Source organism: Larus michahellis, chromosome 1, assembly GCF_964199755.1.
Source record: "Larus michahellis chromosome 1, bLarMic1.1, whole genome shotgun sequence".
Classification (NCBI taxonomy): Eukaryota; Metazoa; Chordata; class Aves; order Charadriiformes; family Laridae; genus Larus; species Larus michahellis.
In genome coordinates this window covers 137,638,876-137,710,506 of record NC_133896.1, presented here as the reverse complement: position 1 = coordinate 137,710,506, position 71,631 = coordinate 137,638,876, and the positions used below count along the sequence as shown (strand labels likewise).

Below are 71,631 nucleotides of genomic sequence, written 5' to 3'. Positions count from 1 at the left end.
CAAGGCTTCTTTGGCACCATGCTCAAACCGACCCTAGAAAAAAAAAAAAAAAAAAAAAAAAAGAGGGGAAGCCCTCTTGGCCTTGTTATGCTCTGTGCATCCTTAGCTGTACTGCTGGAGTACAGCATGCTGCAACTGCTTGCTCTGCAGCAATTGAAACAGCTGTGGGGAAGCAGCCAAAATTAAAAATTTACTAACCCTGACATTATGTAGCGGTAGCCATGAGAAGTGCAATCCCCACCAATGAAATCCAATGCAATTACATCCTTATATGAAATTTGCTATTTCCAAACCTAACACCTTCCTCATGGTACAGATCTTCATGTCAGTCTTTGCTTCTCTCCTTTCAGTAAATGTGAAGTTTTGTATTCTCCTGCTACAGACAAAGAGAACTTTATCTCATGAATCCTTTAAAGCTCCAAGCCAGAGAGAAGAAAGAGGAGGAGAAAGCCTGTGCTCTAAGTATCATATTTGGAGTGTTATTCCCTTGTGACTGAACTGAATCTCTGCATCTGCCACAGCTATTAGCCTTCGCCAAATAGCAACTGAAGCAACATGGAACAGACTTGGTCCCTAGATAATTTCCCAACTACTCATATGGTTCTGTATAGCAGCCATGAAAAAGAATGATTCTTGGCAATTTAATTCTGCTGTTGCTTCAGAAACCTATGACCCAAACCAGAAATGTTGGATGTGTCTCCAGATTCAAGATGACACTGCAAACTCAAAGCTTTCTGAGATTTATTTCCATTTTTTCTTTCAGAGGACACCACTCCTTGCAAAAGAGGTGGAAATTACTCGCACTCACCTTTTTAAGTCATACATTTTGCAGAAATTAAGTCTTCCTCACTTGCATTTGCAAACCTTAAGTTTAAGACCTCTGGTCAAACTGCAAGCTCAAATACAATATTTGCTGATAATACGGAAAGTTCCATATGCATAGTCCTAACAGTATAGAAGACTATATACCAAAATGGAAATTACTTTACAGAGTGATTAATGACAGCAGATTATTTCGTATACGACAGCAAGCAAGAAACTGTCCAGAGTATTCTTCAGGAAAAAATACAGCCCATCTCTTGCACATAGCTGATTGTCCTCCCACAAACAAGCAGCAGCATAAACATAGCCTAAAGAAAAATCCAGCTTCTACATTGCCAATTTTGGGTTTTGGTTTTTTTTTGTTCTGATATTTCTGAGAGCAGGACTGAGAGCTAGGGAAAGAAACAGAAGATTTGGAGGCTTTCATTTTAGCAACTCAAACCCATACGTAGGAATCTGCATTGGGAGTCAAGCCAGACATGTAGAGCACACATTCCAGTCTGAAACAGAAGATAGTGATAGACACTTCCCAGGAAACTAACGTATCGAGCTTTATGTTTTCCACTTTCTTTTTTTTTTTTTTTTTACTTTTTTTTTTTTCCTCAAGTTCTTTGTCAGTAACCAGTCTCTGTCCCAGATAGAACATGAATATGTGAATGTGGACTGACATCACTGTGCAAAAACCTCCATATAGGCAAGCTGTCAGTTCCTTACTTTATTAAGCTTTAGTAATCTCTTCATACAGCTTTCCTTAATTAAATGTATCTAGAAAGGATTTCTTTAAGAAGAAAGGGATGTCTGTGCAAATTAATGTTGAAATATTAGACATAATACATGCATCCATAAGCCAGTCTAAGAGAACAATGAGATTTATTTTTCTGTGTTATTCCTGCTATGCCTTTACAGTTAAATAGACTCTAGCTTTATTCCTAGAAACAAGGAAGGTTTATATTTTGTTCTTTTGTTTTGAATTTAAGCTACATTTAAGCTTCCATATACTATACCTTTTTTGTTCGTTCTAATAATTGTCTCAGACAACAGTAAAGGGCTTCCATTGGAAACTTCATTTATAGGCTTCTCTGGTGGTTTGTTGGCAGTATTTTCTTTCTTCATGTCCTTCTTTATTTCCTGCAGAAGAAAATGTGGGTGGAGAGGGAGAAGAAAAAGAAGAAACAGTTACAAAAAAAGGTATTGCAGAATATGCTAAATCTCCAGCTCCTAAGATTTCTTAAAATTTCTATGTATACACCCCTACCTATTCTAATGCTACCTCAAAGACTCTTTATAAGTTGGGATCCCACAAAATGGAAGTAATTTTCAGTAACTCTTCCTACCAATACTAATTTTCTTTCTTTCTAAAAGAGGTCAATTCCTTATTTATGCGTGAAAACTGTAGGACAGCTATGCGAATCTCTTACTAAAGATCATCAAAGCTGAGAGGTGGGTGTGGAAGAAAAACAAAAAGAAAAGAGACCTCTTAATTTATCCCTCGGTTAGCTGTATATTTGAAGCACAGGACAGAACCAGGTTCAGTGCTCCTGATGTAAAGGCAGCTAAGTCTGCTTCCCCTCTGTCGAGAAGCCCACAGAAACAACCACCACAGCAGGAAGAAAATATTAACTAGGAAAATATGACAAATGTTACCATAATTGGCAGAAGCATATAGAGAGCCTGCTGTCAGAGCCGTTGCTAACACTAACATATTTTGCAGCTGACTTACCTTTTAAGGTGATCAACGTCTTTGGCAGCACACAGAGGAAAAAAAATATATGGTGGAGTTTCATGAAAGTAAACCCATAGAAAACAGCGTCCCAAGACTACACAGTTAACACTTGATAAGATACACAATACCTCTCTATTGGCTTCTTAGGCAGATTTTAAAGGCCTACCTGCCTAGTTGTCTATACCTACTTTGCCAAAGCATCCAAAATATCACAACCTTTCAAACATCTTATCTTGAAATGCCACCGAGGTAGATGTGTAGCGTTACCTCCACTTTATAGACAGGTAACTTACGCACTAAAGCTGAACAAATTGCTTATAATCATGTATCAAAAAATAAGGAAAAAATAAGTTAAGTTTTGGCTCCAAACTTTGGCCTAGGTCAGAATTGCAGAGGTCCTCAGGCTGGGATGGACCTCAGCAGGGCCACCTCTGGGGACAGACCAGGCTGTTCAAGGCTTTGACCATTTGGGTCTTGAAAACCTCCAGGGACAAAGACTGCACAACCTCATGAGCAACCTGCTCCATGGCTTGACTGCCCTTATAGTGACAAAAATCTTCCTATACCCAGCCTGAAACTTTCTTTTCAACTCCTGTCTCCTCTCTCCTGTCCTCCCCACCAGGCACCACTGTGAAGGGCCTGGCTCTGTCTTCTGGATAACCTCCTTGTGTGTGTTGGAAGGTCCCCCCAAAGCTGTCTCTTCTGCAGGCTGAACAAGCCCACCTCTCTCAGCATCAACTCACAGGGCGCATGTTCCAGCTCCCACAGCCACAGGACTTTCTCTAGTTTATCAATGTCTGTCTTTTACTAGTGGACTCAAAATGGGATGCTGTATTCTGGATGTGGACTAATGAATGCCAGATAAAGGAGGATTATCGCTTCTCTCAATGTGCAAGCTGATAACACAGACCAGGATGCTGTTGGCTGTGACTGATGTACACAGTACACAACTGTACTGTTCAGCTTGCTTCCCATCAGGTCCTTTTCAGCATAATGCTCCCAAATCCATCAGGCCCCAGCCTGTATGTATCCCAGCAATTCCTCCTTCCCAGGGACAGGAATTGGCATTTGACCTTGCTGGATTTCATAGGCTTCCTGTCTGGGTCCTTCTGAAAAACAGCCCTGCTTTTGAACATGTCAACTGCCGCCCTCCCTCCCTTCCCCCCCTTGCCCTGATTTGGTGTCATCTGCAAATTTGATGAGATCTTCCACATTGAGGAGGCATCGGGGACAGGTGATGGCTTCAAACCCTTCCCCTAGCAAAACAACTCTGCCTCTCCTCCCCGCTTTCAACTCTCATACATTCACTGCCCTCTTCTACATCCCAGTGCAGTAGCAACCTCCACCATCCCACAGCACTGTACCATACACAGGAAATACTGTAGATCTTATTTAGGTTTCCAGCAGATCAGACATGAGCACTAAACCATAGAAAACAAATTTCTATTTGAAGTTTCTAAAGCTGTTATCTGAGAACAGCATCAACCAAAACAAGAATTTCCAAGTCACTCTCTGTAAGATGCACTCTAAACCTGAATTTCAGAACTGATTTTTTTTAACCTTTAAAGCTGAACTATTAGCTACACAACATTAATACAGTCTTCCGTATCTGCACAAGGCATTTACAGTGTTTATCAGTATTCCATTAGCAGAGATGAAGGTTTTATAAACCGCTGCCCACCAAGGGTACAATGAATCATTTATCTACTGCCATCACACAGGTAAAATAGTATCTAAAACCCAACTCATCACAGTAACCATCACAGCCGAAATAAAAAATGTGAATGAATACATGTATGAAAGGTGAATGGATCTGTGTGATAGATGCTGCTGCTGTTTGAAGAAGAAATATTGCACACAGTTCTTGTATAAAAGCGAACCACAAGATAATTTAAGATCACTGCATGCATTTATAAGAAAATGTTACATCACTTTCTAAAAAAAATGGAACAGACTAATACATACATTATTTCAGGAGCTTTTTTTCACAGCCTTAGAAATTAAAATTATAATAAATGAGTCCAAAAGCTTGTTGTATTGAAGCTTTAAATTTATTTTGCAGCTAGGTGGCAAACTCACAGTATATTAGAAAATTCTCTACAGCTTAAACAGAATTTTTGAGTCAACACTCTCAGGTGAACAGAACCACAAGACAACAGCCTACAGAAGACCCCATCTTGCCAGAACTTGTTTCCTGTGTGTTATTTTCCATTCTTTATGTCATAATGTAATTAAATCCTCAACTCACAAATTTTGAAACAACAGTACAACACCTTTCATTTTTAAAGTCCTATCTGCAACTTCAAAAGTGACAGAGAAAATTGCCTGTTATAAGAGAAAGCAGTGTTGCACCTTCAGGTCTGCAGATGAATGACTCTGGTGCCTATACCACTGTTGACAGCTTTTTGAGGTAGCCCTGTTTACCTCCTGAAAAAATCAACACAAATACAACAAGCCAACTCCCAAACACTGGCATTTTTTTGTAGGGTGGGAACTCTTACATTTCCTTTCTTATCCACTATTCATGGAAAAAAGACAGACACACATGATGACTGCCCACCAAGCCGAAATTCATATAGAAAGTACAGCACCTTGCAGCCACCAAAATCCTCTAAGGATTGCCTTTTTTCTGCCTTTCCAGTACTGGTTTGGGCTACTTTTCATTACTGTTTCCTTTGATGCTCACGAGAAGGGCCATAACTTTTCACAGCTACTGCCCACCGTAACATGACATGTGATCAACCCCAGCAGCATGAAATTACAGATCCAGGAGAGAATTGAAAGGAAAAGTGGAGAGTTCTCTACACAGTTAAATAAATCAAGCAAAAGCCAAGCCAGTCCTACTAAGCCAAAATCTTATCAGAAACATACTTAACAATACCCTATGGGAAGCCCATATTTAAGTGGCTCAGCACACATTCTGCAGTAGAGAAATTATGCCAGCTTTAAGCCACTTGCACACCTTTTCAATTCCTGGTCTTAGTCTACGGCACAAGATGTAAAAGCATATAACCAAAGCCAAAAAAAAGCCCCAGATCTTAAGCAGCTTCACTGCTGCAGCCTGCAGCAACCATTACTGCCAATATTACATCCTTTGTCCTCAACCCTCTCTCCAATATTTTTTCTGCCTCTGTGCTGTCTTCTCTCCTATACTGCGTGCCCTTGGGGACCTTTGGATCTTAGGACTTTTCTTCAGCTGTGGCCCAAACAGAGCCAGGCCACTGGCCCTGTCTGTGACTGTCTGTTTCATTGCTAACACACCTCCTGGTCCATATGGCCTAGCCCTTGCCCACGCAGTGCCTTGGTACGGCTCAGCAAACAACCCAGCACACAGGCTGGTCCCAATAGGCAACGGGGAAGAGGCAAGACTGCAGAAGAAGGGAAGGACAGAAGTTTTTGCCATATGAGTAGAGGTATGCCTCTTATTCTCAGGACAAAGAAAGGGACCCTAGTGCTGTTAAATTCAGAAATATTGACATAGTCCTTTGTACCTATCCCCACCCTTACCTGCTGTAAAAAAATATGTCATTACTCTAAAACATTACAGTGCCCTACTGAAAACTGCATTTCTGCATGAAAAATGGAGTGAAAATGAACACAAACGACTCTGGCCACAGAGGTATACCAATCAGCTCGCTTGATTTCACCACAAAAAATACACTGAACATGACTGTCTCACATGTTTGGTAAACAATGCAACTATAATGGCCCTAAAAGCTTGGTGCTCCACCAGTAACAGTTATAGATATATCTCTATATAACCCCCTCATTCTACATTTGCATGGAGTAGAAGCCTACCACGTGAGGAAAGAGTAGGCAAATAAGCTTCCAAACCTATGTGTACCAAAGGTGGCTTTTGGGAACTTTCCCCAGTGTATTACAAAAATCCATTTCTGATTCTGGTTTCAAGTTGAAGTTTGTATATATTATTTCTTTTAAAGAAGAAATTCCACATACATGAAGAAGTAGAAAGCAAACTTTCACTTAGGATGGGTGGGAGTTAGGAAGTCCCCAGTCTGCCATGGGTAGTTCAAGAACAGCTGAATTTAAATACTAACGGAGGGTGAACAGAAACTAATAATCCAGTTGTGATCTCAGGGACTACTGTCTCTTGAAGAAGGAGCTTGTGTATGAAAAGAGAGGAGAAACAAGAAAGGTAAGAGATTTTACTGTATTATACTGCCCTAAAATACTGGAAAAAAAATCAACATAGAATTAGCTGTCTGCCCAGCAAGGACTTCAGTGTACCTCCTGACTAGGATTCTTGCACTGGTTTCTGGTGGTATTTCAACTACAGCAAATATACTCACACCCTGATTAGATTCAATCACCACTCAGTGTGTGCCAATCTGCCCTTGAGTAGGACAAGGAGGACTGGACAGGTACTGTGGGACATCTGTGGCATGCTAAGTCTCCTCAAAAGGACACAGTGCGAGCACCTTCACTAGAAATCCCTGTGGTGACACTACATGGACCAGACTCAACGACCTGAGAGCCCTTTCCAGAACCAAGTTCACAAGACAAATGCCCATGGCAAACTCTACACAGAGCCTCAGCAGAAGGGGCTCGAAGGGATCCTGAGCACAGTGCTTGGCTCTTCACCCCATCACAAGCATCTCGTCCACTCCTCAGATACTGAGATGTTTCTGCAGAACGAGCAGCTGTCTCACTCACATGGCCTACCTGCAAACAGCTTCAGAAATATCTCTAATCCTCATCCTTGGTACTATTTGATAGTCGATTTTGGGACAGTGCCCGGTATAAATTTCATGTGTCAAAATGCTGCATTTTTTCCTAGCCCACACCAAGATAACTGCAAGTTATTAGCAGATCATTTTCAAGGGGCTATGCCTCAGGAACCCAGCCCTTAAGTAAATGACCTCACATTTCATCCACTAAACCTAACCCAGACACTCTTGACACCACAAATTTTAAGACAGCTTCCGCCTCCTGTGTCTGTAGATTTTGGAGTGATTCCAATGTGATAAGCAGTTCTTACTGGGAAGAGGCATCCTCCATCTGAGAAATTCTGCAAAAAAGTCACTGTGAACCTTAAAAATAAACTTTAAGCCTGATTTGATGAAATATTACATTTTCAAAGATATTATGGGAATATAAACATATTTTAGAGTACTCTGAGGGCCCTTACACTTTTTACACCCTTTTACTATCTAAAAAAAAAATTTTTTTTTTGTAACTAGGCTTCAACCATACTGCATAGACGCCAACAGCCAAATCACCATGAAAAGATTATTTTCTCCTAGCAAACTTTGATATATGGTTTCTCCAAAGAAACACAAAATCCTAGACAATACTTGAGCTGTTTTTATTTGGATCTTCCCTAATCCAATCCTACATCAGTATGAGCCACAGAAAATTTGTAAGACATTTTCTGTAAGCTTGTGAGCTTCACAACATGACAAAATAGTACCTAACAACAAATTATATAGTGTGATGAAACTCCATCACATAGCAAAATACAACATATACAAGTGCACCTGTACCCTATTAAATGGCTATTTCAACCTATAAAATCTAGAAATTTAGTATCTCCTCTTTTTTATGTCTAAAACTGTTACTTATTGACATGACACATGCATAGTCAATCTGGAGAGAGACAAAAAGAGCAGCTGGTGGTTTTCAAAGAGAAAAGTCTTTGGCTCACCTGCCATTTTTCTAACGTTGTCTGCCAAACCTAGCTTTGTTTTCAGAATTTCATCATTCATTACCTTTCAAGGAAAAATTCTATTCTATCTGTGTAACATGCTGAAGTTTCTGCTTCACTCTCAAAAAGCTTCCTTTAATTTATAGCAAATGCTTGAATTTAGTCAGCCACAAAAGTTACAGTTAGTATCTGTTACCAAGTCTGAACAAAAGTACAGGAACTTTGTCATTTTCACTACACCAAAGTTTCAAGATTTTTTTACTCTAGCAGTTCTGACCTTTACAGGAAACTCAGCTGAAAACATTTGAGGAAATTGCTGCAACCCTTTCCATGACTGTAAATGCAATGAAACACTATTGTGTGTGCTGCAGGTATGAAATGCTCCAGCCAATCACAGAATCTTCATGGTTGGAAAGGACCCTTAAGATCATCGAGTCCAACCAAACAACCTACAATCTCTGCCACTAGAGCATGCCCTGAAGTGCCACATCTAGACGTTTCTTAAATACCTCTAGGGATGGTGACTCAGCCACCTCCCTGGGCAGGCTGTTCCAGTGCCTGACCACTCTTTCAGGAAAGTCATTCCTCCTAATGTCTAATCTAAACCTCCCCTGCCACAGCTTCAGACCATTTCCTCTGGTCCTGTCATTATTCACCTGGGAGAAGAGGCCAACACCCACCTCTCTCCAACCTCCTTTCAGGTAGTTGTAGAGGGCAATGAGGTCTCCCCTCAGCCTCCTCTTCTCCAAGCTAAACACGCCCAGCTCCCTCAGCCTCTCCTCATATGACCTGGTCTCCAGACCCCTCACCAGCCTGGTAGCTCTCCTCTGGACACGCTCCAGCACTTCACTGTCCCTCTTGTCCAGAGGGGCCCAGAACTGAACACAGGACTCGAGGTGAGGCCTCACCAGTGCCAAGTACGGAGGCACGATCACTTCCCTGCTCCTGCTGGCCACGCTGTTCCTGATACAAGCCAGAATGCTGTTGGCCTTCTTGGCCGCCTGGGCACACTGCTGGCTCATGTTCAGCTGGCCGTCCACCAGCACCCCCAGGTCCTTTTCTGCCGGGCAGCTTTCCAGCTACTCTTCCCCAAGCCTGTAGCGTTGCTTGGGGTTGTTGTGACCAAAATGCAGGACCCGGCACTTGGCCTTATTAAACCTCATACAGGTGGCCTTGGCCCATTGATCCAGCCTGTCCAGGTCCCTCTGTAGAGCTTCCCTACCCTCAAGCTGATCAACTCTCCCACCTAGTTTGGTGTCATCTGCAAACTTACTGAGGGTGCACTCAATCCCCTCATCCAGATCATCGATAAAGATATTAAACAAAACCGGCCCCAAAACTGAGCCCTGAGGGACACCACTGGTGACGGGCCGCCAGGAGGATTTCACCCCATTAATCACAACTCTCTGGGCACGGCCAGCCAGACAGTTTTTAACCCAGCGAAGAGTACACTTGTCTATGCCATGATTCGCCAGCTTCTCCAGGAGAATGCTGTGGGGGACGGTGTCAAAGGCCTTACCAAAGTCCAGACAGACATCGTCCACAGCCTTCCCCGTGTCCAGAAGGCGGGTCACATGGTCATAGATAGAGATCAGGTTGGTTAAACAGGACCTCCCTTTCCTAAACCCATGTTGGCTGTCCCTGATCCCTTGGCTGCCCTGCACTTGCTGTGAGAGCTCACTCAAGATGATCCTCTCCATGATCTTTCCTGGTACCGAGGTCAGGCTGTCAGGCCTGTAGCTCCCCGCATCCTCCTTCCGACCCTTCAGCAAGACTCCCACTGGCTGCAAAACCACTGGGGGCAGAAATATTCAATCATCATTAAAACTTTCTGTGGCAGGTCACCACTCAGTGCTTTGGAAGGCAAGCCTTTGGTGATGCTTCCATGCAGTGTCTGCATGCTACCTGGACCTAGTTGGGCATTTTTTTTGTTATGAACGGGTTTTTTTTATGTGAGCAGGTTATCACTACACATCTAGATACATATAAAGAAGGTGCTCGCAAGCGTCAGATGGGAATTGCCTGGGCAAACATCTACATCATGGGCAGCTTTTTTCTAATTTTGCAGCCTGTAGAGCACGTGTGGTCCCCCAAGGGTGACTCTGTCACATTGTCCAGTTTAATGTCATTCGTTTCATGGGTTTCAGCAATAAAGGAGTGAGCAAAGCTCTGCACAGCTTCACATGTGGGTAGGACATTTCCTCGCTTTAGCCACGCTTGACAGACCAGCGTGATGCCTTGTATTAAATGTGATGCATCCCACATGGGGACCATCAGCAGGTGCCCAGGGCCCGGCATGACCATGGTCTCCCTGGTGCAATGCCCCAGCACTGCGGTGGCATGGTCAATGTCTCATTAGCAAGCTCTACTAGGTCGATATTGTATGCATCAATATCTCATTAACATATCTTGCTCAGTTGGTACCTCATTAACATGTTTTTGAAAACATGAAAACACAATGCCACCATCCCACCTTCCTCCAGGCATGGAAACATCACGCTTTTCCACCACATTAAAAACCAATCCTCCCCTTGTGCAAGAGGGCAGTCAGGCTGGGGTAGCCCTGCATGTTTACTACTTGACAGGCTTATCTCGAACAATATGTAACTTTACTTTTAGCAACACTAATCCGCAGACCACACAACCGTAATGCAATTAGCAGGTCACCTTCTGGCGCATCCGGCTGTGCCCCGCACAGACAGGGACCTGCAAAAGAGATGCCTAGCGCCCACCTGGACAAACCAGCTAAGCCATTTATTGCCATTACTGCCAACTGGAGAAAACTTGTGCAGCAGTTTGCAAGGACGACTGCTCCCCTCCAGCCATACCAGAGACAGCTCTGCAACACCTCAGCATGGCTGCTCTGCAAACCGTCCCCTAGCATCCCCGCCAGGCCACACCGCTGTGTCTGGGCTCGGGGAGGAGAATGCAAAGACCCCCTGCCTGGGGATCATAGAATCATAGAATGGTTCGGCTTAGAAGGCACCTTAAAGATCACCTGGTTCCAACCCCCCTGCCATGGGCAGAGACACCTCCCACTAGACCAGGCTGCTCAAAGCCCCATCCAGCCTGGCCTTGAACACTTCCAGGGATGGGGCATCCACAACTTCCCTGGGCAACCTGTTCCAGTGCCTCACCACCCTCACAGGAAAGAATTTCTTCCTAATATCTAATCTAAATCTCCCCTCTTTCATTTTAAAAATGTTACCCCCTGTCCCATCATTACACTCCCCATCTTTCCTATAGGCTCCCTTCAGGTACCAGAAGGCTGCTATAAGGTCTCCTCAGAGCCTTCTCTTCTCCAGGCTGAACAACCCCAGCTCTCTCAGCCTGTCCTCACAGGAGAGGTGCTCCATCCCTCTGATCATCTTCGTGGCCTTCCTCTGGACCCACTCCAACAGGTCCATGTCCTTCTTATGTTGAGGACTCCAAAGCTGGACACAGTACTCCAGGTGGGGTCTCATGAGATGGGAGTAGAGGGGCAGAATCACCTCCCTCGACCTGCTGACCACACTTCTTTGGATGCAGCCCAGGATGCGGTTGGCTTTCTGGGCTGCGAGCGCACATTGCCCGCTCATGTTGAGCTTCTCGTCCACCAATACCCCCAAGTCCTTCTCCTCAGGGCTGCTCTCAAGTCATTCTCTGCCCAACCTGTATTTGTGCCTGGGATTGCCATGACCCAGGTCCAGGACCTTGCACTTGGCCTGTCTGAACTTCATGAGGTTAGCACGAGCCCACCTCTCAAGTCTGTCCAGGTTCCTCTGGATGGCATCCCTTCCCTCCAGCATGTTGAATGTGCCACACAGCTTGGTGTCATCGGCAAACTTGCTGAGGGTGCGCTCAGCAAGCTTTCCCCCTCTCATTTCTGTTTGCATATGCCTGCAAGCTCTGTCAATGGTGTCATATCTTCTTGTCAATACACATTTTATTTGCTTTCTAGCCCATCCTGGCTTCCACTCGGAGCTCTTCCAGGGTAACTCATTTAACCTCCTCCTCCTTCAGGGCAGCCATGCCAAATGCTGAGCACTGCGGTGACTGTTTCCCCCGTGTTTCCCCTGGGGAACAGCATGACAGCAAAACACACCTCAAGTTGTTGCACAGCCTCTTGCAAGAGCTGGGAAGAAGCGGTTGCTAGCATGCATAGGGCAGGTACCACTTTTGGCACCCAGCTGCAAAGGGGATGAACACTTCTGAATATCTGCGTGACAGAGGCCTGAACAAGAGTGCAGCTTCTGTGGGACACATGAGCTAGAGCTGAGGATCAGCTGGGCACTGATGAAGCCTTGCTGGGGTAATATATCAGGGAAAATGTGGCAGTTGCAGAAAATAACGAGGAAAGAGCTTGATCAGAAACCCATAAAATATAACCTGTGAGGAACGGCTGAAGTTGCTGGGCAGGGGTAGCCCGGAGGAAACTCAGGAAACACAGTTATAGTCTTTTACTGTTTAAAAATACACTGCAAAGAAAGAATAAACTGTTTTCCTTGACCTCTGGGAGATGTCGCAGACTAAACTGCAGCAAGGGAGAATCAGCCTAGGTGGTACAAAAGTTTTCCTACAGCAAACCCTGCACACAGCGGTAGCTGCCCCAGGCAGTTTCTGGGAGCACCAGTGCCAGGGGCTGTAGGGACGGGACAGGCAAGCGCCCACCGGCACTGGCCAGCCTGGGCCACCCTGGGTGACCTCCCAAGGCCCAGGCATGGTCCCTGCTGTTGCCGCCCCTCTGCCCAATGGCGCAGGGTCACCCCACACCTCCCACCAGCGCAGCTCCCCCAGCCCCACCAGCAGCTGGGTTTGGAACAAGTACCGCCGTAACGTGCCACCTCTGCAATGCAGAGTGCAACGGGGGAAGCTGCTGAAGATCACCAGAGACCCACGGCTAAAAGCACACTGGCCCATTACCTGGCATGCACTCTAAGCTGTTAGTCCCGCTGGACCACACCGAGTTAGGACCTCCTTGGCAATTGCATTTGCAAGCCTTGCTGTGCCACAGCTCCAGCCTCTCATCCTAAAGGGAAGGTAAAAAAAACCAGTAATAAATCAACATAGTCATTGAGAATAATGGCACGAGGCTAAATCTGAGTCCTGAAGCTTAGACAGACTCTTGCGCCTGCCCAGACTGCTGCACCTTCTCTGAGCCCCTTTCTTTGTGCCAGCCTGGCACGAAATGTGGGTTGATTTCCCCTTGGATTTAGAGGTCAGAGCACACGCCTGGGCTTGGAGTCCCAGGTACCTTCCCTCCTGCCACCCCAAGGCACCACAGCCGGGCAGTGCCAGGCCCCCAGCATTTACCCAGCAGCCAAACCAGCCGGAGAGACTTACCTCTCCTGGGGAGAGGGCCAGCACAGCTGGGGCAGCGGGCATGGAGGGAAGAAGAGAGAGAGAGAGAGAGATCAGAAACAAAGACACTGCAAGCAAGCCTCAGGAAATGCAATGAACATTTACTCCTGAGCTGAGGACAAATACATTGAGGAAGGATTGACAAATCCACTGCATTTCCCCAAGCTGATTGCCAGGGGAAAGCAGGGGGACATGGGCAGAAACAGGGCACTGTGTGTGCCCATTCCGGTGCTACTCCTCCACTGTGTTTTCTTTTTGATGCCTTTGGCATCCCTTCTTTCTGATCACGTACGCCTGAAACACCCTGAGGAGAAACCCATGCCGGGCCCCTCGGCCTCTGCTTTAAAGCTCATTTCGCTCCTATCCCTTTTTGCTTTCTTCCTGCCCCACAGTTTCCCTCTCCCATTTTGCCCTTAAAATGTGTGAGCTGATGAACTCCACGGATAAAAGCCCAGCCTGGCACCACCGCAAATCCCTGGTGCCTTCCGAGGAGATGGGACACCCTGCGAGGTGCCTGGCCTGAGATCACTCCCTCTGGACAGGATGGAGGAAAACGGAATGCAAATAGGTCTTCCCAATCCATTTTACATATGACACTCCCTTTTTTTTCTTTCTCAGAGAAAACCAGTTGCTGTGGCCGTAGAAGAAAAGCTGCTATTTTTGTAACATCTGACCTGCTTGACCTCCTGTCTGTCACTGAGCAATGGCTTTTTTATGAGCCCGTTCCTTGATGAAGCTTCCCAGTGAAGCCCAAAGCAGGCTATGTTAATCGCATTTGGACTGGCAGAATAGTGCCAAGGCAGCTATGAAAATAAAATAATTTAAAAAAAATACTCCTGTGACTGCTGATAACTCATCAACACAACTCAAATGTCAAACATCATGTTTTCAATACCAGTAGGGAATCTGCAAGCCACTAAGGACCAAACTATTGAGCAGGTAAAAACTTGTATACAGGAGCCATGAGAAACCCGCCATCTCCAAATAGAGGTTTTGTGAATAGGAAAAGAGGAGCTTTTCGCCAAATGAATTAGACTCTGAATTATTCACTGAAATCTAGTTATGATTTATTCATTCATACGCTGTCACTTTGCTGAGCCTAGGAAGCTCCAACTAACGCTGGGAATTCACATCCTGCATTTCTATAGCAAGTTTCATCTCAAAAGACTCACAAACACTGTACAATTATAATCAGCTGAAATATAAACTATATACAAAGCTCTGCTTATTACTGAAATGCAACTGCTCCTTGGGTGAACACTGAGCCTGAATATATCAAGAGTCTGAAAGAAAGACCAAAGCAAAGAAGAAAATAATAAAGAAATTTTTAAAAATTCCTTTAATGCAGAGATGGTGTCCTTTGCTTCAGTGTCCCAGGGCAGCATTTCTGGCATCAGGAACTTACCGCATGAACCCAAGGCATTGGACTTGGCAGAAAAAGTAAACGTCGGTCTACAATAAGAAGATGTGGCTTTTAGTTAGGCCCAAGAGGGAGGCAAGGGGCCACCCAGACCCCATCAATCTCAGCAGGAAAAACGTGGGTGCACATGTCCGGATCTGGCCTCTTGGAAAGCACAGGTTGGGGCCATGAGCAACACCACGCTCCACCTTTCCCAGCACAGACGTTACCCAGGCTAGTCCCCTGACTTCTTCCACAACAAGAATCCCAAGGCGGAGGTGCGAGCCCAGGGCCACACAGCACATTGCCACCTCCGCGCTGTGCCACGCGGCATGAGGGTGATTTAAGTTAATATCACCACATCAATATGCTACAAACCAAGATATTATCAACTATCAAAACTGCGCTGCCTTTGCCATAAAAGCAATGTAGCATAACTCCTGCCCACTTGATGCTCCGTTTGATGCCAATGCTGGAATGGCACTGGCACTGGGGGCATGGGAGCTGGGTTGGTGGGAGCCTCTCGTGCCCCTCCAGCCCATGCCATGGTGGTGTTTCCCAGCAGAATGGGTGCCCTGCTCCAGGACCACCAGCTGCAAGAAGTAGCTTCATCACCCTGGGATTTGGGAGCCTGGCTCCCCAGCCAGCACAGCCCAGCACGCGTCCCCACTGCCCAGGTCTGAGCTCATGGGGCTGCAGCCTTGGGTCCTCCAGTCTGTGGGCATTCAAGTTGCATTTAGAGATACGTGCTCGCTACATGTAGACTGATTTTTGTGGAAAACCTTTTGTGGGTCGTTTTGTGTTTTCCTCCGAGTGGTTAAATGCACTTTTGCCTGGCAATGACCTGACAAGTACTGACAAGTAAGTGGAGCCACGCAGAGGTGAAAGCAAAGGTGCCTGCACCTCTCTGCATAAATACTTGCCTTGGCTCCCCCGCAGCACCCAAGGTGCTGCAGGGGGACTTGAGGGGCCACGGAGAAAGCCTGGTAAACAAACTAGCAAATGAATACACTTTGTACAGGAACAAAATATTTCTCTTTTCTCTTCCAGTAAGTACCAGCAGCCCACTTGCATGTGTGACAGGTATATTTGCCCAGCATGAGAAAAACTGTATTGTGGTGAAGCCTACACTTGTGCACCGCGTGCCTGCAGTGGGGAAAGGGGATGTGAATTACCAGGCTGATGTAGGGGTATTGCTTTGGGTCCATGCTGAGCCCTTCAGCACAACTCCTGAGTCCCTGCCAGGGTATTTTAGAGCCAAGATCAAAGTTTGGCACCTCATTGAGAGATGCAGCTGGAAGCCCAATGGCTGTGAGTGAAACAACAGAGAAAAAAGGAATAGATTTCAGGTGGGTGGGTGTATGGTAGCACCTACTCAATAATAAATAAACGCTCCTACCCTGGCCACCCTGGTGTTGCTTGAGTGGCCACCACCAGCCAGTGATGCCTGCTCCTGAGGTACAAGAGGGCCTTTTAGGGGTTTTCGGCTTGTCAGCCAGGGGACATCACTGCAAATCAAGCAAGAATGTGAATTTCAAGCACGAAAGCCCTTTTCTCAATGTGATGTGTTATTGGGTCAGCCCGGCGATACACAGCGGTGCAAGGCAGTGCCAGGGCAGGCATGCTACCATGCTGCCTCTCTTGGCCCTTAAACATCTCAAAGAGGAGGTCAGCTTTGCCTTTCTGAGCTAAAAGAGGTTTAACCGCTAAGGGCTCGCTCCTGCGAGCATCTTGGCCATCTGACCGCTGGCAGCCGCAGCCTGCGGCACAGGAGAGCAGCTGGCTTGGCTCAGGGTAAGCACGGCAGCGGATGGGCCAAACGTGCCACCTGGGCGGCATGGCCTGATAAACCCTGGCATTGGGAGAGGAAAGGAGAGGGAAAGATGCCCTTGCCGGCAGTTGGCCGGAAAAAGTAGTAATTGATATATTGGTGTGTTTACAGCTGTGACAGGCCCTGTCCTACAAAGGAAATGAAGAGTAAAGCTGGCTGCCAATAGTCTAAAAATGTGATGGGCAGCATGCTTTTATAGCGAGCATGTTTGCCTTCAAGGAAGGTTACAAAGATAATTGGTAATTGTAGGTCAGACAGAACGAATTGCTGTAATTCGTGGGAGAGTCATAAGTCCTGCACAGCCGCCGGGGGCTGTTGTTTTAAAAGTACAAGACTGAAAAAAAAACCCACCCCAACATTAAAAAAGAAAGAGCCCTATTTACAGCCCCTGCAGCGCCCCAGGACATTCAGCAAACCATCAGTTCAGTGAAATAAATTATTATCTGTGCATGTTTGTGAGAGGCAGAGAGATACGGCACGTGCCTTTCCTGTCCCTCCATCAGCAGGGTGCGTCCAATGCAGTGCCGTGCACAAATGCCATCCCGTAGGGCAGGATTTGGGGACCAGGGCTTGGGCAAGTGCCAGGGGATGATTTTGTGCCAGAGCAGACATCCTGGTGGAGATGGGCTGGAGCATGGACACCGGAGTGGCCCCGCTTGGCACTCGCCGCTGGGCAGGAGAGAAACCCCCCAGGTTTGGGGAACAAGGAAAAGAGCTGGCAGAGGCAGTGCTGGGATGCTGGGATGGGGAGGACATGGGTTTCCTGAGTTGGAGGTGGGATAAAGCAGCAGCCACAACTCGGCACTAGCTGGGGAAAGAAAGGGGCAAGTGGTAGGAAGGAGGCTCAGCTGCTGGCATTTTAATGACAGGAGCGGGTAACTGCATGTCTCAGGAAATTTGAGGTCATTAAGAAAATGGTCAAACAAGAGGAAGAAAGCAGGAAGGTAAGTGCAGGCAGAAGTAACTGCCAAAGGCTGAGCACATTTTGATAAGGTCATCTCTGAGAAATCATATCAAATATCCTGACCATAGAGGCACAACAGCAAATCATCTTTTTTTACAGTGGCTAGAATTAATGACAGATGTACAAGCATGAGAAAGCACATTATAAAATAAAATAAAACAGAGAAATAAAATATAACACAGAATAAATGTCAATCACTCAATTTACTGGAACAAGTTCACATAAACCTGATCACTGCTGGCAAAGTATGTGGAAAAAGTTAATGACACTGTTTATTGAATTTACAATTTAGGTGGCCTAGAAGCTTCAGCTGGAAAATAGTTAATTTTGCCTCTCATCTCTGCAAGCAACATCTCAGTTTAACAAAACTCAGAGAGATGAGCAAAATTTTTTTCTCTCCACTTCTCGCATTGGAGAGCACTCCCTCCGTGATGCAGAGCTTTCCCAGTGTGGTGGCTCCTGCTCATCACCTGCTTCCCTTCTGCACGTATGGGCCACGGGGCAAGGCATAGGAAAACAGCTTAAAAACCAGAAAAGCATGACTGGAGACCCAGAAAATCTGTCACAGAAATGAAAGAGGTGACTGGAATGAATGGCACTGGTTTTATCACGTTTTCTGAAAGGCACACCATTGCAAGTCTCTGTTTTCCTTGAGCGCCACGTTAGAAGCAGAGTTAGGTAACATGGTCTGTGAGCAACACAGAGGGTCGACACACTGAAAAAAAGCATTGCGGTACCTCTGTGCCCACCGGGTGCTGGTTTGTGGGTTGCTATATTATTAACCTAGGCTATTTTTACATCCCAGCCCTGGAAATCGTGCCAGGCGAGCGAGGTGACTCACATCAGGCTGCACCTGCCTCCATAGCAAGGTGCATTTGGGGAAGCTGCTACAACCCAGGCCGCCGTCACACGTGGCATTTTCCCCATCTGTCCTTGTTCCTGCACCAGCGGCGATGGCCCCAGGGACCCTTGCTGCAGCCGTGGCCAGTCCCTCGCCCTTGGCGCCTCGCCCAGTGCCTTGGTGGTTGCTTTTATTCTTTTTCCCCCCGGGCTTTTTCCATGGCCATGCTAAGCAGGCTTCACCAGGACCTGCAGTGCAAAGAGTGCCTTTGTTTCTAAAAAGTGGAGGCTTTAAATGGTCCTTGGGAGCTATGCTGGCAGGCAGAGACCCCCAGGGCATATGCAGATCTGTGTCCATCAAAAGATTTTGGGGAGCCAGGCTGGCCTGGTGAAAGCAGGGCGTTCATCCAGGGACACACATCAGCCTGCGAGGATTCATCTCTGCTGGTCACTGGCAGCCACGGCCAGGGCCAGAGACTGAGGGCAAGAGGACCAGCACCAGCATCAGCCTGTGGAGGGGAGAAGGGCTCATACTTCATGTTAAGCTCCTCTCTCGTGCTTTAACGGGGCTGCTGTTTTCCTCATTCATTTTGTAGTGATTTTTCATTTTATTATTTTCATTTCCATTTCTTTTTTTTTATTTGAATGATTTTTTTTTCATTTCCATTTTCATTCATTTGTATTGTGTCTCATTTAATATTTACTGTTATTTATCTGAAAGTGGTAAAAACCATATTTAAATAACGACAGTTCTACCTATTTAATTCACATTCATTTCTCTTTTATGCCTGCTGTCTCCATAATGTTTCTACAAAATTTTTTATGTTGTGAAAATATTTGAAAAAAACATAAATAATTTGAAAAAAATCAACCTTTCCCCTTTTCTTCTTAAGAGATGTATAATTATCTTTTTTTCCCAAAGTGTTCCTTTGAAAATTTTCAGCAACTTCTGATCTTACTGACGTGTTTGTTCCTTCCAGCTTAGAGCTATGCAGAACACTGCCTGCATAGTAATTTCACAAGATGTATCGATTATGCCAAAGGGCGGCATTAAAGATGTTATTTAGCGTGATACGAAGGCGGGTTTGGGCCTTTGATTTTGGTTTGTTTGGTTTTTTTTTTCAAAGCTGCAAAAAACAGAGAGGGGAAAAAAAGCCATCCACTCTTTTAAACTGCTGGGATGTGCTTATTCCCCGACGTTCAGTGAGCACGGATGGAGTAATGCGGCGCAAGGCATGTCACATTCAATGTGTTAAAAGCATGTTCATGTAAATCCGGGGCTCGGGGTGCTCCCCCTCACCATATGGAGGGGGCCTGGCAGCTGTTGCGGCTCCCCTCGTCAGAGCCTGCCTGCTCCACCATATGCTGCTGATGATGCTCCTGATGCTGCTGCGGTGGTGTCCCCGGCAAACAGGAGCCCAGCCAAGGCGGGGGGGCTGGGGGGTGCTCCTCTAAGCCACTTGCTCTGCCGGAGAAAATAAGCTAAGGAGCTTAGCGCAGCACTGGGGCACGTGGCTCAGAGGACTGACCTAGTGGCACCTTCTCCATGGTGGGAGGGACAGGAGTGTGAGGGGGACCTGGGCAAAGGGTCGCTCCTCGCCCTTTATCCAGAAGAAGACACTTGGCCCACGAAGCAGAGAAAAACAGTAAATTGAGAAAAACAGTAAATTAAGAAAACCAGTAAATTGAGAAAATAAATACCGAAGGAGTGATGCCTGGAAAGCGATCCCGCAAGTAATTTTTCACTGCAGGCTCTCCAAAAATATCCTGATGTGTGGGTGTCTATTAAAAGCAAGCTGTGTCTGGGATTCAGAGCAAGGTATGAACTCATTCCAAGGGCTAATTGCAGTTACGCCACCCATTGGGAAAAAAAACTGCTGGGTAAAACCAGCCTTCTAAGAAGCTCAGGCACTAGTAACCTTCCCACGTGAAACAAAGGAGAGCGAAGAGATAAGGTATGAGGAGAACGCACAAATATTTGCTAGAAGATTAAAAGGAAGACCTATTAATTAGACAGAGCGGGGTACAGCCAAGCATAACAGGAAGAAATGAAGGCATGGCTAGTTGAGGAACACTATCCTAGCCATGTAATTTGGTAGGCTAAAATATTCAATGGAAAGAGAGAAGGATAGAAAAAAATAGACAAAGCAAAACACTGAGAATTCAACATCCAAGGGGGAAAAGCTGGACTGTCTGATAAATCTGTCCCGCACTCTGGCAGATCACACTCTATTCAAACGTTGATGTTGGTAGATACAGCCCAGCACTTAGCAAGTGCAACTTCAGCCTTGTTTAATATAATAACTTTGCCATTGGGTTCGATGAAGCCAGAAGTTCAAACAAAACCCAGAAAATTATCTCCTCGTTCCACAGTTGGGTTAATTAAAATGGAAGACCACGACCCTGGACTTTCTGGCTTCTTCTAGCTCCTGCTTACCTGCTATCATTGCTACTTTTCTGAAAAGTAAATTTGAGAAAGCCTCAGAATTGAGAAAGCCTCAAAACTGGTAAACACTTTTCCCATTTTCTTGACTTATGATTGCTTTTTGTTCTTAAAAGTGCCTTTGGAAGTCTTTTCCAGGCCAAAATACCTGAAAGAGCCTTTAAAAAAAGGCAAATCTCTATCAGCAATGTCTTGCTGCTAGAGAAAATGAACAGTTTTTGATTAATCAAGAGTTTTGATTAATGAAGGACCAGTCTTTCATGTTATACTGTACCTCATTTTTCAAATCAGCATTATTATTTACTCACTGGCTCAGCTGCACTACAATTTTCTTTGCAAATTCATATTTTGACAAATTATATGGCAATTTTTTTACACTGCAATTACTTTGTGAAACAGAGTTTTACTACTGAATATTCATAGAGCTGTAAGAACGCTGCTCACTCATGTACATAAATTACACATCTCCTCCACAATTTTGCCTTTCCCCAAATTATTATGCTTCCATGAGAACGTAGGGAAGAGCTTGCTCTGTACCCCACAGTCCCTGGCAGAAGAAAGAAGCGTGGATGAAGCACGAAATACAAAGAGGGAGACCTGAAAGTGCCTCTCAGGGGGCAAAGTGCATACCTTTGTACCAGAAAAGAAGAGACAGCAGGACGCTTCCCATCTTGAACCGCATCCTTTCCTTCTTCTTTCAGGAATAGCTCCTTAGTGTGCTGCTCAGCTTGCTGGGAAGGCATGAGATTAACTTAAGCATTGCCTAAGCACCTTACTCTTCCCCCATTCTCATGATTTTATTAAGCACCATCAAGCCAACCGCACAATTATTACTGTCAAGCTCCATCTTAGAGGATGTGTCATGCGTAACGGTTTTTAAAAGGTAAAAAGTACTGAGGCACTCTGGGTACAAATCTGGTTGTGTATGCAGACATGCGTCCAAATAAACAAGGACATACCTACCCAGAAAGCACATATACCCCCTATACAAATGCAGAAGATGTCTAATGCTTGTAAAATATATGCAGTATATACTGTCTATTGTATGTGGTACGTATTCATTATCTTCCACACCAATTATTTACCTCTACACTGTCAATGCCTTTCCTAATAATAGCTGTGTGTAGGAATCTGCCCTGACCCTACTGCTTTTTCAGTCACCTAATTGCAAGGGGCTGAAAACTGCAATTAGTAAATCAAACAGAAATAGCACATTTCAGTTGTTTAGTTGCTGAGCTGTAAAAATCTCCAACCAAAAAAGTAAAGCTCCCTTTGCTAACAGTTCTACCTACAGTATCCTCTCAACCAGTTTACATCAGAGTTATACATTTGATTTTAAAATGACTGAAAGATTCAAGACAACAGACGGCTAGTGATTCCAATGGATCTTGCACCCATTCCTCCAATCTCTGTTAATTATGTGCAATTATCAATGAATTTTTAATGGAGGTTTTTGAAAGCAATTGCTTCAGAAGCAGCTCTCTCTGTTTCAAAAGATCTCAGATTCTGTGCACAGGGAATAGATTAAAGCACTGCACAGATCATGTAGGCTGCTGTTGAATTAAGCTAGATCTGTCTCTAGTCTCCTGGTCTACGTCCATTCAAAAAATGCTGCGCAAACAAGGATGCTGACTTTTTGGAAACAGTTCCCTGGGGCAGGATTCACGGAACCAGGAATCACGGAATCAGGAATCACGGAATTTTTCAGAGTTGGAACGGACCTCTGGAGATCATCTAGTCCAACTCCCCTGCTGAAGCAGGATTGCCTAGAGCACATCACTCAGGACTGCATCCAGGCGGGTCTTGAAAGTCTCCAGAGAAGGGGACCCCACAACCTCCCTGGGCAGCCTGTTCCAGTGCTCTGTCACCCTCACTGTAAAGAAGTTTTTTCTCATATTTGAACGGAACTTCCTATGTTCCAGCTTGTGCCCATTACCCCTCGTCCTGTTACTGGGAACCACTGAAAAGAGTCTGGCTCCATCCTCCTTAAACCCACCCTTTAGGTACTTGTAAACATTAACAAGGTCTCCCCTCAGCCTTCTCTTCTCCAGGCTAAAGAGTCCCAGCTCTCTCAGCCTTTCCTCATAAGGGAGATGCTCCAGTCCCTCAATCATCTTTGTTGCCCTACGCTGTACTCTCTCCAGTAGTTCCCTGTCTCTCTTGAACTGGGGAGCCCGTAACCAGACACAGTATTCCAGTTGTGGCCTCACCAGTGCAGAGTAGAGGGGGAGAATGACCTCCCTTGACCTGCTGGCCACACTCTTCCCTATGCAGCCCAGGGTTCTGTTGGCCTTCTTGGTGACAAGGGCACATTGCTTGCTCATGGATAGTTTACTGTCTACCAAGATCCCCAGATCCTTTTCTTCAGAGCTGCTTTCCAGCAGGTCCACCCCTAACCTATACTGGTGCCTGACATTCTTCTTCCCCAGCTGCAGGACCCTACACTTGTCCTTGTTGAACCTCATTAGGTTCTTCTCTGCCCAGCTCTCCAGCCTGTCTAGGTCATGCTGGATGGCAGCATGGCCCTCTGGGGTGTGTCAGCCACCCCTCCCAGTTTGGTATCATCAGCGAACTTGCTGAGGATACACTCTCTCCCCTCATCCAGGTCACTGATGAATACGTTAAACAATACTGGTCCAAGTATTGACCCCTGGGGGACAGCACTGGTTACAGGCCTCCAACTCGACCCTGCTCCATTAATCACAACCCTGATTTCATCTCATCTGCCTTTGGATATCCACAAATTTGGGACGCACTGTAAATTGGATGTCAGGTACAGCATCCCTCTGCAGTCGCACCTCCAGCACTGATGCATCCCGGCCTTGCTGTGTGATGTGGATGGGACAAGTCTCCTACCAACGGGGCTTGCTGCTTGTGTCAGCCTCGAGCAGTTTAACGTCCTCAACCCAGCACTTTTCCCACTTTAATCTACCCTCAGGGAGAGGGTGGGTTATCGAAGGCAGACCCCTGCATGGACACGGCCATCCTGCTTCATGGACCTGGGCCAGCCCACCCCAAACACGGGAGTATCAATGCTTGGCGGGACGAGAAAGCAGGGCAGATCGTCCCAGGCACCAGGAAGGGCATCGTTTTCTCTTCCCCCAGGCGGGGGGTTGCTCCTGATTTCTTCTCAGAGGCCTCACGCTCATACACAGCACCCTTCTCAGAGCAGCAAGAGCCACCAGAAGGTCTAGCCAGGAGGTGAGCAAGCATGAGCCTCATGGAGGGTACCAGGGCTGCCTCTAGGCATCTGCCGTGGTGCAGCATCTCACTCCAGGCTCTACACAGTATCTGGGCAAAGCTCTCTCTCTTCCTCTCTTTGCTGTCCTGTCTAAAATGGGCTGCCACAGAGACAGAGATTTCCAGGTATCTACTCCCTCTCTGCATTGATGAGCGCTTGGTATCTAAATCCCATGTGCTTGAAAACCCTGGCTTGAAAATCCCGGCTTGAAAATCCCGGCTTAAAAATCCCTAAATACCTTCATCCACGTATCTCTTGGAAAACCAGGGCTTCAGCGTCTCGTTTTACGGTCTCATAAGCACAGGTCACTGTGAGGCAGAGCTGCCCACCCAGAGAGAAATCACCTACCATATTTTAAAAAAAGTGAAACCAAATTCTCCCCCATCACCCTAAGCAGTTTAAAATCAGCACAGTTTATGGCCAGCTCCAATAGGTCTTGATTTTGTGTAAGAAATCCAATAGCTCAGGGGTCCTGTTCAGAAATAGCACAGCTATTATCAAAGGGACCCCCTCAAGACTGGTGGTTCCCCAGTTATGAAATTTCCTCCCCACAGAAAAAAAGGGCAGCCTTTGTTTAAAAATGTGTCTGTAGCATTCAAAAACCAAAAATGGTTCACAGGAAGAGTAGAAGAGCCTTAAAATTAAAGTCTCTGCATAAATACTACGCAGTTCAGACCCTCTGTTTCTAATGTTGTTGATGGTCCTCCATTTTAATAACTGTAAACAGCAAAATCCTGCTGCCACTGCAGACAGCATTGCTAAATGAATCACGTAGTTAATTCCTAGCAGGCACACAAATATCTTCAGGTACAGAAGACAAAAAACATTTTAAAGCCAGTACACAACACAGCACCAGAAAGAGCTACATTTGCCCTTTATTAAACAAAAAAATAAATTAAAAAAGGATAAAAATTAGCCTGGCGTTGATTGTGGAACAAAACTGTGCCTGATACAAACAGTTCAAAGCAGTTTGATGACATCCACACTGCTACATAAAACAGGGGCAGAAACTGGTTGGGCAGGTTCACTCTTTTGGCCACGCGTCTTCTCCAGGTCCAGCTCATGTACCATTTGCCTAAGACATTTTTGTATGTTTTTATGGCCCTCAGATATTTTGGTGTGTTTTCTTCCCCCAGATAGTGGGAAATAACACAAAGGCCACCCTGCACCATCAGGATGCTTTTACTGCACGAAGCTGAGAGCACGGCTCGTGTTTCCAGGGCTGTGACACGAAGGCATGTGGGTACACAAAGATGCAAAGCCCTTGGGATGGCAGGAGGGGGATCCAAGCTGAGCGGAGGCTGCTGGACACCCTGCCTGAGGACGCTCCCTGGCACGTATCCTTCCCCAGCTGGGTTAGCTGGCCTGAACCACAATTTTACCAGGAGTTTGTTAAGAATTAAACAGCATGGATGACCAGAGGCCACCGCTGCAGTCCGTACCTTGGCCTTGCTTTGTTAACAGATACAGACATAGCTGGCCACCGTTTCAGGAGCCCTACGCCAGCATCTTCTGCAGACTTACTGCTTTGTGTCTGTAGCTTTCTCCTTATGAGAAATTAATTTGCTTCTGAGCACGGCAGAGCTGTGCATCCATGAGCTCTCAAAACACACCTGTGGGCATGGAGACCTCCCTGGTGCTTGACCAACGGGCAGCGTGCATGAACGTGTGCCCTCGGAGGGGAAGCAGGAGGTAAAAGCACTCATGTGCGAGAGTGAAGAGTAACTCCACATAGCGATTTCGTGTTTCTCCCAAAGCTGGTGTGCCAGACAGCTAAATCAGAGCAGTGCACACGGATTCATGCGTCTGGGAGCCGAACAAACACGGCGCGCAATGTCTCAGCACAAATGCGTGACTGGCACGCTTTGGTTTTAGCACAGTTAGGGAATGTACACATTTATACATGTACGTGTGAACCACAGGCATCTTTCAGAAGTAGATACAGACATGCCGAGAGAGCAAGACTGCCAACGCTGTAAGAGCTTGAGTGGAACTGCCAGGAGCTGGATCCCCTTGAAATGGACAGTTGTATGATGATCAACACACGTTGAAGATCTGTCTCTTGAAATAAAATATTCTTTCAAGAAGTTTGAAGTGTCAGCTTAAGTCCTCTTCTGAAAAGGAGCCTTTTTCCTAAATGCAACAAAACACAATGCAGCTAGTTGCCTGGTGCTGGCCACCAGGATCAGGTCCACTCCCTGTAAGGCACGCACCTGGGGGAGCTGTGGCTGTCGTTGGTGGGTCAGGCACCGTGGGATCACCATCACAAATAGATGGGAAGTACCTTCACCGAAGGCTTGCCTACACTACATTAGGAGAAGTTTGGTTATAGCTGATTCAGCTTTGAGCCTGCATCCTTGAAGGAGGCTGGCTGTGGAGGGCAGTTTACATGAATCATAGAATGTGTTGGGTTGGAAGGGACCTTTAAAGGTCAGCTAGTCCAACCCCCCTGCCGTAAGCAGGGACGTCTTCAACTAGATCACATTGCTCAGAGCCTCAGCAAGCCTGGCCTTGAATACCCTCCAGGGATGGAGCCTCCACCACCTCTCTGGGCAACCTGTTCCAGTGTTTCACCACCCTCAGCGTAAAGAACTTCTTCCTAATGTCTAATCTAAACCTAACCTGCTCTAGTTTAAAACCATTGCCCCTCGTCCTATTGCTACATGCCCTTGCAAACAGCCCCTCCCCAGCTTTCTTGTACTGGAAGGCTGCTATAAGGTCTCCCTGGAGTCTTCTCTTCTTCAGGCTGAACAACCCCAACTCTCTCAGCCTGTCTTCACAGGAGAGCTGCTCCAGCCCTCGGATCATCTTTGTAGCCCTCCTCTGGACTTGCTCCAACATGTCCATGTCCTTCTTGTGCTGAGGGTTCCAGGGCTGGACACAGTACTCCAGGTGGGGTCTCACAAGAGCGGAGTAGAGGGGCAGAATCACCTCTCTGGATCTGCTGGACACAGTTCTTTTGATGCAGCCCAGGATGCAACTGGCCTTCCGGGCTGCAAGCACACATTGTTGGCTCATTTCCAGCTTTTCATCCACCAGTACCCCCAAGTCCTTTTCCACAGGGCTCCTCTCTATCACGACATCCCCCAGCCTGTATTGATAACGAGGATTGTCCTGACCCAAGTGCAGGACCTTGCACTTGGCCTTGTTGAACTTCATGAGGTTTGCATGGGCCCACCTCTCTAGCTTGTCCAGGTCCCTCTGGATGATATCCCATCCCTCTGGCATGTCAACCGCACCACTCAGCTTGGTGTCATAAGTGGGACACATCACTTTGGCTTCACCTCCTGTGGGCTGCACACACGCCACTAACCAAGCTAAGCAGAAGAAAGCCAGACCTATGTATGTCTGCACTTTCAGGCAGCAGGATACACAGCCCCTTAGTGACATGACATGCTTAATTTTATGACCTTATTCTGCTAGGTCTCACTATGTGATATACAGGCCCTTTCTACCCAAAAGAGCTTTTACAACCTAGCCCAGGTATCCCTGCATTGCACTGCAATCTCTAACTGTAGCTTGCCCATACCCCAGGGTGTTTCTTTAGTAAGAGCAAGCACTGACAAACGTTAATAGTTTTTCTTAAGATGATGATGATTAAGGTAAGTTTCTTAATAAGATCCTGATTAAAGCAAGTTAAGCCAATTTTTCTCTTTCATCTTTAAGATAGGCAAATCACACCCTTCTGCTCTGATCCTGCAAAGAGACTCAAGAGCAAACTCCAGCTCAGCAGAGCTAAGGGGCTCTCTTCCTCCTCCTCCTCCTGCAGAGACATCTTGGCCCCAGCACTTGTTAGGGCTCCCACGCACAGACAGACGCCGCGGCAGCATCCATGCCCAGAGGTTACCCTCTTCTGAAGGCTTGCACGTGCAAAATGAGATAGCACGTTACAACTCAAAAGTTAAACTCCTCCAAGGCAAGCTGAGATGTCTCTTTCTTTCCCGATTAATAAAAACAATGATACACACAGTAGAGGGGAAGGCAAGGAGGGAGTTAACCGTGCCTGCTAGCTGTGGGCTGTGAAAAGCGCTGGCCTTTCCCCAGCGCTCAAACACTTCTCCAAACACAGAGGTGAAAGGGACAGTGCTCCCGTCTGCCCCTGTGAGACATCTCCTCGGTGATGTGTCAGGCTGCAGCCTTTGCCACCGTCCTTGGTCCTTCCTGGGAGGCGGCACAGGCCGTGGCTTCTCCCCACTGCCGCCATGGCTGCCTCTGGTCTCTGCAGTGTCCTTGGTTAGCCAGCCGAGGGACTGCAGTCAGGTGGGGATCCCTCGCCCGTGCTGGCAGGGAAAGGCTTCTCTCAAGGACGAAGCCTCTGACCTGCGGCAGGGAGAGGCCCCATCTGTGCTTCACCACAGCAGCCAGCCCAGGCCTAAGCTGCACCTGTGAGAAGGGGCCCAAAGGAAGATGCAAAATGGCCCCTGATGCCCCATAGACCAGGCAGGCTTAAAAGGAGGGGCAACACTTTTATTAGGCTTCCAGCTGCCCGTTCCCTGCAGGGTGACCTACAGCTCAGCAAGGCCTTGGTGCAGCGAGGCCCATAGACCCCACGCACCAGAGGCACGGGGGCTAACGGCCACCACAAAATGGCACCCAGGGAGTATGGTGCAGTGAGCAACCAGCTTAAAACCCTGTAAACCCTGCCCGTGCTGGGCAGGCAGGCAGGTGGAGAGCCCATCTGGGGCTGGGGGGGAGGGCAGGGAAAAGCAAACCGAGACTTATCGCGTTAAAGGAAATGATGAAAAACTCGGTGTGAGAGCAAAATATTAATGTTCGGCTTAAAACGTATTTTACAGCTGGTTCCACTGGGGCTCGAACCCAGGACCTTCTGCGTGTAAAGCAGACGTGATAACCACTACACTATGGAACCGCCACGTTCAGCTGTGTCTGCCGCGCTGCCCTTATCGACGAGACGCCGTCTCGCCTCCCCGCCGCCCCGCCCACTCCGCGCGCCGCAGCCGCGTGGGCAGGCAGCCGTTGGGCGGGCGGGCCGCCAGCAGGGGGCTCCCTGCGCTCGCGCTCCCCGCCTCTCGGCGCCGGACGGCGGCGTTTCGGCCTGGGCGGCTCGGCCTGGGGCGGGGGGTAGACGGGACGTGTCTTTTTTGTTATCCGTTATTACGCCGGGCAAGCAAGAACCGCCTCGTTTCATCCGTTAGGTTTTACCGAGGACTTTGCGCTGCTCGCATTACCTCAGTCCTCACCATACCAAATCCTCACAACGGGAGTGGCTTGTCAAAGGTACAAATTAAGGCACCTGCGCAGTGTTGACAGGGCTGTGGTTAAAAGTAATGAACAAAAGCTATTATTTGGACTATAAAAGATAGGTTTGTTAATTTTCAGAAGCATGTGGTGCCTATAAGGAAAACAGTTTTATTGTTTGTAGCTAAATATCATAGTTGGCTTCACTCTTGAATAATATTTTGCAGGTGGTTTACTGTTACAAGGTAAAATACTGACTTTTTGTCATTAGAATGAATTTCATAAGGTTATGGTGAAATAGATGTGAAAAAAGCAATTTCCATAGACTTTGCTGCCCCCCTGCCATGTATGTGATGGCTGCTCATAGTAGTTGGCAATTCCCAGTCTTTAAAAAATGATAAAAAATAATTTTAAAAAATCCCTTTACATACTGATCACTAGTGTGTGAGTCAAGTCAAATCTGTGTACCCTCCTGATCTGGAGAGCCTGATTTAACCAAGAGGCACCTTTTGGGAAGAGAGAGTCTGGTAGGCTTGAGGTTTCCGGGCATAGGTTTTGCACTTTCTGTGCAGTTTATGGTTCACCAGACCAATAAAATGCAGATCATGCATTTTATCAATGCAGATTAGGCAGCTTTTGCGCCCGTTTCTTTTCCTCATGTTTCTTTACTAAGATTTGGCAGAACCTGAGTGCTGTAGATAGGTATCATCTCTACAGGCTCTAAGTGGAGGCTGGAGCTAACTTGTGAGGGAGGTAGAGTGTGCAAATTAGGTCATTGGTCATTGCTTCCCAGAATAATCTGCATTCAGCTGATAATTTGGGGTATTTTCCTTTTTTAAAAAAATTGTTCTCATTTTGCAGAAGGTATCCTCATGCTTTCATAGTGTTCTGGTCTAGTTTCTTGGCCTTCAGGAGTTTGGAGGCTCTATAGCTGCCTTTCTTTCACATTTCTGATTTTGTGTTCTTTTTGGCAAGGATGCTGCTAGTTTTGATGTCTTTTATTTATTCATCATCTCACCCAGAATTGTTAGTGGGGGGAAGATTTCTTTTCCTGTTCACTGAAATTAACCTACTCCTCCTGATTTGTGAGAACAGATTTCTGTCATCTCACTGACTGAGACAGAGTTTAGAATTGTTCTGGACGTTTATTTCTCTCTTCATTTCTTCTGTTCTTTTTATTCTTTCTGCTTGTGACTGGATGTCCAGGTCTCTCAGGCAGGCACTCGTCCACTAGCTAGTACTTAAAATACTTCCTTGGGTCACATGAAGATACTTCTTTGAGCTTGGAAGTGTAAGAGGAGGGGAACCACAGCCAGGTCTCAGAGAAGGACCATATTCTCTTTGACTATGATTATCTTCAGTCTTTCTGAAAAATACCAGTTACATCACTTTGTAGTGGGTGATTCTGAGAAATAGGCCTGAAGCAGAATTTGAATTATGTATGTGGAGTGCCTGCATGGAGGCTTGCTCAGGAGATTAATGTTTCCAAAGTATTTGAAAAACAGAATACGTGCTACTACATCAGGAAGGGTTGCTTGTAAAGGGATGTCCCGATTTCTGCACTAGCAACGTAACTGGGGTTTTTTCTTGTCATGCTAGGCTGCTCAACAACATATTGTCAGAATTTTTTTAACTACTTTCTTTTTCAGCTGTTGATGCTTGCTAAAACCCTTGTCAGCATCTTAAATTGTGCGTGTGATGTATGACTGATGAACAAAAAAGCAGTAGTATATGTGTCCTTGTTGGTCAGACTGGTATGTTCTCTTTGCCCTGTGGAGAAAGGAGAATGGTCTTGTTTGGTACAGCCTACGTCCTTGGACTTGAACAGGAAAGGTTAATTTGGAAAGCACATTTGTATTTCCTCAAGTTGCATGTTATTGTGATCCCCAAACGTAACTGGAGAGGTGGCTCAGTCCAGCAAGACTGACTCTTGATCAGGTTGCTTGGTCACATCAGACCACTGAGACAGAGGACGAACAAATTCCATGAATAACAAAAGAAAACTCACAGTGGAGGCTTTATGCCCTACAGAACCTAACAGCTAAGGGTTTGATCCCTCTACCATTGATCTTGGATGAAAAGTTTCTGATGGATTTTTTGGCCATTGGAACAAACCTTCTAGCCTCTCATTATGCAGAGATCTTGGTAAATGCCAATATAGATGAATTTATCAGGTACAGTAAATGTTTTATAAATAACATGTATCCCCAGAGTGCAGTGGAAAGAGGTTATGATGTATTTTTGCTTGCATGCATTTTGGCAGAACAGCGTGATCATACATAAATGATTATCTACTGTAACTCTGATCAGGGAAAGTGCATCCTGCCAGAAAAACAAACATCAAAACTCTTCTGGGTCATGCAGAATTATCACGCCTGGTATGTATTCCATTTACTGTCTCGTCTCACAGGAGAGGAACAGCTTTGAAAGTGGAAACTTGTGTCTGGGACTCCAGAACCTCAAAGAACTAGCTCAGTCAGTCAAACCAGTGCATTCACACAGTGCCTTCTGCTTTGCTGGTTTGGCACTTTAAATATCTTTTGCACATTAATAAATGTATCTGTTCTGTCACACTAAGGACAGTTATCTGTCCAAAAAGATGATTTGATCACTCTGTTCGTCACAGCGGTGGTTGATGCCTTTAGAACTATCACCAGACTAACAGCAACAATTTCTTGAAAATACCATGTTGCAGTATTATTAGACCTTAGGGGCAGGGGCAGGAGGGTGAAGATGTTGCTTTGTTTGTCTCTGTTCTCAGAAATCTTTTGTTCCTACCAGTCCTGGTGGGACTCCATCACATGGAGAGGCTGCAGAGAAAAGGGGGCAGCGATCCCCATCTTGTGCCCATCCATGTGGAGCTGCCTCCCACCACAGCATGCTTTGTGGTCCTCTGTGGTCCTCTTCGGACCCACAAGCACCCCCCTGCTGACCCCACAGAAGTGGCTGCTGTGCTCAGTTCCATCATTGCACAGCAGCAAACAGCCCCTCCTGGCTTTCAGAGAAGGGTGGAAGGACAGACTGGGGGTAAAGGTGGTGTATAGGTGCCAAGGACTGGGCTCAAGAGTATAATGGTAATATTACAATACCATGCTTCTACTGACATATGATATTTTTGAGTGGTTTGTTGTTGTATGTGTTCAAAATCGCAGTGTGCCCACGCTATTGAAATAATGCCCTATGCCAGAGGCGGCAGATTCCTCAGGGGCTGTTTTGCTAGCAGTGGGTAATAACAAATCGCCTTGGGTGTGACAGCTCTGCCCTTCCCTGGGCATCTGTGCAGTCAACTGACAGCCTGTGTGTCCTGGTTTGAGTACACTGTGGCCAGCATGGTGAGGAGCTGGGTCAGAGGTGCCAGGGGTCACGGTTTGATTTCAAAGCATGCAGTGCCACGGCTTCCTGACTGCACAGAGGAGCAATGCTGCAGTGTTCTCAGCTTGTCCGATCCCTTTCCAGTAGTCGAACGAGGAGCAGACAAGCCAAACCATGAACCGAGTCCGCTGAATTCCAGTCACACATTTGTGGGGAGAACATGTGCATGCACGTGAAGAAATGAAATTGAAATGTACAGGCATTACAGCAGTGCTTCTGTGGAAAAAATGAGTGCTTCATACTTTTTCCATTATCTGGGTATGACAGTGTTTTGGAGAACACCTATATCGCTAATATGCAGATACAATGTCTCATAGTAAATTCAGTATTTCTTCCCTTAAGGGCTTTCATAAGCATGCCAGTTACATCAGAGAACCAAATACCTGGACAGCCCTTAGGTTTTTTTCCAGTGTGCTAGATCTGCTAAAATGCAAATCATTGCCTCAACACAGCAGAAAGGCCGTTCCTCTTGAAAGAGATCATGTGACTTCCGATGCAAAGCAGATAACTTCAGCCCATCCCTTTCTCTGCCTGAGATTCAGGAGGCATGGTGACAAAACAGCTCTTCAACAGCACACGTACAGTGCAGCTGGAGGGCTGCAGCCATGAGCTTTCACATCAGGCTGGATGATGAAAACGGCATTTTCCCCTGACTGTTTCTGAAGAGCAGTGCTCAAGAAATTTCCTCTCGGGAAGCTGTATAAATAGGTGGAGAGCAAGTGCATTGCAGCTCCTGAGCTCCAGAGCCCCAGAGAGAATTGGAGCACCTGTTCTGCAGAGCTGCACCCCTCATTGTGCAGTTCTGCTTCCAAAAAGGGGCTGCTTTCTCTTAAAAAAAGAATCTTCTAAAGATACTCTTGTGGAAAAAATCTCGGTATTGCTGAAGCAGAAAGAAAAAGCAGGTAATATCTTTGCGTGGGGTATATATATATATATATATATGTATTTAGTTCGCTTTTAAAGAGCAAGTTTACTTCATCCTAAGTCTGTGCAGGGAATAACAGATCTGTGTGGGACTATTTATGATTTTACCCTGAGAAAAATCAGTGTGCTTCAAGTTATAAAGTTTGACCTGGACTGGATCAGTTATCCAGAACTTCTTAGTACAGATGAGATCGCATAGCTTTGAGACTACTATTTATTTTAGGAAAAAAGTATTCTTGCAATGATAATTTTGAACCTTTTTCTGATGCTTAACTTAAACTTTATTAAAACCAATATCAATTTCAGCTGAAGCATGAATTTCATTTTTAAACTGGCTCAGGTTTCAACACATATTTACTTTATCCTAGAGCTTTGCTTTTTCACCACTTTCCCCCTTCAAGTAAGGAGAATTAAATGGGATGTCATTAAGACCCTGCTCATTAACTGCAAGATAGTGCGTGATTCAGAATTTCCTTTTCCTCCAGGATAATAAGCTACAACAGTTGTTGACTTTTATGCTCCAGTTGGGTCCAGTCTACTAGAGCTAACTTTGCTTCAGGATTTTTAGTTTTATCCTTGCTTCCTGAAGGAATCCCCCTAGAGGCATTTAACATTTCTGGAAAGTGATATGATGGCTTGGCTTATACTTCAGGGTGATCTGCACCCCATTTCTGCACTTGTATTTGCTACTCCCCTTTTTCTTAAAAAACATTGTCCCCAAAGTCATCTTGCTGCACAAAAAATGAGGCTACTTGCTGTATTTGTTTATTTTCTGCACAAAGTAAGTGTAAAAGTTTTGTGTAAATGTATCCTTTATTGATTGTAAGTAGCATGAACTGGCTTTTTCCTATAATTTTTCTACAGATCCTCTTTTGGATTTGCATGCAGTTCCTCAACTCAATGATTGCTTGAACAATCTCTGCATGTTCACACCTTTGCAGCTTTTGCTTTAATTTCTTTTTCCGGTGCATTTTTGTGCTCGGGAATATGAGTCCACTTTAATGAGATGGTCCGTCTTCATCCTGCTCTCTTTCAGGCTTTGTTGGCTTTCCGATGTCTTCCTTCATCCATTCCCTATTGATTCCTGGCCCAAACACTCAGATCTATCAACACAGCCATTGCTAGAACTGATTCTATCAGTTCTATATTGAGCTTAGCCATGCTTCTCTGAGCAGGCTGAAGAAATTGTCTGTAAACAAAAAGGCTTTCTCATTTCTTTCTTTCACATATATAATCACTGAAAGACGCTTAATAGAAATGTCAGTTTGTCCCATGGATGTAAAATAACAGAGACCTAAACACATACTGCTTTGCCTATGTTTGGTGTTTTCATATCAGCCCCTTGGCAGACCAAATTCAGCACTGGTGTCAAAATTACAGCTCTTGTGTGCCATAGCTAGGTTCTCTTTCACTCTGTTAGTTGACTGTGGCTGCTTCATCCCACTTTCTGCGGGGTGGGTCATTTAGCTAATGAAATCTTTAACTCATCTCTAGATTCCCATCCTTGACAATCCCAACTCTGGCAACAAGACAGCTTTAAGGAGTTGTCCTTCTGCAGGTACTAACCTGGGTGTTGTGATTTGATGTCTAGGTTCTCTTCTCTAGGGTATTTTGCTCTTTACTGCATCATTCCCTCAGCAATGCACAGAAGCAAATCCATCGTAAACCCATGTTATAGCATCTATTTCTCAGTTCTCTGCAGTCCTCATTTCCAAAGGAAAACAACTCAGCAGAAAGTCTGAGAGTCACAAAAAATAAAAAATTGATAGCAAGAAGACATCGAAGGAAAGCCCCTGTCATTGGAAGCATCCACCCATCCATCCATCTGATCCTTATTGAGAAAAATGTCCCTATCTCATCACCTCTCCAACCAAAAGTACCTTCTAAAACATGTTATGGGAGGAGATCATAACTATTTGTTCACAAATACGCTTGAGAAAGGGGGAAGGAGGGAGAAAGAAGGGGAAGGAGGAACGTTGATGGAGATAGCCATTGCAACAACTTGTAGGGGAAATAGCTTAATTGCAGAAATTCCGTCCCAACAAAAATAAAGGGAGGAGCCTTTCATTCGTTGTTTATCAAAGGTAAGACACAAATGGAACAAAGACAGATTAAGAAGTTAAAGCCTAGTGGCTCTTACTCGTATGGCTTCCATATCCTCAGGCTTGACCTAGCTTATACTTGTCTGCCAGTAGCACAGCTTGTCTAATTTTAAAAGATAAGGTATGCTTGAAAGGATGGCTCTCTGCCCAAAGGACCTGCAGCCTGATTTCATTAAAAGTCAGCTATAAATCTTTACAAGATTTCCATTATTCTTGAAGCAGCCTGGTCTTTACCTGGCTGAAAAACTGGAGGTATGATTGATTCTGGGCAGCACCTATTACATCCGGATCAAATGGTGCTAATTCATTATCTCTGTAAATCAGATTCTCGACAGCTCAGGTTCTGAAACCTAAATTTCTGAGCAATGGCTGCAATGTAACCTTCAGTGACTCCTAACCACAAAAAGAGCAGCATGTGCTGCTCTGGCTAAGCTTGATGCATGTCTATTGGCATGGTTGGAATGACATTTTATTTTGCTTCAGTGGATGGGCTGTGCATTCCGTGCCTGTCCATCACAAAATTGCCTTTTTGCTGAACTGAGAGAAGTGTAGCAATTTCTTGGAGTTATATCTAAAAATGGGAGAGATCACTGGCCTGTACAAACTGAATTACTGCCCGCTTTTTAGTGAACATGACAGATTCTCTCCTAAGGATAAACCAGTGGGATAGTATCCAGAATGCTAACACAGCATTATGTCCTAAATTCTCATCCAGCTACCTTGTATCTCTGAGCCTTTTTCAATACCTTGGTAAAAGCCCAGCTTTCCATTTCCTCAGCCAACATTTGGGGGAATTTTGTAACGGCAAATGATTCTTCACCAGACATTGCTATGCTGCATAGTAAATAGCTCACAGAAATGACTCTAAGGTTTTAAATGCTTGGTTTTCAATCTTCTTCCCCATGGAAGGCCCTCATGGCCTTTGACTGGTATTTTTCTATGTCTTTGCCCAGGAAGGCAGGGTTTGGCATGGAGCGTGAGTTGGCTTTAACCAGCATACTTGGGAGGCTGGAGGGGAAAGAATTCTTCTTTTGGAGCTTCCTTTCCACTTGTTCATGATTCTTTAATCAGACAAGAAGGGCAGAAAGTGAATTTTCTGGGCCTGGGTGGAGACCCTACTTGCTGGAGTGTTCAATAGGTGTGGTTGGTCTGGAGTCTGGACATGCAGGTTGGTGGCCAGAGTGGCTCTGTAACCACCTGAGAAACCATGAGGAAATAGGGTAATAGTTTAAATGGTCACTATGGCCTTTTTAGGTTGCAGATATTTGTGACTGAAGGTGATAATTATTCCCCTGAACTAACTCTTTGATGTCCAGATTTGGCCTTTTTAAGAGGTTTAATGATAGGATATATTTGTGAAAGTTTTCCTCCAAGCTTTGAGTGTATGTTTCAGGCTTCATTTACTGCTATCACCATAAAATTTCTGTCCCTGTGTCCCATCTTTTTTGTTTCTTTGCTTAAGAAGGTGCTAGAAGTGCATGAATTTAGAGGTGGGTGGAGGGAAGAGTAGGGATGACTGGGAGGAAAGCTTAAGTCATTGAAAGTAGCGTGCGATAGTGATTCAGATCCCCATTTCTTGGGTCAGCCCATTGTTTGCTATGGCTTGGGTTGAGTCCTGAGAGGTGTGATGGTTCTGTCTGGGGCTTCTGTTGGCCACTTGCTGGGCATGTGCTGACCTGACCTTTAATGAAGATAGTCTTGCTACAATAGGACTTAGATTGTAAGCTCTATTTAGCTCTTAGTCCTATTCTTCAGATCACAATTCAAGTTGTGGCTGGTTGGTTTGAGATGGACTAATGAAGACTTGAGATTCTCCTAAGAGGGCAAATGAGGAGATGCTATTCAGGAAAACAACAACTGTTTGGACAGAAGACAAATTTGAGCTATTAGCAATATCAGTGCTGTATTTGATGCTGTTAGAGACACTGATTGACTCAAAATTAATGTAATAGCACTTATTTGGATTTCATGATATCTTCTTCAGAGGGAAGAAAAGCAGTCCATTGCAGGGAAAAAAACCTAAAATCCCTCTTTCTTGAAATTTGTGTTTTCCTCTCTCTCTTATTCTCCTGTTATTTTTACTTCTGCTAGTAAAGCCAAAGGAAAAGTAGTTAAGCATCCATTTTATGCTCATGAATTTCTTCTTTGCTTTAAAACTCAAGTTAAAAAGAATATCTATGAAAAAAAAAGATCGAATGCAATAATATAGATGTGTCAGACGTGCTAGAGAGGAACATGTAACCCTGGAGACAGGGAGAGAGTCTTCATGGGTCAGTGTGATCGTATCAAAAATCTTTAGCAGAAACAAAGATCAGTTTCTCTAAGAGCGTCAGTGACTTTCTTGTTACTTAGAAATTGACCCATTTTGTGTCTCAGGGAAATTGTATTCATTTGAACTTGTTGATTAGGAAGTATACTGTGTTAGTGAAGGATACCAGCTAGTGAAGAGATGAGCAAGTGCCAGGAGAAAATCCCACAAGGCCACACTGCAAAATGTACTTTGTTCATTTATTTAATGAAACCAAATCTTTTATTTAGAATGTTTCAGTAGAAATGCAACAGAAAATTGGATGTTTTATTTAAATGAAATCTGATAATAAAGCAATTTGCTGTGGCACAATCTGTCCATGTGAATTTGATGGTGGTGACACTGAGGGATAAAGTAATAAATGGGGTGGTAGGGCACCTTTTCAAACCAACACAGTGTTAGGAGAGACGAGGTTTGGGGGTTTTTTTAGCAATAATATAAGATGAAATTTAAAGTCTGTAAAATTCCACAGTTCCAATTTTCAAATCACAAGAATGAAGAGTAACATACCTCTGTAGCCCCTTGTCCCTAGTAGTAAGGCTTTAAATAGCTATGCTTCAGATTAAGAAATCATTGGTGCACATTAACTCCCAGCTAACATGCAAGAAGTAAGCTGTGTTATTTACTGAGTTCATCTATCTTGAATGCAAGCTGATCAGATGTGAAAAAGAAACCTAGCATAGTTCATCAGGTTCAGTTTGTGTAGGACATGCTGTACAGTAATTTTTTTATGAGCTGTAGGTACTTTAGATTCTGTGTTGTCAAACACTTTTTTTCTTTTTTCCCCTCTCCCTCCCTCCCAATCCTCTCCCTGTTAGGAGTGCTAGGAAGAGCACAGGACCACAGAGGAGTATAACCCTCATTGCTGAAGGAATAACACAGGAAATGTTTGTAACGCTAACAGCTGAGAGAAACATGCTTCACATCAGCAGCAATTGAAACTGATGGGCAGCAGCATTGGAATCATGGGGTGCAGCAGTTCTGTAGCTGACCGAAGGTCAGATAAAGGTGAGTGCTGCTTTTGTCTTCAGGGTCAGTGGTTGTTCTGTCCATAACAACAGAGGAGGATTGCAAGAAATGTTTCTGCTCGGTCCTGTTGTCAAAGTACTTGTTCAGAGAAAATTATTTTCTAATTATCGTCTTTTTAAAAGAGTGCATAGCTTATAGATGGTGGCTGAGGTCAGAAGGCAACTGTAGACCACCTCTAATATCTACAGATTGGATTGGAAAAGATTCAGAGCATCAGGGACAGAAGCTAAATTTCAGATGTGTCTGCACTCGCTTTGTCACTGGCAAAGCGTATGGGGTAAGGTATTGAGGGGCACCTTTTATGGCTTTTCACAACACATGATTCCTGGGCAAACTGTTCCAATTTCCCTGCTGTTTGGTGACTGCAATTATGAAACAAGTGTAATAAAGCAGAGCCATTACAATGACTCTCAGAATCAATTTTCTGCCATATCAAGTGCCTGGCCTGAAATTCTCCCTCACAGTCACTGAGGTTGTCAGTTGAAAGTCTCCACAGTACCTGGTTAAGTGTTCAATTAAAAAACTAATGCATCACTCCCCTGCACACCCTGTTATGAACACATCAGGCTTTGCACACCCTTTGCCCAGGGTTCCAGGGTTGGCCAGACCTTTGCTCAGACCCTTTGTGTTCAATTTCAAGGTTTGTCATTAAAGCACAATTTACAGGTCTGCCAAGAGCCATGTTAGGTGGCACTGTGCATAGTCTTAGGAGATTATTATGTTGAACAGTGGTTGAAAAGGAAGGCTCTTTTTGTCTACCAAGCCAGGACACAAGTCACAGGAAACTGGTGACTAAGAAACAGGAGCACTTAGTCATGGCTACAGGGATCCAAGCTGACTGGTTTATGAGTAGCCATCAGCTTTGTGTACAATACTTGGCCATCACAGCAGCATCAGTGCAGTATGACAGCAGTGGAAGTAGAATGGAAACATCTGGAGTCCCAGACCTACCCATAACTGGGAAGCAGTCCTTCCTCTTTGGGTTTGCATGCTATGCATATATGTGCCTTGCAAGGCCTCGGAGACGAGTTAGTTGGGAATATTTCTGAGAGTGCAAAATCTTGGAGCGAGCATGAGGAGCTGTACTTTTTCTTGGTCTACAACCATCAATACTCATTGGTGTGGAGCCAGGATTTGCTACCCTAAAGCTGGCTTATGATTTTGTGTGCTTGTTTGACAATGTTTTGTCGTCTCCAGTTGCTGGATGGGGTTCTTTCCGCACTTCAGCAGTAGTCAAATGATGCTGAACTGTCAATCTATCTGCAGCCTGAGTCTGTACATCCCTCTAATGCGTTAATAACGTGAATTTAATGGGTACTTGGTGGTGTAGAGACCCTCCTGCAACTGATAACAATTTATTTTACAGATGCAGTTTAGCGTAGTGTGAAAATCATGTTCTGATTCAGTCCTGAGAATAACAGCGCTGCAATAAGTACAATTAAAAAGAATGACAGGAAATATTCTGTTAGATTTGCAACATTAACCATAGTGGTCGATATATATCTGTCTTATGTGATACCAGTGGAACCGTGCCATGTTAAGTGCTTAGGACCATTAAGCAACCCATGGGGGCTTTAATGGGAAGTTTAATGGTTCTGATGCTGAAAATCAGTTTCTGTGCTGGTGGCTGTGCTTTGCCCCTTAGGTACTCTTCTAAACAGAAAAGCTGACGATAAGCTTGCTGTGATGTGTCAGGTTTTCAGGTCTGTGGTGGTGGGGAATTACAGAAAGGACAGAGAATAAGAGATATCTCAGAGTTTATGTAGGGTAGAAAGGACATTCTTAGTCATACAAGGATTACATTTCCCTCAGACAGGAGGATTTTTCTGGGATGGATGTGTTATCTGTAGGATGGGAGTCTTTACTGATTTTGGCCTTGTCTGGACTAGAAAACTTTAGCACTTTATCTATATCGTGTACTTACTAATGGTAAAATAAGCAAACAACATGCTATTATGGCACCTGTAAACATTTTTATTAAAAAGCTTCCTTAATATTACACATTTGTTAATAGAGTCACTCTTCCGTGGAGGTTTTTCTTTACCTGCATACCAGTCTAAGAAAAAAATAATTCTCACTCAGGGCTGCCACTCCTCCTAGTCGCAAAATTCCTGGTATTTGTGATCAGCTAAAATAATCAACTAGTGTAAACTGTTGTCCCTCTAGTACAGAGCTTTTCCATGCTATTTTGCAGAGAGAAAAAGTATCAGTATAAATTGTTGGTTGTTATTTCTTGTTTAGTTTTGTTTTTCAGTATCAACTGTTCATATTGGCAACTGTAATAAAATAGAGGCGGATTCATGTTAGACATTAGTGTTGGTTTTAGTTTCCTCTTTTTTTCTTTTTCATGAATTTGCAGTGCTGTGCAGTGGTGACAGTGTAGAATGTCTCCGTTCTATTTCTGTACTTCTGATCATCTCTTCATCTGCTCAGAAATGAACTGTAGTTCTTGTGAGTGTCAGGAGAAGATCAGTGTATTCCTTTGGTCCTTGTACCTTCGATAGAGTTGCCCTACAGCTGCTTTGACTTGTTCCCCCAAGATCAGAAGCATAAAGACTTTTTGCTATGTCCTATGCTGAGCTACTCAGGGTTGAGTTCCTTAGGAAACTCCTTGAAGTGAGGTGTTAGCTGCAGGACTGGAGGCAAAGGCTTGACATTTCTGGCCCTGTCTGCTTATTTACTGGTATCCTGTTGAGAGTACAGGGAAAAAGAGGTAGGGAAAAAGAGGTAAGGAACCAGTCAAGAAAGAATTATGTTCAACTTTAAGTGAGTAAGTGTCACATCTCTTGAGAGCGGCCTCTTACCTTACTCTGTTTTTTGTTGCCAGGCAAGAATATGGTGGTGGCAATGTGCTTGCATTGGGTCAGGTGCAGGATCCAATACCCCTGTGCTCTGCCTTTCTCTCACTGTTACACAGTGATGCATGTAATGCCTCTTGACTGCCCCTGTTAGTGCTCTGTAGGGCTAAGCATGTTCATACAGAGTCCCCTTCTGACCATAATTTAAACAAATGGCTAGATTTGAATTTGCCATTATTTCAGCTGCTCAATCTTCAAGGCAGTAGCTGCATTTTATTCCGATTTTGTATAGTGTATGGTGTGCTCCTCCGGATGATAAATCCATACTTACATACGCCCTAAATATCTGAAATTCATTTATTCCTCTCTAGTTGATCTTAAAAAAACAGTTAACAAGTGACCAAGGGATGCTTTTCTCAAAGTTAGTTGATCTTTCTGGATAAGCACCCTTGAAGTACTAGAGAGTCACAGCTATGTGAAACAGCAGAAGTTACTGCTGAGTTCATCTGTTCCTCCTCTCCCAAGCTCATGGTTATTTCAGGCTGAGCATAGCCCCTCCAGCTCTCTGCTTTCACTCCTCCCTTCAGGTTTATGAGAGCTGCAGTGATCACCTGTAATGCTGAGGGCACACCTGCCTGCCTTTCCTCTTGTCTCCCTGCTGGCAGTACTATTGTGGCCCACGTTTCACACCCTGGCTCCTGAGAGCTGCTGCCCTTGGGGTACCAGGAGTAGCAGGGGGAATTGTCAGTGGTGGGATCAAGTGGACATCAGCTCCTGGAGCTCCTGTTCTCCTCCACAGCTCTCGCTGGTGGCCACTGTTCATGCAGCACTAACTGCTTGACATAGGTGTAAGGAGCTCTCCCCACAGGACAGTGCCCACCCCAGGATCAATTTGTGCCACCAGATGTTGTTCTGCTTGATAAACTTTTATCTGAGCAGCTAAGGAAATGTGATCTTTTTGTGGCGTGACTGGGGCCTGTAGGCAGCAAGCCCTTCACTCAAGGCTGCAGACTTGGTGATTGTCCTTCAGTGAAGTTTCCATCAGTTTTCTGGACCAGGACAATGGGAGACACAATTTCTTAAAGTGCTGAGTGGGATGCATATTCAGCACATAGTCCAAAATGGTCTTCTGACTTGTCCCATTGAATTCTTGGGGTAACTGTTCCTTTGTTCACCAAGCTAACCAGAGATACACTTGTGTGCCTTTTGGCGTGTCTATTTAAGCAACACATTCTGCCCTTCAATATGATTTGTTAACATTTTATCCTAAGGTTTGAATTTTGCTGTCTTGTTAATACAGCTGTGCACGCAAAAACTTTCTGTTAAAAGAGGCTGCAAAAGAGGCATCATTACACGATGCTCATGTTACAGACTGCAAAGTCTGAAGCATTTTACTGCAGCTTGGTGAAGAAATACATTTTTTTGGTAGACCAAACTGCTCTTCTACCAGTCCTCACCTTCCCAAAACCCACATACTGCCCAACAGCTGAACGTGTCTGACTTCTTACATGGGTACTGTCTTCAGGATAACGAAATGTCTTCAGGATAATGAAATGGGGAATGTTTCTGACGATACAGGCCTGAGCAAGTCAGCTAGTTTGGGATCTGTCCCTGAAGACAGAAACAGTAAATGCATCATGTATTCATCATCAGAAAACACTTTTTCAGTCTCACTTTTACAGAGTTTCATCTTAATGTCAGCTATGCAGAATGGACTGAATTTGTCATCTCTCTGCAAAATTCTGCAAAGGTAGCATGTGTGTTTTCACTGTAAATTACACTGCATCCATATGTACTCCATTGCTTTCTGTTTTGACAGTCATTAGAGCTGCTATCCTCATCCAGAATTGGTACCGCCTTACAATGGCCCGGCTAGAGATGAGGCGCCGCTATTCTCTGAGTATCTTTCAGTCAATCGAGTATGCTGATGAACAAGATCAACTACAGGTTTGTAATCTTCAATTCTTCCTGCACAAGCAGTTATGTTATCCCCAGAGGACTGAAGTTACACAAAGTGTGTATGTGGTTATTTCACCCTACAAAGCTGTGTTCTATATAATAAAATCACTTCCCTGCCTCACACATGAACTAAGTTGTGTGTATACATATATATTTATGTATATAACTAAGTAAGCAGCAGGACACCATTTTTCCATATCTAGGTTAGAGGTTCCTGCAGAACAGCTCTGTTAGACAGGGATTGCACATCATCCCACTATGGGTGATCTTAACTGTGGCTGTGAGGCAAGATATGTACAGCAGAGATACCAGTGTCTCAGCATGTCAGCTCAGGCTTCCTTTAGGGTCAATTCAGGGAATTAGGAACTTCTAGAGCTTTATGTTCATCCCAGCATCAGTGTCTAAAGTCAGTTCAGTGCATGGTTGCAGTATCTTTCTGCTGACTACAAAGGAAGTCTAGGAAAATAGTCAGATGATGAGCAAGATGAATTGCACACAAAAATGTCAGCAGCATTGATACAGCCCTGGAACTTTGTATGTATTCATATCGTGTCAATCTGCTAATTCATAGCAAAGAAGAAAGTAGGGTACAAGCGGTGTCTTTATTGCAGGCTGATGCTATGGGTACATATAGTAGTGTCTTAGATCGCCCCAAGTGGGAAATTGTTAGTAATTGAGTAAGGAAAGAGAATGTTAATGCTTGTTGGATCCCCTAAACTGATCAGTGCATGTTTGTTCTTTTCTTTTCCATACTCAGCTGTCCAACTTTTTTACATTCATGCTGGATCACTGTGCTCATCCTGATTCAGGTAAGGATAAAAATCAAAGTAATATGGAGTTTCTGTTTGAAAAACCTGATGTGAGGAAAGTTAATTTTCAAAGTGATGTTTACAGCCTATGGCACGTGTTGGGGCTGAAGTTTGATTTCCCAAATGCTGTAATAAGAATTTTATCCTGTAAGAGTTGACTTTGCTCAGTATCTACTCAGTGAGACAAGACGTAAGACAAAACAGATACCTGTTGACCTTATGAGAATACTGAGAGGTGCTCAGAGTGCTTTGTTATTTGTTAATGCCCTTAAGCTGTTTTCATGGTAGTCCTACTGACTCCAATTTTCACAGCATGTTTTCTTAAACTATGAGATGTGATTATCCAGAAAGACCGTGTCTAGTTGGCTTAGTGCAGGTGTAACCAAAAAGGTTGCCTTCGAAGAGTTTGCTCTTCTTTTTCTCTTCTTTTTCTTTTCTTTTTTTCCCTGAAGCAGTTATGGACCATGTCTTAATTTAATTTGTTCTAGATTTTACTGCAAAACATGTATCAGTAGGTGCATAAATTTAAACTGCTGGAGATAAATCTTTAGAAACCATCTCAATTAAAGCTCAGTTATTCAAAGAATAACCTTTAATTTTTGAAGTATTTTAGGATCCTTGGACAAAACTTACTTTTGAGGTCAAGGTCAATGGAAGGATAGACTGAAAGTGATTCCTAAGTCCAGAAAACAAACATGACTTCCCTGAACAAATTGAGAATAGATCTAATCCCAGTGGAGTTAAAAAAGGAACTGTCCCCTTATTGAATTACAAGAGAATGTCCTTTCTCTTTCATCTGGTCCAGCCACAGGTTATTCCAATTAAAATATGCACAAGACACTTTGATAGCAGGATAAAATCATCATCAAAACCATTAAGTGGTTCAGTGTTCTAATGACAACCATTAGAAATGGCAATTTTTCTCTCTTAAATACTTTAGAGTGCCTAATGCTCTGTGTGCTCTGCAGAAAAAGAAATTATGCCTGAGCCTTGCTCCAAAGCCAAGGCAGATGATACAATAGTCATTCCTTTGATTTTTTCCATTACCACAGTATTCTGCAAAAAAATCTGCTTTAGTCTTTTAACTTCCTGGGAAGGACTGCTCACTTCATCTACTTCTACATGCTGAGAATGCACCTCAGTTCAGCTTTTCCACCCAAGTGGGAAAGAAAATAGTAGTGCAAGGTCTGAGATTTGGAAAAATAGTGTTAATCTCTATTTTCATTATAATAGTAAAAGGAAATTTTACATCTGCTCGTTGAAGATATGATTTCTCCACCTTTATCAACTGTGTCTGTTGACAGAAGGAACAAAGGTGAGTGAGGTGCCTCAGGTGACTTGCTAGGGCTCAGAAGATGGCTGTTATGAAGCACTCTTCTACATGCATAGGCTGTTTGTGGGCAGGTGGAGATCCAGGCCCCTCCTGTGCACAAGGAGGGACAGAGGGTACTGTAGGCTGCCCCTTGTCACCACTGCATAGGTGACCTGTTTCTTGGTCTTGCAGATACTGGGCATTGCGGACGTGGTTCAGGCTGAAACACATGATAAAGTGTATGGTTTATGGTAAAGCTCCTCTTTGTCTTGCTTGCTTAAAACTCATCTGTTAGGACTGAAGTTGTTAAGATTTGATAACTGCTCCAAAGGCTTTGTTTTTGTCTTGGTTTGTTATTTCCTGCTTTCTAACACCCTGTGTTACAAATAACAGAACCCAAAATGAAACAGAAAGGTTCTGTTTAATAGAGAGATGGTCAAAGCAGCCTACACAAAGGAGTTAACTTAAGGTTTTTTTGAGAAATTGCATACCAAATTTGTGTTCTGTGCTTTGTGGTTGTTTGTCCAGCTACTGGCTGTGTGCTCTTGATTGCTTGCCCCTCTAAGTGACCTTTGCAGCACCCATGATAGCCCCTCTGATTTTAGCAAAGTTTAAGTGCTGAATAGTGATTCTTAATGAGGTGCTTCCACTTCTGCTGAATCATGGTCTGAAGATGTGAGCCACGGTGAGGGTAAATGTAACAAGCAGAGAGGAATTTTCTAAAACCCATGATTCTCTGGCTTTTTTTTCATCAGTGTGTGCTCACTTAAATTAGAGTGATAGCATATGGTTCAAAAGCCCTCTCCAAGAAGACATTATGTAAAGTTCTTACTAGAGAATAGTTTGCCTGTTCTTCTCAGTATGGAATGAGAAAGCTACCTGAAGATTTTGTGATGTGTTTTTCCTTACATTATAAAGCACTCAGTCTTCACTATTTATCCTGTCACTTTCCTCTTTTTAATCTTTTTCAGAATATGTTTTTCAAAGAAAGAAAGCAGCCACCATCTCATTAACGCAGTAGTGCTTTTGATGTGATTGTTTATCTGTTGTACCCTGAAGCTTTTGTCATCCTCTCATCCTGCTTGAGATGTCAGCGCAGTTTAAGTTGTGATTGGGATATTATATAGCTGTGTGTCTTGTTCTTATTCTGGTTCTGATTAAAGGCTATTTTCAAAAGGTTTGTGGGAAGTAAGAATTAAAACCTTTTCCACCTTACATTTTTCTCCCTCCCTCCTCGAAAAAATCTGCATACCTACTCAGCCTTTCAATGGAAACATCTCTGGTCAGAGAAAGCTGAAAACTGCTTTTTCCAGCAAAATATGACCCATTTACTCACTCTTTTGTGGCCACATTGAGGGTGCGAAGGCTGCAAATGTGTCCTGGGCAAAGTGGTGGGACTAGAAGTCCAAGGCACCCCTGGCTGTGTCTCTCAAGGTCACCAGGGCAGGAGACACACCTCGTGGACCCTTGCTTCAGAAGGGAACCAAAAGAAGTGCTGTTTTCTGCAGTTTTACTCCCTACAATTCCTCCCTTACAGCATTAACACCCTTCCAAGGCTTTTTACATAGACTGATTCTTGCAGTGAGGAATAAGTCACAGCTGCTTGCAGCTTACAGTGCCAGGAATGGAATGAAGGAGTAAAAGTTTGGAGTGTTACAGTAATCTTCATCCTCTTCGTGGGCTCATCTGGCTTTGACCTAATGGCTAGGGATCGGTATCTGGCAGATGTAAGAGCACTCTTCAGGAGCTGGAGGTGCTCTCAGGTACCCCAGTGCTTAGTGTGAATGTGCACGGATGGTGGCAGAACAGAGAGATGATTTCAAAGCAACAGAAGTAACTGATTCCTTGTTGCCCCCATAGCGATTACATCCTTAGCAGTGGCATCTGTGACTTGCTTTGAACAACTCCCATGGTGAAGGTGGTCTTGTCAGAAGAACCAGGTCCCTGGGTTTTCTGTGGCCAAACTGACCCCACGTAGCTCTGGGCTTTTGTGTTTAATATGGAATATGGCTATTTTCCTGTGGAGTAGTTGCATGGGGTCTGCTAACAGCGAAGGCTCAAGTCACTGAGCTTGGGCTAGACCTCTGGTGTGAGAATACAAAGCAGGTCATTCCCTGTGCTCTCTGTAGAGAGATGCAGATACTGGCAGAGGGTATTTCATTCTGTCTTAAGGTGAGTGCCTGAACTAGGCATGTTGAGATTTTTTGTCCCAGTCTTTCAATATGGACTGAAAGAGCCTTGACAGCTTTGACTAGAAAATGACTAAAATGAGAGGGGTGCCAAATCTTTCAGAATTAGTCCTGCATGGGGATTGTGGTGAGGTGAGCTGGGATACTTGTCGGCCAGCATGCTAATCCCCAGGCTGCATTAGGGCATCCATTTACTGACTCCTCTGGCAGCTGAAAGACTGCCTGAAGAGACATAAGCGCACTCTGAAGCTAATGACCATGACTGGCTTTTGACGACTCATCCAGAAGTGGAAAATGGGGTGTACTTTGCAGAGATATGCCCTACAGGGAAGGAGATTGGGTTTCTCGGCCTGGGCATATGCCAAAAAGGAAGCAAGGCTGTGAGGAAGGCAGGTTCATGTTCAGAGGTAAAGGGATGGGTAGCCTACTGCATGCAAGAAGGGAGGGCTGGAGTAGGAGCAGGCATGGACAGGTGTCTGCCTGGCTTGAAATGATGAGAAGACCACTGACTCTGAAGGAGTCGTGTCAGATGAGGAGAGCCTGTGGCCAGAACAGGCAATAAGGATTTTCAGGTGGTCTAAGGAGTCGGCTCCATGATCTGCAGACACCCACTTCCCAAGGGGTAGGGCACAGAGGCTGATGTCATCTGGAGACCCACTAGAGCCAGAGCTGGGACAAGACGCGGTGCAGATGTGCTTGGCTGATGAATATGTGGGAACGAGCAAGAACGAGCAGATGACATTCTGGCATCAGGGCAGAGCTGTAACTGTGGTGGAAGACTGCAAATCAGACTGTACATAGTGAAAACGGTGAACCCTGAGCACCTTGCTGTTACTTGATGCCTTAATCCATTTACATGGCTGTACACTGAATGTGCTAATCAGCTCACAGCAGAAGAGCTGATAAAATGGGTTATTTTTAATCCAGAGCTGATAAAAGTGTATTTTTTATCTATTTATTTCTTTAATATGAATTTTATCCAATTACAAGACAAGCTGGCCTTCATGACTCTCATAATTTATGAGGCCACATGCCAGTTTTGGCTGCTCTCAGTTTGGAGCCACAGCCACAGGTATTCCTCCAGCAATAAATAACACATTTTTATTTCCAGTTGCATCTAATCAAGGTTACAGAAAACTTACCCGTAGCCCCGCAGAAAGTGTTTACAACAATTGTCTCACAAGAGCAACTCTGCAAGAGCAGCTGCAGAACACTATCCTCTAGGGTGTGATTCTCTCTTTTAGAATAATATATAATAAAGACGATCTGCAAGAAGAAACCACTGAAATCTACTGTTCACTCAGTTACATTTCAAGGGTATGTCAAGAAAATATCAGATTGAAGCAATTAGCAATCTTCCTGCTTTCTCCATGTTCCAGGAAAATTAGAAGCTATGCTCTACTTTTACCACTATGTTTTTGTTTGCTTTATTTCATCCAGTGGTTTTATGGCAGCCAGCCAAAAGCTGGCATTGTCTCCTAGTTGGTATGAGAAAGGAGTGCTTTGCAATCCACTGTGAATAAACAGGATTTTGTTGATGACTTTTTAAATAATCAACGAACTGCTGGTATTTAGTCTAAAAATTTTATGTAGAAAACCAAAGCAATAAAAGTGAATCTTTAACACCTGTATTAAAAGTGTAATATTGAACTTTAAATAGATGATGGTCATTGTATGATAAGGCATGACTTTTGAATCTCCTTGCTTTGTGGGGCAAGGAGAAGAAAGTCTAGCAGGTTATGTTTCTCATTACATATGCGAGCTGATTGCTCCACAACTTCAGTGCAAAATGTTTTGCATCCTGACTGCAGCTACTGGCTGTTGAGACAGAATTTTTGCTTGTGTTTTAGCTTGGTTGGGTTTCACTTGGTTTTTGGTTCTGTTGTTTGTTTTTTAGTATTGTGAATCTGGGGAGACCTGGAGCTCTTCCACTATACAAGGCAGGAGTTAGCCACTGTAATACTGCAGAAAGTAAAGCATTAATTACATCCAGCCAATTCTGGTCATGCTGTTATGGCCCTATGGGGTAGTGGTGAAGTTTCTACATTATTGCTTTTCTTTCCTCTTGTTCCAGTATCTCACATTTTCACCAGCCCTAGTGTTTCTCAGGTGGTGGATGAAGGCTTAAGTTTAACAGAATTTGAAAAGAAGATTGATGTTCCAGACTCCTATTGTGGGCCACGACTCTCATTCCCCCTTACTGTTGAAGATGCCAATGCTCTTCTTCATGCTTTCAGGAATGAACAGGTAAGTTGCAGCTAGTTTGATTTCTTTTTAATTATTTTACATCTCTGTCAAGTTGTAGCTCCACAATCAGTTGAATCCAATGTAAGGCTAAACTGGTGCTCAAGGAGATATTTTACCCTTCCTTTCCATCCCATTACCCTTTCCTGATAGCCCCATGTGATCATACAGGTACATGGTGAGCTGTCTTGGGAAACTGATCTGGCTGGAAGCTAACACAACAAAATCAAAAGCAGTCAGTTCTCAGCCAGACCAGTTCCCAGGTTTGATTCACTACTTGGCTGCATGACCACCAGAGCCACCACTGGGGAGGTGACAGGGACTAGTGGGGACCTCCTCTTCTAGCGTTGAGATTACAGCTGCAAGGCAGGGGTTATCAGTGAGGGTGCAGGACTCGGGAAGGTGTCCTAAGCTAACCTAGAAACTAGTTATCATCCTTTTCTGGGTTAAAAATGCTCATTTTGTGGTCCTCTTTTTTATTGTTTTATTTTTTTTATTCCCCACGCCATTCTTTTTAGAGGAATTGAGGTGTAAGGGTTAATTGCCTCATTCCAGTGTGCAAGACTCCACCATAAAGGAAGAGTGACTGTAAAGCATCACTAATGTAGCAGAACAGGGTGGTATCACAAATCTCAGGAGCTTTCTGTCTGCAGCTGCCAAGGCACTGAGAAGGCTGTTGCTGATTCTCTATGCTCCTGGGCAAGCCTCTTTGCTGCCCTCTTACAAGATGAGGGTGGGGCAGGGAGGCATTACATGGCACAGCTCTGTTTGAACTTGTAATCATTTGTGCTTAACAATATACGGTTCTATCCTGCTTTATAATATACTAAATAACAGTGGAGGTTTTTTATGCAATTTTCTGTGGAGGCTGATCTTAAAAGTATCAAAGTATAAAGTGCAAGATAAATCATCCCACCCAGGCTTCACCTTACTGTCAGCTCTCTCTTTTCTTACTATGGTTGGCATTTTATTAAGAAAATGATTATATGTAATTGGCCTTTTTTTGTTTGTTTTAAAAACACGGATCATGAAAAATCAGTCTGTAACTCATCTGTCTCCTCTACCAAACTCCCTCAAACCTGTGTTTGAATTAAAAGCCTTAAAAATCACTGACTAACAATATTTTCATAAAAAGCATTAGCAGAGAAAACCAGAAGCTTCAATGTTGCATTCTTATAACATCTTCACAGTGAACAGGAAGATAGCTCTTACCAAGGCAACCTTGCTGGAGTTTCCCTCTCATTATTTTTGCAATTTGCTGAAATATCATTTATGGCCTTCAGGGTATTTTTGGTTGGTTTGTGTTGGTTTTTTTTACTCACAGCTAGAATGACATCCTTTTTTTTTTCCCCAGTTACTTTGAACAGATGACCTTATGCAACGATTCTGAATGCTGTATAATTCAGTCTCTCATCCTTTCTGTACATGGAAAGAGTAGAAACAACACACTATTAATAAAAGGGAAAAATATGTAAAGCAAGTTTGTTAAGGGCTTTATATCCAATCACCAGGAAGCAAGTGCAAAGCTATGAACACTCCTAATTCCCAGCAGTAAACCATACAGCCTGTAATCATCTCTGGAGGTCTATAGTATAAATAATCTTGGCAATACATGTCTGATATTAATAAAGCAGACAGACGTATTGCTACTTCCAATAAGTCTTCCTTTTCTCCCTGCCTTTTTCTCTCACAGCTGCTTCATGCCCGCTATGTACTGCAGCTACTATCTGAAACTAGGAGGGTTCTCAAGGAGATGCCAAATATCACCCATCTTTCAACTTCCTACTCCAAGGAGATAACTGTCTGTGGTAAGGTGCCAGAGAAGTCAACCACTTAGGGCTACCAGTTGATATTCTAAGTGGTTAGAGACTGACACAGACATTTCCACATATTGCCATTTCAAGAGAGAAGAAAATTCTTGATGCTTTCTTTTTTCTTTTTTTTTTTTCCCCCCCACAAATGCATAAATCGGAACAACAACAACAAAAAGGTTCCTGAGTCACACTAAGTATATTTTAAGAAAGTCCCTCACCTCCTCTTTTTCTCATTAAACATTTCTGAACAAGTCAGTATTAATTCAGCTAACACTGAAGTGTAGCTTAAATATTCCTGCACTTCCATCTCTAAAATGCCACCAAGTATTTTGATCACTGTTTGCAAGTCTTACCGCTTTCTTCTCTTACTGAGGAAAAAAATTTACCATCATAATTTACTCAGTAATGATTTTAATGAGGGCTTAATAGGGGTGGCAAACAAGACCTTTCATTGATAGCATGACTATCTAGAATAAATTGAAATATAATAAACCCTCATTTCTAAAGGGACCCAAGAGGATGGATCAGTCTTTATACAACCAACAAATTAGTCTCACAGAATGATGTGATGTGTTACAAGGTAAAAAACTAAGAGCTTATTGCCCATCTATTTTGTTACGCTTTCGTAAATTATGGATAAAGGGATGCAATATTCTGACTCGCCACAGAATGCAGTAGCTGCAAAACAGATCAGGAATGGTGACATTAGCTCTTGACAGCTAGCAGTGTGTGCTGTGTGTAATAGTAAAGTGGTATAAGGAAGGATACTATGACATATGCAAAACAAATAATGTTTTTTAAGATGTAGTTATGCACCTACTTTGATTGCCAGGAAAGGGTTTGTTTAAATGAGGGTTTGTATAAACAATAATTTGTTAACCAAACCAACACAACCTCTCTGCAAACCAAGGAAGCACATATTCATACTTGTTCGTGACACAGCATGTTCTTACTAAGCAAAACTTACCTTCTCATGTTTGCACTGCATTTGCACTATGTAAGCAACATCTAAAGGGGTGCCTTTCCTGCCATTGAAACTAATAGTTTTTGTAACCAAAAAGACCCTCTGCAGAAGATGAAAGATCAATTTTTAGACATAATTGGTCCAAAATGTTGATTTCCTTAAAATTAGGTATCCCTCTCCCCATTTTCTTTTAATTTCAAATTAATTATGCAGATTAATTATGCACCTGAAATGTTTGCATCTAACATATGTGATGAAGATCTCATAGCTTGAAGGATTCCTTAGAATGACTTCAACAGGCTCATAATTAATAAAAAGTTGCACAGAAAACATGTAGACAGGATAAAAATGTCACTTCTCTTTTCCTACTGACTGGTGGTGAAAGCATAGTATCACAAGATAGTTTTTGAAACTGTTCTGTGGCTTTGTGGTGGTGAATCGCAGACGAGAGAAGGTTGGTTCTGTGAGCATGAAATTCAGTCATGTGCAGAGGGGAGCTATGCTGCATTGATCTTTTGTGTTGGGGTGAAATTCCCCTGCCTGTTCCAAAATAAACTTCTCGGAAAGGGCCAAATCTGTCATTCCTATGGCCTTAGCACTGAGGCATACGAGCATGGACAGTTCTTGACACGCTCCATCAAATCCTCCCTGTAGTAATCAAAACCTGGCCCTGAATCAGACTGATGTTCGATTGTGCTGTATATAGTGGGCTGTTTACTAAATTTAAACCTGTTAGTATGTAGAACTCTATCATAAATTCTAAAAGTCTTTTAGTGACATTTTCTGTTTTTCAGGTTTATGGTATGTTTTTTCATCTTACTCCCATTTCCCAGAGGGAACCTTTGTCTATGTGACTGGTCTGATCTTCAGATCCAACTGGAAAGACAAAAACATACAAGACAATTGTATACTCTTTTAAGTATTTAATTGCCCGATTTTACAAGCAGCCTCAGTATGTACCTTAAAATGAAGCTAATCCTAATACAAGCAAATTACTAAGGAAAACATGGGGGGAAACTTGTTAGAAGTAGCTAATTCCAGTTTTATAATTCCATTTTTTTCATCCTCTGTGAGGGAAAAAAAAAAAAAAAGAAAATTATGCTTTTGTTTCCTGTAGGAGATTTGCATGGAAACCTAGATGATCTTTTGCTGATATTCTATAAGGTAAGTAGGCAGTCTGTGATGTAGTGTTTTCACTTCATGACTTGTTGTTAAGAACATGTGCTTATGTCTGATATGATTTATTCCTTTTATAACTGTACATGCGGTATGCATGTACCACACACAAATCCTGGAACAATTTGAATGGTGTCTCTTTTTTTTTTCTTTGCTTTTCCTTCTCGATATCCTTCTGCTCACTGTGAAGGAGGAGATGCAGGAGATCTTTCTCTTCCTAAATGTTGAACTGGGGCATGTACCAAAGTTAGAGGGTTCCTTGCAATGTCTCCGAAGTCCTGCCACTGTTTTATATTCCATATTGACTAAGTCTTCTAAAATCAGGAGCTAACTTAGTTCCTGATGTAACATTACAGCATGGATAATTTGGCCCTCCAGAAAAAAATGCAGAAGCTTTCATTTAGGCCTTTCATTGATACCTGCAAAGTGCTTTTTGTTATTATTTGTTTACAAGAAACAAAAAAGAGTGCTGCCTGTTTAAAAGCATTTTTAAGTCTTGGAAGCAATCACGTAGTCTGCACAAAGTGGAAATACCTTGGGCACCCTTTACATACGCTTGAACAGCTACTTGCTTTTTAATGTTAAAAACGCATAGCTCTGTTTTACTGATGTGAAAAAAAAATAAGCTCCAGGCTATCTTTTCCACAGTTGTATATTTAACTGAAGATGCGGGAAATGTCCTATATTTAGTTTCACATTTATCTTTAGCATGAATCACTACCTTTCATTTAGCAGATACTCTCTTTGATTTGAGCTTTCCGGGGGAAGGGGTTTGCGTCTCATCCTTATACATTCATCTGCACTGAATGGAGACCAAAATGAGCTAAACCAGGTGTTTAAATGAGGTAATTCCACCCTGCTTCCAACTTCATTATGCTTCTGACACTTGTTGAATGGAAACTTCATTGCTTTCCCCAAGTGCATACCTGAAGCCTGTTGAAGTTTAATCAGACCTTTTTACAGAGTTCTGCTTTTCTTATTAATCAATCAATTATGTTTAGCTGGTCCTTGGCTTGCAGTATTTTAGCTGTTATTTTAATTAGACAATCTTCCTTTTTGAAACTGGAGTAAGAGTATGATACAGATTGTTTTTATACACAGGACCTGGAATGGGAAAAAAGAACTATTTCAAAGATAAATGCTCAGATACAGTTACATTTACAACTGCGATCAGCCTGAATTTTACTCTTTTGGAGTAAACAGAAGATGATTCTTTTTCCCCTCTCTAATGGATGTTATGAAGAGAAAAAAAACCTCTAAGCAAGGACTAAATCCTCACTTTAATAAATTCAGAGCCAAAACTCATACTGACTTCAGGCACTAGAGTTTATCCCCCAGTTTTTCTCTGTTAAGCTTCTAGGGGAGTCTTTCCACCAAACCGAATAAAACGAGCAAATATTTAGTCATTTCAAAGCCGTTGAGAAAATAGAGAGCACATGATAGAGCTGCTAGTTGTTTAGAAGCCAATTAAAAGACACAATATTTTCTGTCCCCTCTGAGCAGTTTACTCAGCCAAGCAGCGAACCCAGTCAGCCTCTGGGATCCATTTTCTTCTGCTTCCCTAACTCGGTTTCAGTTAGAAGGGATTTCTTCCTCCAAGTTGGTACGAACCACCCATAACCTTAAACAAGAGGGTGCAATGCTAAACAGTGGCATGAAGAGTGTAGTGATCTCAGGCCTGCACAGAGCTGTGCAGAGCTGAAATGGCTGCTGAAGCACTTTGGAGGCCTGCATGCAGACCGGCTGCCTTGAACGTGGGGCGGTCTGTCCAGGGAACTTTTATCACAGCACTTTTAAAAAAAGGCCAACAACAAACAGACAGAAGCCAGCAATCTACAGTTTATTGATACAATGCTGGTTGTAATAGTGTGTGCAATTCTTAAACCTGGTTTGTGTGAGCCTAAGATAATTACTTCTTTCTCAACAGTCAATTTGTAAGGTTCATTCAGTCCCTGCATTAATCTCCATTAAATTACAGCATTTCCTGCAATTCTTTGAAACCTTTGAATTTTAAATTATGTATTGCTAAGTTAGATTGTTAAATGGATGCTATGGATAGAAATAGCCTGAAGCTGTAGAAAATGCAAACAACAAACGTAAGTTAATTAATCGCTAACCCAGCAGATACAGTAATGATGCCCAGCAGCAAGTTGCTAATCATTAGAGGGCCTTGTTTGCCTCTTTGACATGTCAGAGGCTGCAACAGCCTTTAATTTTGTTTTATTCTTATTGTTGCTCAAAACCGCAGAAAAGGAAATAAAAACTTTGCATGAGTGTGGAACAAAACTAAAATGTCACATTGAAGTTGGAAGTCCAAAACAAACTCTCGTTTAAAACTAAGAGTTGTGGGTAAGTTTTTCCAAAAGAAGAATGAATCTGGAGAGTGCATCAGTAGATCTGTCTTTCCATGAGGACTGCAGTTACAGAGTGGCGGTGTGTATACTGACAATTTGCTGGTGATTCACGTGCCTACCGGTTATTAATTCACATTTCCAGGAGCTGCTGCTGAGTCTCTCCTGCCTGTTCCACTTATGAAATCCATCCTTTCTTTTTTAAAACCACTACAACCCACTGCATTAGCAGAATCTCATAAATTGCCGCTCTTGTGAGCACAGACCAACCACACACCTCTTCTAAATTAACTTGGAGAGAGCTGGAGAGAGGCTGCGGCTAAAACCAAGCAAGCTGTATTTACAAAAGTCAGGATTGTGCTGCTGTGGGAATCGAAAGACCAAGATTCACTACTGCATTCCCACATAACAGTGCAGGACACTGACGAGGACAAAAAAAAGAGATTTCCTAATGGATTCAGATTAAATGTTTAATCGAGTCTCTGGCCAAATCGTGCATCCTGCAATAAACCTGCTAAGGCAGTACACCAGGGAATGCCATAGGAACATAGGAAGTGCTGGACACCGACTTAGTAGCTATATTCAGGAAGTGGGATGCCTTACAATGCTGCCATACCTGTTAAGAGTGGCTTCTACAGTTGTAATGTGATTTTATAGATGTTCTATTGATAATTCTTGTGCATGCCAATTGTGAAAACAGAGGTTTCCTTTTTCTGGAAAGTCAAAGTTTAAATAATGTTTCTGATACTCATGATTGGAAATAATGAAGCTGCACATAATTGCTGCTATGCTTCCTGTGAGCTGATGGCACCCATTGACATGTTGATAACTAATCTAATGAAACACACCATCAATTCACAATACTAAGCCACCATTCATAATAGAGCATTGCACTATATCTTCAGAAAAAATAAAGTAAGAAGTACCTATATGTACAGCCTCTCAGGTTTGTGAGCATTCAAATATATTTTTGCCCTGGGCCATGTGAGTAAAATTCAAGTAGTGCTTTCAGGATTAAAGCAACTGGAATCAAGGTTCTCCAGAGTTCTGTATTAAGATTTTCTGTCCTCTGGACTACAGTTTTTCTCAGAAGTTTTAGAAGCATCCACTATTTATGAAAACCTTTTTCTTACTGCATAAGGAAACATAAGAACCTTCAGACTTGTGTCAGAAGATCATTCTTCATGTATTTCTTGTCTTCCATTCAAAATGAATTATTCCTTTCTATTTGCAAGCTCATAACTTCCTGGCAGCAGATGCATTAACAGAAAAGTATATTTTATTAGAAGAATAATGTTCCTATTGGTCCCTTTCAATTTAATAGGTAGAGGAATGGATTGGAGATGGCATCATAAGAACAGTCAGAGAGGTCACTCTTCTGTGATGGCTCATACAGTTTGTCTGATATGGAGATTTTTGTTCTAAGCAATGGAAATAAAGAAATGCTGCATTTTAGATCTCTGTATTGTGCAGGTTTTTTGCAGATTTTTTCAAGCAAGGTGATCTTATTTGAAATGCTATTTCCTTTATTAGAATAGCATAGAAGCGTCTCTAAATGTCCTTTTTTATGTTTCCTTCTGCAGAATGGTCTGCCTTCAGAACAAAACCGCTATGTCTTTAATGGTGATTTTGTTGACAGAGGGCAAAATTCTATGGAAATACTTATAATCCTGTTTGCATTTCTTCTTATCTACCCCAATGATTTACACTTGAATAGAGGAAACCATGAAGACTACATCATGAACCTGAGGTAGATTTTAGGGGGCCGGGGGAGGGAGTATCTGTCCTTTCACTAGAAATGTTGGAGCTTTTGAATGTTGCTTTAGCCACTGTGACACTCTAAAATGGAAATAATGTTTTATTAGGTTTTCAGGTGTATATTTGCATCTTCAAGATGTGTGAGGGGGCAAAGAACATCTTCATGACGCACAGGCACTTGAACAGGAGTTATGTCTTGTCTCTGACCTAATCACAATCCGTTGAAGTCAATGGACTTAGTGCAGCTTCCAGAGTACCAAATCTGGGGAAAGGGAATGGATGGAAGGATGATATATGAGTTAAAGCATTGGCTTTTTCCACAGCACAGCAAAAGGCATAATGGTATGCAATGGACCCAGTAAACCAGGAGCTGATATTTCACTTAACTGTAGACTAAGATGTCACTTCTGTTGCGGATGGAGTGATGCATTTCACTTGTAAGAGGGGAGCAGTGAAATATGTATTGATATAAAACAGCAATTTAATGAAGTTTGATAGTAAATACAGCAGTGTTTTAACAAGATTCAATGGCAAGGCACACTTGGTTATTTACTGCAGAGAAGACAGGATCAGACAGAACTGTCAGGGAGACCCTCCTGTGGAGTCATGAGGTTCAGAAAGGACCCCCTTGCTTTCTAAACTCCTTCTCAGAGGTGAGTCCAGGTGCGGCTGGATCCAATCCTAGCCACAGACTTGGTGAATTGTTTATGTCTTTATGTCTAAAGGATTATATATGCACAATCAGTCCTTTATATCACTTAGCTAAGATTTCAAAGTTTAGCATGCTATAAACCACTTACCAAGGATCTGTTGTGGGAGGGAATCTCTGAACCTCGAGGAGTAACCTTGAGAGCCGTACCTACTCAAGGGGAGATCCTGGGGTACAGCCCACTGCCATTCAGAAGAGCAGAGAGGGGTGGGGGGAACACACCACCACAACTTCCCAAACACAAGGGGTGAGTAAATATCCCAGCTTCTACACTGTGGAGGTCCATTAGTTGAGAGGTGGTAGTCTGACCCATTGCAGAAACAGCTGAGAGATGTTATCTAATCCAGACATTTGTACTCAGCTGTACTGAAAGTGTGACTTGTAGACAAAATCATCTCATAGACATGAGAACTCCTCCTCAGTTTTGGTCCCTACAAGTCTAAGTTGCCCCAGTAAGTCTTTGGGCGACTGGCTGGTGGGTAGCCTGTTGTATCCCTTCAGTCATTTGGTGAGTGCATGCAGAATATATTGCTTTTTTAACACAGGCATAAACCTGGGTTACAGGCCGATGTTCAAATCCTATTAATGATCCACGTAAGAGAATCAGTTTCACATGATACTTCCGTTTTCAGCACTTAATTTAAAAACAAACCAAACATCACATAAACCAAGATCAGTTACTTTATCTACAAGGTAGGAAAATTCCAAAACAGTGGAAAATATTAAGTAAATCTGTGGTGGGTTGGAGTGCAAAAATGCACTCCTGTGTATGGCTCTTTGCTGGACGTTTTGATTAGCAGTGCTGCTCATTGCTAAAATGGAAAGCTGAGTGTTAGGTTGTTGTGAAAACGTCCCTTCCACCAAGGACATCTTGGTGTTAAAAGAATGAGGTATCAAAATCCTTGTCCCTTGTTGGGGGAAAAGACTTGATAGACAACATTGTTTAATAAAGCTGAGTGATTTAGAACAAAAACCCTGTGGAGGTTTTATGGGAATTTTTGCCTATCATCAGTTAGGTTCCTTTGAAATTTCTTTCTGGTATCTAAAATGTAAAACTCCTAAGCTATTTCATTTAGATGGGAAAAAGGCCACTTACTACTTAGTGGTCTGGATTCTATTTGTGATCTCTTGTATGTACAAGAAATCCATTTAACTCAATTCTTGAGGCAGGGCAGAAGAAAGCACATTTGAGCAGTGGTGAGAGACAGAATGGCAGGAGAAAAAGAGGGACAGAAAACTCTATAAAGTGGCAAACACTGTAGAATATCATGCAGAAGGGGCATACTGGAAACCAGTTCATGATGCTGTCTGTTTTCAGGTATGGCTTCACAAAAGAAGTTTCAAAGAAGTACAAGGTAAGATTCCTCCTCCTTCCCCTATATTTTCTTTGTAGTCTTGCACGTGTAAAATGAAACCTGTGTAAACCAGGAAACTTCCAACCAGTTTATTTAGGTGTAGTACAGAATGACTTTAGTAATGTAGTTGAAATTATTTTCATTTTTCAGTGCAATAAGTGTCAAAACAATTTTAAGTGTTAGTGTTTTATGCTTAGAGATCTATGGGCTGATATAACATTCATAAGGCCACTCAAGAACACAAAAAGAGGTGCACGTGAAAGAAAACCAAAATACTATAGCGACAATCAAAGGGCCCTCAAGCAAATGTCAGAACATCTTTGTCAGTGTTGCAGTTTGGGGTGTCACCTGGATGGAATTGTTCATACAGACTGTGGCAGACACCGCCAGAAAAAGGATATAATATAAGAGTATGTTTTACAGGACCATGGGAAACAGATCTTGTGTCTTCTGCGAGATGTCTTTAGCTGGCTTCCCCTCGCCACTATAATTGATAGCAAAGTTCTTATACTACATGGAGGGATTTCAGACACCACAGATTTGGATTTCCTGAGTGCACTTGAGAGAAATAAGGTAAGAGCTCATAATCATGTGGGGGTAATTTTGTTTTCTTAAAAAAATTTAGCGATACAAATACTAAGATCAAGTTGTTTGCATTAGGAAAGGAAATGTCTGCTGTATAAGGCATATAAGGAAAAAAGGGTCTTGTTTTTCTTCAAAATCAATGTTTAGGAAGGAAGGTTTCAGTAGATGTTGGGAGCCAATTGCTTGCCTGCTGTAAAATAACACGGGTCTTTTGACTTTAAAATAGCTAAAAACACTTCCAATAACTCCCTCCTGCCATCATGACACATTAACCAGAACATATGAAGAGTACTTAATTCTCAGGCATTTCTAAACACTTTAAAAATCAATCTAGACACATCTTTTTAGCACTGCCTTTTGTCCTGAGGCTGTGCTGCTGACATCTGTGGGGGAAATTCTCCACCTGTGAGGCACTCCCTCGGCAGCAGCTGAGCTTTACACATGTGGGAGAGCCTTTCCAGCAGAATCAATCTTCAGGGCCTGGCCATGAGAAAACAGAAACTACTGCTTTTCAGGGATTTCGAAGACAGAAACATCCTTTTTTTTTTTTTCCTTTTTTTTTTTCTTTTTCTGAAATGGTGAGCAAACACAGCTCTTTCAAACCAGTGAAACCAGTGGAAAATGGTGTGGGCTTTGTTCTCAATTTGGACAACTAAATCGCGATGTCTGCTTGTGGGCAGGGTGCTTAGGTTCCTTATAATCGATGGAGATCAGGAGATCTGCTGGAGATCCAGGTCTTCTCATTGCTCAGACAGTCTCCCGTGCTGTTTGCGGAAGCACCCCTTAGCTGACGGCTGGCTCTGGAGAAAGTCCTCTTCGCAGGTCTCCTCCACCAGTCTCCTTTAGGTCTTGTTCATATCTGCCCTCTTCATGCTAATTCACAGACATGGTAGAGCATCCCAGATGGCACAGGGTACATATATTTAAGCAACCTTGTGTACCTTGTCATTAGTGTCTGTGGAATCTAGAGCTATTTCTCTCATCCTCATGTTTTCTAACACGGAAATAAATGCTTTACAGGACAGTTAGGTGTATCTCTGTTTCTTAAAGCTGTGAAAAAGGACAATGAATACTTCTGATCATCAGAGTCTAGGCTCTGTTGGCTATGCCCGTGTACACTAAAATTGGGTGCCTAACTACAGATGTAGGTGTCAACTGTGAGCTGAGTTCTGCCCACACTTTCACCAAGGCTAAGCTCAGCGTGTTACTGATGCGGCATCTGTGAAACGCAGAATTAACAGGTCAAAGTTGCTGCCACAGGAGAGCATTGCTAATGAGACCTGTGTTGGCCACAACACAGGGCAATAATCACTCAAGGCCAACTGATGTATTTTAATTGGTACAGCTGGCACATGACAGGTCTCAAGTACTGGTCAGTGCACGGGGGAATAACCCAGTGTTTTACTTTGTGTTTTGCATCAGTCCTTTTCCTTGTTAAAGAGTAAAATTTGGGGAGGAGGGAGTTGTTGGGTTGGGTTTTTTTGTTCAAAAAAGAGCTAGTATGAGACAATTTCAAATGAAAAGAGAAGATGATCCGTGGAGAAGGGTCTGTATTAATGGGCATTAATGGAGCTATAGCACACAGCTCCTAAAAAGCAAATGCCCGTGCATATTGGAGGAGGCGGATTTAACAATAAAAGGGCCTGATGTAATACTTCATCAATTTCACTGTTACCCTTGTGATATTCCATTGATTTCAGCCAAATTAACCTGGTGGCATGCTACTGTATCAGAGCAGTAGTGAATGCCATTTCATCTTCAGTGCAGCATACATGTATATTTTCCAGTTTCCAGTGAAGCTGGGCACTAAAGTGTCTGCCCTGAGCCCAGACTGTACTTGCTGTATAGTGAGACCTTGTGATTGTCGCTTGGAAGCAGCCTGTGCATCTTGATAAGAATATGAGAGCAGCTCTGAAGAGGCTGGTCACTGATAGATCTAAAGCAAAATTTCTGCAAGTGCCAAACACCTGCAGCTTCCATGCAGCCTGTGAGTTCAGAACATTATGAGAGTTCAGTACTGAGTACCGTAAAAGGGGAACTGATGTGCCTTTCAGCTGACATCTCTGTATCATCTTTATGTTCTGGTAACTCTTTCAACGCATTACTTTTTTTTTTTCTAAAGTTGAAATCTTTGATGCGGCCACCAAAGTCAGTGAGAGACAGACAGGACCAAGTGAAGGAGAGAATTCCCACAACGAGACCCAGTAAACATATTGCCAACCGGAATGTTGCAGGAGAAACACAACACATCTCGTCATCGGGCTCCACTGAGCCTTCAGGCTCAAATTTGCCTGCAGAGCCCACCCTGAAGGAATGGAAGCAAGTAGGTGAAGTCAAAAACAGACTAATACCAAACCTGCAGACCCCACCTCCCCTGGCAAAAACCTGGCAGGCGCTCTGGTCAGGCAGTATGTTTGAGTCTTGGGGGACAGTCTCTTCATAAGCAGCCCATCATTCTTGGGAATACACCAGCCAGCTATTAGTTCTCTGGATGCTTTGTGTAGACCTGGTAGTCAAGGCTTGTGATTTTATACCTTACAAGTACAATTTACCCAGTGTTTTTTCTTAGCCATTAGTTTAGTGGTAACTTGGCAGTGCTAAGTTAACCGTTGGACTTGATGATCTTAAAGGTTTCTTCCAACCATAACAATTCTATGAGGAGGATACAGCTTGGTATGAGACGTGTTTGCATGCCCTCATGTGGTTGGATCTGTTGCTACATACGTGGTTGTCAGTTTAGGTTAGACTTTGCAATTGTCGGCGACAATAAGCACCTTTTTTTGGCTGTGGTTTTGGCAGTTGAATGCTGATACTGTCCAAAAAAACCCAGCTCCTGAGACCTACAGGCTGATTACTCAGGAGTAGGAATTTTGTGTCCTCTGGCTGTTCATTTCCTGTTGAATATTAGAGGCAATATGGAGCTCTTGTCATGCTGTAATTTAATAAATTGTGACAATTTGAAAAGCTTAATTTGCACAGCAATTTAGAAGCTCAAAGTTGAGTTCTGTATAAGTGTATTTTTCTGAGCTTCTCTTCAGACAGCTGCTTTGAGGGACACATGCCTTTGTTTTGCTTCTTGAGAAGCAAATCTGTCTCTGAAAGTGTGATTTCCCAAGAAACATATCTGACCTAAAACTAATATAATGGGCACAAGCAACCCCTCAAATCTGACACGCCCCCAGCTAACCAAGCTTCCACTGAGCCATGCTCACAAATGTGGAATATATTAGTCTAAACCTTGTCCAGTGAGGTTTACACAAAGACATTTTGCCTGTTTGCTACTGACTAGAATTATTAGGTTAGGTGACTTTAAACCATGACAATTCATCCTCATTTCTGTAAAATCTCATTTTGAAATGTGAGCAAACCCAAGATAATAAACCCAAAGGCAACTCTTGTCACGTTTAGAGCAGGCACTCCCAAGCTTAGTTTAGGTAAAACCACCGACCCATGTGGTTGTCAGGTCTGTGCTGGGAAATACACAACACCTCTCACACCTACATGAGAAGGCGGCAGCTGTTGCTCTCTTTGAAATAGCCCAGGTACCATTCCTGATGCACCTACTCGAGTCTGGAAACTTCAGCTGTAAAAGGAGGTACATTTCTGAAATAATATCTCATCTGAAAAATTTCATCCAAAAACTACATAATATTTCTAAAGAAAAGTATAACAAAAATTTCATCCCAAAAGAATGCCCTGCTGAAAGGAAGAAAACATGAGACATACTTGTTAGCTCAGGTGTGTTTTCTCCCTGTACGGTGGGGCTTTTGCCATGGCCAATGCTTTAGACAGCCATAGCCCATCAGTCCTCACCTACTGCCAGTTCTCGCTTGCTTGAGTTTGCTATTTACAGATCCTTGACATTCTCTGGAGTGATCCAAGAAGCCAGAATGGCTGTACACCAAACAAGTGTCGAGGAGGAGGTTGTTACTTTGGCCCTGATGTTACTGCCAAGCTGTTTGAAAAGTATAATCTGAAGATGCTCATCAGGTCTCATGAATTTAAGCCAGAAGGTTATGAGATCAGTCATGATGGGAAGGTAAGATGCTTCCGTGTAAAGCAGAATTCTCCTGTGAATTTCACAGGCATATCCACAGTAGATTCGCCTGCGAAGTTAATTAAAAAAAAGTATGCCTTCTTTAGAATGGGTTTGGGGCAACTGTGTGCTAGACAGATGTTAGAACAAATTACGGAGTTCTGACAAACAAAATTCTTTACAGCTTGAGGGAGTGGGGACTGGCTTGTTACTTGCGTGAAAACAAATGAACGTCAGCAAAATCCCCGAGGACAGTTATGTGTAAATATAGTGCAAGAGATGCTCTAAACCTCTAGAAGCCTTTTAACTTAATCATTTCTCTTCTGGCCCTGCTTTCTGACATGCTGTATCAGGAGGCCAGCAAGAATCCTGAAAACCAGGTCTATCTTTGAAAGAGGTTTCTGTTAATCACCATGTTAAATCACACTCCCCTTGGAACTGAAGTCTTCCTATGACAGGCCAAAAATACAGGCCTGGAACTATGACTTGAAAAGTGCAAGCAATTTGGTGAATGACATAGTTGTTGATCTCTGATTTTATATGTAGACACTTCGTTTTGTAACCTGCATGTTTTTCTAAGATCAGCTTCAGAAATCAGTCTGAAGAAGAGTAGTTGTAGCCAATCCAGTTTCTCTGTTTCCTATGATCAGGTTATCACCATATTTTCTGCTTCTAACTATTACGAAGAGGGGAGCAACCGGGGAGCATACATCAAGCTGAATCCGGAACTGATTCCTCGCTTCGTACAGTATCGAGTCAGCAAGTACACTCGCAGGGAGAATCTTCGGGAGAGGTAAAGCTGTGTGTTGTACGTAGTGAGGGTGTACTCGCTTGGCATCCCAGTACCTGCCACAAATCTATAGCTTGACTGAATAATTGAATAGACACCTATTTTCCTTGGTTTTCCTTGTTTTTCTATTTTCAATTTAAAAATTAATACAGTAGACAAAACATGTTCTAAGTGCTCTAACTTGGTTTCCTGAGAAACTCCCAAAGGCAATTAGACGCGGTAAGTGGTTAGAACAGACGATTGCCAGGGACTCCTAAAGGGCCTGCGCCTGTCTGTCAGGTCTGCTTTAAGGCTGCAGTGCTGATCTGGACAAATCCTGTTACGAATTGAGTCCAAAAAGTTACCATGACAGCTTTACCATGCCCAGCTCTGTGGTCAGATTTACTATAGCAAAGCAGCTTAGAATTACCTGCATAAACTTAATTATCTCCTAAATTCAGATTATTCTTATGGAGCTTTGTTTGTTTAGTTGGTTTGGGTTTCCCCCTTCCCCGCCCCCAGTGTTGTCTTTTAGTATGACCCTAAGCATACTACATGTTACAGGATATAAGAATTTGATAATGAATGTTGAAAAGCATAAAGTGCTAGCAGATTTAAATCCTTTAATGATCTCTCCATTTATTTCCTCATAGGGTGGGTACAATTGAATCATCTGCCTTAAAGTCCTTACGCGAGAAGATTTATGCCCACAGGGCTGAACTCACTAGTGCTTTTGCACAGTATGACCTCAACGGCACAGGTAACGCTACCGCTTTGTCCAGTTGCCACCAGGTGTGCGTGGGCGCAGAGGGGACAAACCCCATGGAGAGGTGTCCTGCCTGCCAGTGTAAGGCTGGAGGGCAGCAGAGGCTGGCTGATCTTATGTTCTTCCTGAGCACAGAGGAGGGTAGGTGGTAACAGGTGCTTAGCTCCAGGAAAACAACTTGTGGGGATGAAGCTTTAAGTAGGAAGAAGAAAACAACTGAAACACATGGGCAAATAAGGAAATAGTGTTTGTTGTTGGGCAGAGAATTTGGGCAGGCAAATCCAGCTCCAGAAGCTCAAAGGTCACCACCTCCACCTGCTGTGAAGGGAACTGGGGTCTCAGGTGAGGGGGAACTGGTCTCCTTCTGAATCTGGGAGATACCTGAGTTAAGTGGACTGGCCATGCTACTAGGAAACACATACTCACCCATCAGCTAAAGAAAAGTCAGGGGTAAGTTGATACATGAACCTTTTATTTAGGAGCAAGGAGTTAGTGATTTCTAGCACAAATACTGCTTTTCCTAATGATGGCTTCTTACGTGACTGGGTTGTCATCAGTGCCCCTGAAAGGACAACCAATAAGTGATGGTACTGTCCTTTGCCCACTGAACAACTGTTTAACATATTTCTGCCTTGTTGGGTTTTCAGCGACATAGGTCTCTATAGTTGCAGCTCAGATGAAATCTGAAGTACTCTTTATGGTGTAATCTGGTTTTCTCAAAAGGTATTAAAACACGCTGAACATCATGATAGGATCACAAAGATGTTGAGATTGGAAGGGACCTGCAGAAATGTCTAGGCTGACCCCGCTCTTCATTGTTATGAGGGTTTTTATCCCGGGGCTAGGAGAAAACGTTTATGTTTTGCAACTGTTCTTAAAAATGGCAGAAGGCATGCTGGTGACTGATTTGTGCTGTGTCACGTACTGCTTGTAACCATGAACTGACCCCTTCCGGCAGGCAAGATTTCTGTCAATGACTGGGCTGCAGCGATGGAGTCTGTCCTACAGCTGGAACTGCCCTGGAGGATGCTGCGGTCTCAGTTAGCACAGACAAACTCAGCCGGAGAAGTTGACTTCATGTCATGTTTTTATGATTTGAAAATGGGTCAACCTATAAAAGAGGTAAGCAGGAAAACACCTCCGTGCAAATCTTGGAGGAACGGCTTTTGATGCAACTTGAGGCACAAGACAGTGGTTTGGCCAATCAGGTAGACATCTACAGCTGAACTAGTTGCCAAGCTTCCCTTTATAGTCACTGGAGGGAAATGAGCACTGCTGGGGTACGAATCATCATTCCCTGCTAAGGTAGATGCCTAAAATAGGTTGGATGAATCACATGCTAGAACTGCTTCTTACTTTCCGTTGACTCTCAAGGGCGTTTAGATAACATAGCTGAGGAGATGCGACAAATCCTTCCCAGAGCACTCAACTCTCACTCTTTGAGATGAGCTTTTCAGATGTGCTCCAGAGCCAATTCAGGCACATGTAGGAGGGTGTCACATTTGTAGATGGACTTTTAGATGTTTAATGGCAGCTGAGGTCTCTTCTACAGAGTCCAGTTGTCGCTGAGTGGCTGCATAGTGCTTTGTACTTGGCTGTCTCCATCATTTTTCTGAACAGCAGGATCCATTCACATATGTACAGCAAAAGCTTAGTGAGAGTGCATGGCCTACAGCATCTTCCCTAGATTATCCCTATTTCCGCAAATAATTACTGAAGGTAGGAGGTGTGAAGGGCTCCTTCCCCCTCGCCCTGCCATCTGAAAGTGACAGGTTTTAGCTGATTATGCCTCGGGGCAAGACACAAAGTACCATTCCAGGGAACTTGAACATAAGGATTTTTTTTTTTTTAAACATTTGACAAGTTAAACTGGGAAACTAGATTTAGATAGTACAGATTCTGGTGCTTAGGCTAACTCAAATCAGGGTCTGAATGCTTTCCCGTATGTGATTTCAAAACCAGGTCCAGCCAGCTTTGGTGGAAACACTGTGCAGATACAGAAAAGATCTGGAAATCATCTTTAACGTCATTGACAAAGATCATTCAGGTAAGTCTAGGTAACTTCCCTGTGCCAGCTCTAGGAAGCCTACACTAGTTATCTTTCCCCACTGTGTTTCCTCCTTAAGGCTTCTAAATATAGAGGAACCAGAGGTGATGTCATTTTTCCAATTTAGTGCAGACTAATTTAAGCAGTCAGGCTGTAACCATATAAGGGACAGTGCCAGAGCCTAACTCGAGAAAAAAAAAAAAATCTCACACATCCTATCTCCAGTACTGGCTTCACTCTTTTGGGGGCTTTTTCTCCCTTCCACTCTCATTCTCAGTATTTCCTGCTTTCTCAGTTCTGCTGTTCACTACCTCAAGTAAAAACATACTTCAGTCACGAAATCACAAAGCGCACCCAAGCCATGGCAGGCAGGTAACTTTCGTGCCGTGAAGGAGTGTTTGCACACACGCACGAGTGTGTGTACGCAGGACAGGAAAACAGCTCTGGAAAAAGCGATCTGCTGCCTGTCTCCTTTAGGTCTGATTTCTCTTGAGGAGTTCAGCCAGACGTGGAAACTCTTCGCTTCTCACCTGGGCATCGACATGCATGATGAATCCCTCGACAAGTTAGTCCTCAGCATAGACTACAACAAAGACGGCCACATTGACTTCAATGAATTTCTAGAGGCCTTTCACGTGGTTCATAGACTAGAGAAAAAGGCAAACTCATGAAAAGGCAGAACTTCTTGTGGGCTCTCGTGGAAGCTCACCTTCCTGTCCTTAGCCATAAGCAGTCTGGGAAACCACTTTCCAGCCTGACAAACAATAAATGGGCTGCTCGATACGGTAAGCACTGCGGTCACTGTGTAAGCCTTTATTTACTCCATTCTGGATGACATACACCTGCTAGAAATGAGACAGAAGAGATGAAAAACCACTACTTATAGTACGACCGTGTCACTGCCACATCAGTACCGTACCATTTATCCTCCCCCGTGGTGGCACCTGCCCATTCAGTCTATCTGTGAACACTGCCAAGGTCACACCTACAAGCCCATGGGAAGAGAAACTTGGGTAGGTTTCGTTCAGCAGTCCTTGGTGACAGCTAAGAAACAGCACTGGTGACCACAAGGAACATATCAGTCCCTCCCTGGTGACAGAAGAGGCACGACAGAGGCCTTCTGTGGACTATCCAATCCAGGAGAGGAAAATAGGGAAGAACCACTTAGTTAAAATAAGTAGTTCGGCATTTAATCTTGCTCTTTGCATGATGCAGTGAAATCAAACCATCGCAGGTCACTATCTGTCCTCCTCAAAGTTTACAGACACAAAAGGAGCTCAGTTGAAAGGCGCTTGTTTACACTTGCACTAGATTCCCTCTTGCCACTGGTTACCTTTCCCTGTATTTGTTGGGGTTTGGAGCTAAAAAAGTCATAACTTGTCACCTTACCAAAGGCTAAATCCATAGCATGTTAACGTAACGTACGACAGATCACAGAATAAAGCTTCAGCTTTCACAGAAATGTGTGTGGTGTCTTTTTGCCTGTATTTTGGTATCCTGCCCATACCAGAGTACAACACGCTTTTCCTGAAGATGAACCGGATTTCTTTAAAACAAAGAAATGAGTAAGAACACAAAAGTAAACAAATTTTGATACTACCGAACCTAAATATTCTCGCATACAGTTAAGCAAAAATTCCTCACCAAGTGAGAAATTATGAAACTGAGTTTTTGGAACACAGCAAGATGGAAGAGCCCAGTGCCCCCGGCCACCGCCAGCCCCCAAACTGCAAGCCAGTATTCCCATTCCTGCAAGCAGCACCCCCTCTGCTCCCGCGGGGAGGGCCCAATTCTCTTGCATGTGACACTCTGAATGCAACACACCGCGATCAAGTGAAGCGCAGCCAGCTCAGGAGCTTTTCGAAACCAGTATTACACCATGCACAAAGTGCTTTTTGGGTAGGAAAAGATTCCAGCCTTGCCCGTTTTTAAATTTTAATAGTGAAAGAGCTACGTAAAGTGGCTGGGTTTTATTTAATAACAGTGTTGAAAGTACAGAAAAAGCAACCTTCCCCGTTTATCATTACAGAATGTAACAGCAGCCCGAGCTGAAGGTACCGCGATCTTGCTTAAATCTTATTTTGTACAATTAAATACAAAATACTTTTCCAGAAGTATTTTGTAACTTAACAGATGAATAAATAAACGTGCATACACTTATTTCTGTTGCCGGGGGGGGGGGAGGGTGGGGGACATCTTTAATAGCACAAAGAAAATTTACAGTAAAATTTTAACGGCATTGGTAATATTGAATGTGTATTTTTAGCATGCGTTTATTCTGATCTTTGAGGTTCAGTCCCACCTCATACCAGTGGAGTGACAAAAATGCTCCACCTAAGATGGACAAACACCACAGTGTGTGGTGGGATCTCGCTTCCCACCGTCAGTTTCCTTGCCGCGGGCACAAAGCAACAAGGTGGAAAGGGACAGCACGGTTCTGGAGTCCTCCTTTGCCACCACCAGCCCCCACCATCACCCCCTCCAGCAAAGAGGGCAAAGCCAGGGCGCGCAGTAAGTCGCAGGAGCTCAGAAGCATGGCTGACAGCCACCAGCTTCAATGTCCCCCTCTAATGACGTGCTCCTGAAGCTACCCTAACGTCACCTTGATGGATGCTCGCCTTGGGCACGAGAGGGGATGTAAAGGTAAGGATGCAGCGCCGTGCTTCCCTCAGGAGGCAGCGAGAAGAGGCTGTCGGGGATGCAGTAACTGAAGCGTGAGAGGAGCCGACTCATGGAGGCAGAACAGAACGAAGGCCACCCCGCCAGCTGCTAGTGGCACACAGAGCCC

General features: G+C 43.7%; 2 protein-coding genes and 1 non-coding gene across 4 annotated transcripts in view; 1 reads left to right on the top strand and 2 right to left on the bottom strand.

The window, feature by feature from the left end:
• The window catches only part of LOC141737616 (SH3 domain-containing kinase-binding protein 1-like), a 105,578-nt gene extending 102,277 nt beyond the window's left edge, over positions 1–3,301 (bottom strand). Inside the window, exon 1 of the mRNA XM_074572561.1 lies at positions 1,827–3,301. Within this exon, the coding sequence (XP_074428662.1) occupies positions 1,827–1,935 (109 nt within the window). The 5' untranslated portion in view covers positions 1,936–3,301. The remainder of the gene's footprint in view (positions 1–1,826) is intronic.
• A 25,764-nt stretch (positions 3,302–29,065) lies between these two features.
• Positions 29,066–29,138, bottom strand: TRNAV-UAC (transfer RNA valine (anticodon UAC)). The gene has a single exon. It is a non-coding gene; the product is annotated as a tRNA-Val (tRNA).
• A 162-nt stretch (positions 29,139–29,300) lies between these two features.
• PPEF1 (protein phosphatase with EF-hand domain 1) lies at positions 29,301–70,302 on the top strand. Of its 2 annotated transcripts, none has more exons than XM_074605526.1 (17): positions 29,301–29,506; positions 38,992–39,181; positions 43,820–43,947; positions 44,717–44,768; positions 50,344–50,516; positions 52,207–52,321; positions 54,409–54,455; positions 58,402–58,568; positions 60,604–60,640; positions 61,064–61,213; positions 63,348–63,548; positions 65,079–65,264; positions 65,912–66,054; positions 66,684–66,790; positions 67,755–67,918; positions 68,759–68,843; positions 69,321–70,302. In XM_074605526.1, the coding sequence occupies exons 2-17, from the start codon at positions 39,118–39,120 to the stop codon at positions 69,512–69,514; spliced, it is 2,013 nt and encodes a 670-aa protein (XP_074461627.1). In that variant the 5' UTR covers positions 29,301–29,506; positions 38,992–39,117; the 3' UTR covers positions 69,515–70,302. The 2 variants fall into 2 exon arrangements, with proteins under 2 accessions (XP_074461627.1, XP_074461619.1); XM_074605518.1 differs by lacking the exon at positions 29,301–29,506 and adding an exon at positions 33,369–33,741.
• The last annotated feature ends 1,329 nt before the right edge of the window (positions 70,303–71,631 follow it).

Coding starts and splice junctions, on each gene's coding strand:
- PPEF1 (XM_074605526.1), top strand. CDS start 39,118: ATGGGCAGCAGCATTGGAATCATGGGGTGCAGCAGTTCTGTAGCTGAC. Junction 52,322..54,408: donor CAAGGAGATAACTGTCTGTG/GTAAGGTGCCAG, acceptor TGTTTCCTGTAG/GAGATTTGCATGGAAACCTA. Junction 67,919..68,758: donor TGGGTCAACCTATAAAAGAG/GTAAGCAGGAAA, acceptor TTTCAAAACCAG/GTCCAGCCAGCTTTGGTGGA.